The 65257-nt window shown below is 35.6% G+C and overlaps 3 protein-coding genes and 1 long non-coding RNA gene across 6 annotated transcripts; 1 reads left to right on the top strand and 3 right to left on the bottom strand.

Moving 5' to 3' along the window:
- Positions 1 to 10987: 10987 nt before the first annotated feature.
- Positions 10988 to 21965, bottom strand: LOC147386799 (protein kinase family protein / protein phosphatase 2C (PP2C) family protein). 2 transcript variants are annotated; one of them, XM_086422946.1, is made up of 11 exons: positions 21705 to 21965; positions 21436 to 21602; positions 18818 to 18921; positions 18441 to 18664; positions 17369 to 17420; positions 15678 to 16197; positions 15121 to 15190; positions 14826 to 15045; positions 14418 to 14522; positions 12062 to 12157; positions 10988 to 11341 (listed from the first exon to the last, which is right to left on the bottom strand). In XM_086422946.1, exons 1-11 carry the CDS (start codon positions 21929 to 21931, stop codon positions 11147 to 11149), a joined length of 1980 nt encoding a protein of 659 aa, XP_086279072.1. In that variant the 5' UTR covers positions 21932 to 21965; the 3' UTR covers positions 10988 to 11146. The 2 variants fall into 2 exon arrangements, with proteins under 2 accessions (XP_086279072.1, XP_086279073.1); XM_086422947.1 differs by having other exon boundaries at positions 18854 to 18921; positions 21705 to 21964.
- Positions 21966 to 27373: 5408 nt separating this feature from the next.
- LOC147386798 (uncharacterized) lies at positions 27374 to 28976 on the top strand. The gene is made up of 2 exons (XR_015172082.1): positions 27374 to 28542; positions 28623 to 28976. It is a non-coding gene; the product is annotated as an uncharacterized LOC147386798 (long non-coding RNA).
- A 5452-nt stretch (positions 28977 to 34428) lies between these two features.
- Positions 34429 to 39119, bottom strand: LOC147386797 (uncharacterized). 2 transcript variants are annotated; one of them, XM_086423195.1, is made up of 7 exons: positions 38842 to 39119; positions 36671 to 36770; positions 36480 to 36552; positions 36270 to 36363; positions 35886 to 36002; positions 35749 to 35806; positions 34429 to 35054 (listed from the first exon to the last, which is right to left on the bottom strand). In XM_086423195.1, the coding sequence occupies exons 3-7, from the start codon at positions 36532 to 36534 to the stop codon at positions 34584 to 34586; spliced, it is 795 nt and encodes a 264-aa protein (XP_086279321.1). In that variant the 5' UTR covers positions 36535 to 36552; positions 36671 to 36770; positions 38842 to 39119; the 3' UTR covers positions 34429 to 34583. The 2 variants fall into 2 exon arrangements, with proteins under 2 accessions (XP_086279321.1, XP_086279320.1); XM_086423194.1 differs by lacking the exon at positions 36671 to 36770.
- A 4091-nt stretch (positions 39120 to 43210) lies between these two features.
- On the bottom strand, positions 43211 to 64180 carry LOC147386796 (uncharacterized). The gene is made up of 7 exons (XM_086422105.1): positions 63777 to 64180; positions 63481 to 63680; positions 55779 to 56423; positions 49728 to 49878; positions 47916 to 48092; positions 47084 to 47253; positions 43211 to 43810 (listed from the first exon to the last, which is right to left on the bottom strand). Exons 1-7 carry the CDS (start codon positions 64063 to 64065, stop codon positions 43703 to 43705), a joined length of 1740 nt encoding a protein of 579 aa, XP_086278231.1. The 5' UTR covers positions 64066 to 64180; the 3' UTR covers positions 43211 to 43702.
- Between the last annotated feature and the right edge of the window lie 1077 nt (positions 64181 to 65257).

The raw sequence follows: 65257 nt of genomic DNA, 5'->3' as shown, positions 1-65257 counted from the left end.
AATTTCATCCGAGAGGGCTCGGATTGTAATAGATTTAGGGACGGACGATAGTGGGACGAAACTATCTCAGCCCCTCGGGTTCGTACACCAAGTTTGGTGTTGGTGGCCCGAGTCGACTCAACTCGATCATCCCCCGTCTAGAACGGGAGGTAAATTTCGAAACACTCACGCATCACTCGCTAGTGAGTTTCTGTATTGCTTTTGAGTGACTAATCTGTACACATTGGATTGCACATAGTAACAAGGGCACCCTTACGAGGATGGCACCATAAGATAAGAATCGGAGTTCATTACCGATATCTTGCCCTTCTAGGAAAATCAAATTCACAGCAAATTAATTAATTAAAATTTGATTAGACTGGACTCTAGGTTCCATCGAGCTCATTAAGCAAAGCTAATCAAAAGTTGCACCAATTGCACTTCTTGATCGTGAACAGTGCCTAGCGCAATCTTGCCCTGTAGTTCTACGTGAATTCAGGGGATAGACTACGTCTATTCAAGACGAGAGGTGATCTAAGAGTGCCCTTGCTCAGCATTGTGCGCCACCTCTCCTCTGGAGATTAAACTGGCTGTTCCGATTTCAGAGATTTGGGTTGGAGGCTTTGATTAATCCTTTGAACCAGTTAGGAGCTGTCTAGTAATAGGCACCCAGTTCTCACGTGTGAATTTCTCCCTCCTATTGTGTGCAATTTGGTAGTGTATGTTAGGTAGGAGATCGCAGAAAAATCCGATTGTATTTGATCCGGAGATCACAAGGTCTCACCCTCTACCTAAGGTTAGACGAGAAAACAACACCGTTCTCACTCCACCAGTCCCAGAAATGGATCCACATCCACTTCCACCTCATCACATCCATGAGGATCAACGAACGCTCAATGAGTTGTTCGCACCTATTACTGCCAACCCTCCATCATGTATAATTTTACCTGCTGCTAACGTGGCACAATTTGAAATTCGGGCAGCCACCATCAATATGCTGCCCAAATTCCACGGTTTCGAAAGCGAACAACCGTACAATCACCTCAATAAATTCTTGACCTTATGCCAAACATTCAAAAATGGTCACCTCGACGATGAGAATGTCAAGCTTAGGTTATTTCCCTCTCTCTCGAAGACCATGCTGCGGCTTGGTTAAATTCCTTGTCTTCCAACTCTATCACTACATGGGATGAGTTGTCGAGAAAATTCATGGCCAAATTCTTCCCTATGGCGAAGACGGAACAATTCAAAAATGCCATTCGGAACTTCAAGGGAAGACCGGATGAAGAATTCTCCCAGACTTGGGAAAGGTTCAATGACCTTCTTGTCAAATGTCCACATCATGGGATAGACAAAGCCCAATTAGTTAATTTCTTTTACCGAGGTCTCCCCACAGCCCAGCGTATTCTTCTCGAGTCTATGCATCAGGGTAAATTCATGAATCAAACTCCTAATCAAGCTTATGAATTCTTAGTCGAATTGGCTGAGAATGCTCGAAATTGGAGCACAAACATATAGGGGATTTCGATAGAGGAGATTTAGGAGTCAAGAAGCCGGGCATGTATGAGGTTAAGTCTGATCCTGAACTTAAGAGTGTCATGAATAGCCTTGTGAGTAGCTTACAAAGTCTCAATAAGAAGTTCGACGCTTTTAGTGTCAAATCCAATTTTCAAGAAGCCACTCCAATTCTACAAGTTGCCACAGAGACATTTTCATCATGTCAGCTGTGTGAGAATTTCAATCATTCTACAGAGAATTGTCCCACCTTGACTCTCTCGCAGTCAGAGCAAGCCAATGCTGTTGGAAATTACAGCACGTATAGGAAACCCACTCCTAACTCCTATAGTCAGACGTACCATCCCGATAATAGGTTTCACCCCAATTTCTCCTATCGACAAAGTGAACCTATCCAATCAGGAGGTCCTCCAGGGTTTCAGAAAAATTTCAATCGTCAAACTCATGCCAGTGCGAACCTATCTTTGGTTCCGCAGCCATCCTATTCTTCACCTCAAAATTCTGATCAACGGGCGATCGTTGTCGACCCTATGACCAATTACTCTCCTCCTGTTGCTCAACCAAACTCAGCATTGGAATCAATGATGGCTGAGATATTAAAGCAACAACAGCAACTCATACATCAACAAATCCAAACTACCCAGAACCAGTCTCAGACCAACCAGGTCACTGCGCAAGCAATCAAAAATTTAGAGGTTCAGATGGGTCAGTTAGCTTCATCCATAGGAGAGAAAAACAAAGGCCAGTTTCCCAGTCAAACTGTGCCTAATCCAGCAGGAACTGTTCCAAGAGGACAGTATGAAATCAATAGTCAGGCAGGTCCCTCTAATTCTGTCCAAGCCGTCCACACCTTACGATCTGGCAAATTGGTGGACAATAAAGTTGAAATGCCTGAGGAGGTTCTATCCAAAGAAACAACCTCTAGTGCACCTTCCACAGAAAAAGAAGACCAGTCTAAGGAAACACCTCCTCCTCTCGAAAGTCGAGTAATCATTCCCAAAGCTCCGTTCCCTCATAGACTTCTAGACAACAAAAAGGGAAAACAATTGGAAGGAATTCTAGAAGTGTTCAAAAATGTTCAAATAAATATTCCCTTCCTTGACGCAATTCGTCAAATTCCCTCATATGCCAAGTTTCTCAAAGATCTCACCACAGTGAAGCGAAAAACTCCTGTGCCAAGAGAGGCTATGATGACAGCCCAGTCTTCCTGTCTGATTCAGCAGACAATTGTTCCTAAATTCAAGGACCCAGGCTGTCCTACAATTTCTGTGCACATTGGAGAAACGATGATTGAGAAATGTCTATTAGATCTTGGGGCTAGTGTGAATCTTCTTCCTTTCTCAGTCTACCAGCAATTAGGTTTAGGTGAACTTAAACCTACGGATATCACTCTGAGTCTAGCAGATAGATCGGTGAAGATTCCCAAGGGAATAGTGGAGGATGTGATTATCAAGGTGAAGGATTTCTACTTTCCTGCCGACTTCGTAGTTCTTGACACTGAACCTGTCATTAACCCAAATTCTCATGTGCCAGTCATCTTAGGAAGACCTTTCTTAGCCACTTCTGATGCAGTCATCAAGTGTCGCAATGGTATCATGACCCTATCATTTGGGGACATGAAGGTTAAAATGAATGTCTTCCAAAATAAGTTTCAATCTACTGACATGGATGATTTGGAAGAAGTCAACATGATCGACACCCTGGTCAGTAGCACTTTTGAGGAAGTGGAGAACAAGGATCCGTTTGAAGAGTATTTTGACCAATTCGGCCTTGAGTTCGATACTGAGAAATCCATCAGGGAGGTGAACTCTCTTCTTGAATCTGTCCCTATGATGGATTGGCAGCCAAAAATTCAGAGTCTGTCCTCTCTCTCGTCATCTCCAATAGTGGAAGAAATTCCAAAGCTCGAGTTAAAGCAATTGCCTGATACGCTGAAATACGCATTTTGGGTAATGCTGAAACTTTTCCTGTCATTATCTCCCCTACTCTAGAAAAATCACAAGAAAATCGGTTACTTGACGTTCTGCGCGAAAATCGAGAAGCTATTGGGTGGACCATAGCTGATATCAAAGGCATCAGTCCTTCTGTGGTCATGCATCAAATTCATCTTGAGGAAAATTTCAAACCATCGAGAGAACCACAGAGGCGACTCAATCCGGTGTTACAAGAGGTCGTTCGAAAAGAAGTCATCAAACTTTTAGATGCGGGTATTATATACCCCATCTCGGATAGTAAATGGGTTAGTCCAGTTCAGGTTGTCCCTAAAAAGTCAGGTGTCACAGTTGTGACAAATCAGGATAATGAACTCATACCTACTCGAGTCCAAACCGGATGGAGAGTTGTATAGACTACCGAAAACTAAACACGATGACACGTAAGGATCACTTCCCTCTTCCATTCATCGATCAGATGCTTGAACGTTTAGCCGGTCATGCTTATTACTGTTTTCTTGACGGATATTCGGGATACAACCAGATCCCAATGCCCCAGAAGACCAAGAAAAGACAACGTTTACCTGTCCATTTGGGACCTTCGCCTATCGACGTATGCCCTTTGGGCTATGTAATGCTCCTGCACCTTTCAAAGGTGCATGTTGAGTATATTTTCTGATATGGTCGAAGACTTTCTTGAAGTCTTCATGGACGATTTTTCTGTATTTGGGTCGAGTTTTGATGACTGTTTGGATCATTTGAAGTTAGTTTTGAAAAGATGTCGAGAGAAGCACCTCGTGCTAAATTGGGAGAAGTGTCACTTCATGGTTACTTCTGGGATAGTTCTAGGCACATTATTTCCCACAAAGGAATTGAGGTAGATAAAGCCAAAGTCGATCTCATCGCAAATCTCCCTCCACCTAGAACTGTGAAAGAAGTTCGTTCGTTCCTAGGGCACGCAGGGTTTTATAGAAGGTTCATCAAAGACTTCGGAAAAATTTCAAAACCCCTGTGTGATCTGTTAGCCAAAGACATTTCTTTCGAGTTTTCTAACGCTTGTTTATCCGCCTTTGAGAAGCTGAAAACTGAGTTGACCTCAGCACCTATTATCCAACCACCCAATTGGGATCTCCCATTTGAGGTGATGTGTGATGCATCCGATTACGCTATAGGTGCTGTATTGGGGCAACGAGTTGACAAACTCCCCCATGTCATCCAGTATGCCAGCAAGACGCTTAATGATGCCCAGCTCAATTATTCCACCACGGAAAAGGAACTACTAGCAGTAGTTTTTGCCTTAGATAAATTCCGTTCCTATCTTATAGGGTCCAAAGTAGTCATTTTCACTGACCACGCAGCGCTGAAATACCTTCTTGCCAAGAAGGATGCAAAAGCGAGGTTGATACGATGGATCCTTCTTCTTCAAGAGTTTGATCTCGAAATTCGAGATAAAAAGGGATGCGAAAATGTGGTTGCAGACCACCTATCTAGGCTAGTAGTTGAAACTCTCTCTGACTCTCTTCCGATTTCTGAAAATTTTCCTGACGAGCAAATCATGGCAGTTTCTATTTCTGACACACCTTGGTACGCTGACATTGTCAACTACCTGGTGACAGGTCAAACTCCAACCTCTTGGAGTAAACAAAATCGTCTGCGCTTCCTCGCCCAAGCCAAATGGTTCTTCTGGGATGATCCGTATTTATTCAAATACTGTCCAGACTAGATAATTCGTCGGTGTGTTGATGAGAGAGAACAGAGTGGGATTCTCGAGTTCTGCCACAATCATGCTTGTGGTGGACATTTTGGAGGAAAGAAAACAGCAGCTAAAATCTTACAGTGTGGTTTTTATTGGCCCACAATCCTTCGTGACGCTCATCTCTTTGCTAAATCTTGTGATAGATGTCAACGTCTAGGAAAAATCAGTCGAAGAAATGAGATGCCCCAACAACCAATTTTGATCATCGAAATCTTTGATGTTTGGGGCATTGACTTCATGGGTCCCTTCCCCATTTCACACGGATTCCAATACATTTTAGTCGCAGTAGACTACGTGTCAAAATGGGTTGAAGCCACAGCTTGTCGAACGAATGATCATAAGGTTGTTGTTCAATTTCTAAAAAATACTGTGTTTGCCCGATTTGGTACCCCTCGTGCTATCATTAGTGATGGAGGGAAACATTTCTGTAACCGAGTTTTGAAAGCTTGATGCGCAAATATTCAATCACTCATAAGGTAGCTACTCCGTATCACCCACAAACCAGTGGGCAGGTCGAAATTTCTAATCGTGAGATCAAAACCATTCTTGAAAAAACCGTCAATCCGACTCGTAAAGATTGGTCCTTACGATTATCTGATGCCTTGTGGGCCTACAGAACAGCGTTCAAAACTCCAATTGGAATGTCCCCTTATCGTTTAATCTTTGGTAGAGCTTGTCATTTGCCAGTCGAACTTGAGCATCGAGCTTATTGGGCGATCAAACATTTAAATTTTGATCTAGCGAAAGCCGGCGAGCTTAGAAAACTCCAACTCACTGAGTTGGAAGAATTAAGGAATGATGCTTACGATAGCGCAAAACTTTACAAAGATCGAACGAAAATCTGGCATGATAGGCACATTCAGAGAAAATCTTTTCACGTAGGACAGAGAGTGCTCCTTTATAACTCTTGCCTTCATTTATTTCTAGGGAAGTTAAAGTCCCGTTGGACTGGACCATTTTTGATCCACAATATTCACCCTCATGGAAACATCGAGGTACTCAATCCAGCCAATGGAAATATTTTCCAAGTCAATGGCCAAAGGCTGAAGCCATTTCAGAATCTTCCTCATTCATCATAAAAAGATTCATTTCTGAGTAATCCTGTGTACCAGGATTAGCTCCAATTCCATGTCTGGCTGAAGACATTAAACTTAGCGCTACTTCGGGAGGCAACCCTTGATTTTTGTACATATTTGCGTGACCATGTAGGATTTATTTTTCAATTCTTTTTGCATTCACTAACTTTCTTTCAGGTGTACACCTGTTGTGTAGTGTGCTTTTCACTTTTACACCCTGTGTGGAACACTCTTTTGGTTGTACCTACAACTTTTGCAACGTAATGACATCCGCTTTCAGGTGTACTCTAAACCTCTACTCTTTAATCATTGAGGACAATGTTAAATTTAGGTTTGGGGGTGTGGATAGCACATTTCATTTTAAAAAAAAAAAAATTTTACATTGTTTTCGGTACATTTTTCAAAAATACCTTCATCAAAATTTTTATATGTACTGTCATCATACGAATTTTTAAAACCAGGCTCATGTCCAGTTTGTTTATAAATTCTTATTCCTCGGAAACAAGATATTTTGAAAAACAAAATTCACGTCACTTCTGATTGTAGTGAAAAAGTTATTTTGGATTAAGAGTTGTCTTCTTCACTGTCTAGAATGAGAGGGAAAGCTTGAAAAATAATGAACTTTGACCTCCTTGTCCTTTGGTTGGCTGAATAGAAGAAAAACAGAACTGTAGTTGATATTTTGGAGACAGCAACCATAGGATTAGACTGGGTACCTTGAAAAGGGCTACCTGCTTTTTGAAAAAAAAAAAAAAAAAGAATATCAGAAAAATGATAAAGCGTGTGAAAAGGTGTGAAAAGAAAAAGCAGAAAGATGTGAAGGTTAGAACTGAAAAAGTGCAAATTGTAAAAAGAGTCCAATGGGACCAAAATAGTTCAGTAGGGTGAAAGCCGTCAATGGTAAAAACGTGAGTACACTGGAATATCACAGATAAAGCCCCTTAGAGGTATTAAAGTGAACATCCATACTTCTCACAATCCCAGACAGGAGGCTCAGTTTCGAGTTAGAATTTAGGCAGACCCATACATTTTAGTAGTTAAGAAGGGAAACCTTGTTCCGAAAAATTTATGTTACAATCAGAAAAATTTGTGCACACACTCAAGATATTTCTGAAAATGAGGAATAAAAAGAATTTTTACTCAAATAGACCTTTGACTGGATTCTGAAAATTGGTGTGATGGCATTATATACAATAATTTTGAAGTTGTTATCTTTTAAAATGTTAGAATTTTGTGGGTATATTCACTGCAAACCCTCACGAGTCAAACTCGTCCACTAGGGGTAACCTAGGGGTTTAAGGGCTTACTGCATAAGCTAAATGCAGTCGGGAACCTCACGAAAGAGGAGTTGTTTACATTTAAGTTTTGCTCGGGACTAGCAAAATTGAGGTTTGGGGGTGTGATAAGGTCCCAATTATTCGATTTTGGGACCGTAATTGCATTAAGATTACCATTGCATAAATGTTAGTTCCTTTAAATAATTGCAAAATTATTTTATTTATCCAAATTAATAAAGCTAATGATATATTAGTGTTAATTGTAGCGCACGTGGAAGCCAACAAATCGCGAAACAATTACGGTTACAATACACGAGTCGAAGGGAAGTTTCCAGAAAAATCTCGGTCGATTTGGGCGCCACGTCACCGCGCCGCGGCTAGGCATGACCGCGCCGCGGTCATTCGAGGAATTGGTTTCGAGATTTTTACAGAAGCTTCGAAGCTTCGGTGGTTGTAACTGATTGGGTAGTTCGAAGCAAATCATCCGAAAAGTTGACCCGATTACCCGAATACAAATGTTATAAATTGGGGGCTCTTCTCTTCTTCTCTTGTTCCATAAGTTTTGATTTTTTCTTCTTTTATTTTCTGTAATTTTTCCTTTTGGTGAGATCTTGAGTGTAGTGAGAACATCAAGAGTAAGCCATTGGCTCTATTGTAACTCTTTTGAGAGATTATCAAGAAGGAATCAAGTTGCATCTTCATCTTCTTCTCCCATCTTCTCTTTGCTTTTTAGTATTGTTGCAAATAACCCTTGCAATGAGTGGCTAGAATCTCCTTAGAGAGTTCAATAATGCCAGAGCAAGTCCATCCATTTAATGTAGTTTTAAATTCATTATTTTTGCTTGTCTTTTAATCATTCTATAAATTCTCCTTTGATTAGATTCCTTAGCTTATGTTTATGATTCAAGCTTTGATAGCCATTACTTAGATAAGTTCAAGAATGGCTATGCTCTGTGAAGAATTGAAATATAGGTTAAGCAATCTTAATTAAATCAGTATTTCATGAATGATCTTAGTTACATTCAATGATTAAACGGCTCCACTTCCGATCCATGAGCAATGACTTGCTACATGGATTGAGTTAGATTCAAATTTAATTTACATTATGGATGGTTTGTGAAGGCTACATTGAACTCTCTAATCTCCCTTTCTTTTATCTTCAACCTCTAGTTTCTGTTTTAAATAGAATTGCAAGTTTATTTCCATCTTATTTGTGCAACAAATCTGTTTTGTTTTTAAATCAATCTGTTTCAAAGCTTTGTTTTGGTTTCTAATCGAATGAATATTTGAATCTTCGTTGTCCCTGTGGAACGAATTCGACTTACCCAAAGTCCATTTCTTAATCTTAATCTCTGCATCTCTTTTGCAAGCATTACAACCGATTACAGGAGCCAAGGCATATGGGTCCCTCCCCTGAGCACTCGCAACACCTGCACATTACACATATCAGGTAAGTGAGGGAGCACCCTCCCGGGTGGCTTCAAGGAAATATTGCTCATACTGGGTATCAAACACACAATCTCACCACTTATTGGATCCAAAATTAAATTTATTATTATTAATAAATTCTTAGTTGCCCACACATAGACAAAATATTGGCTCTACCCTAAGGTTTATGAGCCTATTAAAGTAATGATAGTATATTTTCAATGTCAAATATATTTCAAAAAAATTAACTTGTAATAAAGTTAGATACATCAAAATGGATTTATTTTTAGTGAAAATAATATCTTTGGTCCATGTTGAGGAGATCATCATCGTACAAAATTAGTCCTTGACTGATCTCCATGTATTGGTCCTATGAGTATGCAGTATTCACTTTGATGAAAAAAGTGCAATTCACGAAAGACGCTTTATCCTTATTATTTTTAGTTAGCTATATGAATTTCATTCTACCCTACACCATAAAAGAAACATGTTAGCATGGTTATGATTGTGGAAAATTAAGATTTACATGGAAGGAATTAGTAAATTTTACTTATCAAATACTAACTTGACAAATTAATCATTTTTTTCCAATTTTGGAACAGTTATTGTGAAGGTAAATCTTAACAGAAGTACTAATGTTGACAATGTTGTAGTCAATATTGCAATATAACTGATTGTGATATGTTATATATAGGGGTTCAATTCGGTTCAATTTGTGACTAAATCGAACCAAACTAACATAGGTTGATTCTACTAAATAAGAGCCAAAACCGAATCGAAATGTAAATAAAACCGAATCAAGGTTCAGTTCCATAGGTTACCAATATCTTATAAACTTAGGTTTTTTTTTTCGCTAGGCTCCTATAAACTTAGTTGGAAAAGACATATTTTTTTATAAATAATAAATATAAATTTTCATATAATAAATTATTGATTTATCCATAAAGAAATTATTAATCTATGTCCTAACTCCTAAAATAATTCATAATAAATGAATATATTTATTATTTATTATATATGATTTGATTCAGAATCGTGAATCAAATCATCAAATTGATCAATTCTCTATTTTCTAAAACCCAGAATCAAACCATAACTTATTCCAAAGTGAACCAAACCAGTCCCAAGCTATCGGTTTGGTTCAATTCTCAATTTGCACCCCTAGTTCTAGACAATTCGATGTGTGAACCATTGTTTGAACGAATTGGGCCATGATGAACAACACAATGAGATGATCATGCTTATTTTGATAAATGTATTCAGATCTCCCGTATTCAAGTTTCAAATACATACTCTTGTCCTTATATCTCTCTATGAGTTGTGATCCATTAACTCACGAAAAATAATTCATTTAAACATGAAATCCTGACAGTTAAAACAAGAAATCTAATCCCCGGGATATACAATGTATATCCTAGCATTTCTCTTTTACCTCTCTCTCTCTCTCTCTCTCTAAGTTTATTCACTTCTTCTTCTATTTTTTTCAATGTTACCCCTCCAATTTTATTATCTTTCTTATTCTCCCCCTTTTTCTTTATAATACCTCTCTAAATTTATTACTTCTTCTCTTTTACCCCCCTTAACCCCCAAAGAAGATACCTATGCCAACTCTAATTTTTAACTATATGATTGCTGTGTGATAACAAAAAGTCAAGTGTGGCAATAAAATTTTCTAAACAAATTGCTTCATCCAAGATATGAAGTTACAAAATCAGAAATTTTTGCAGTTTTTATTGCTGCCCCCTTTATTTATTTTTATTTTGCTCCTGCCCAATTTTTGAATGAAAACCCAAATTATATTCTAGTTTTTTTTTTTACCATGTTTCTGAATATTCACTAACTTATTCTGTGTCACCAAAATGTGCTTCCAATACTTCTGCTGGAAGCCAAAAAAAAAATGCATCTCTAACCAGCACAAGTTTTCAGTTAGAAGCGTTTCCAGCTTTCATGGGTAACGAGAAGCGATCCAAACATACATAGCACTCCCATCTAGTGGTCAACAGTATATACCAGCAAATCAAATCAGAAAGAATCATGGATGATCTAAGCCATCCAATTAATTATTTTTCATCTAGATTGCCAAGAAAAATCTAATGAAAAGTCCAATGTAGTAGTGTGCCTTTCTCACAAATAAGATCAATGAATTTCCTTTTAGTTTTATTTTACAGTAGTAACAACTTGGATTCAATAAATTCTCTCAGCAGTAGAGACGGGGCGCAGGAAGACAACGATGACTGTAATGTTATCTTTGCTGCCACGTTCCGCAGCTTCAGTAGCCAATCTCTTCGAGCACATACCAGGCTCTTTAACAGTGTCTCTGATTATGGATATAACTTCTTCATTGCTCACCACATCCCAAAGTCCATCACTAGCCATTACCTGACAAACAACCATGCAAGTGTAACCGATAATTAGTTCTTTGTATCGATGCAGAAAGTATGCCTTTTTTAAAAGTTATCCAATTGATTACAGACTCTAATGACAGTATTTCAGATCTATTAACATGCCAAAAGGTATTAGAAAAGACAACATAAAAAAAAGGAGAGCTTCTATTGCCACACCAACTTTTACTAATGCCACCCAAGATGTGTGCTAATTCTTTGGTGATTTACATATATAAATTGGGGTAGCGTTAGCAAAATTTGGTATGGCAATAGAATCTCTCTATACATGACGGATATTATTTAGAAAAACATACAACGGATATGTATTCAGGGAAAATTCAAATAGTGATCAATTGAGATACTTATTTAAACATACTCAAAAAGATCTTTCCAAGTTCTATAAAAAAATTTCCTCAACCAGATTCTTTCTTTCTTTTTTTTTTTTTTTTTTTTTTTGAAAAGCAAGTGGGTTAGTGGTAGGTAATCAGTATGTGAAGGTGGGTCCTGAACCCAGGTTGTAGTGCCAACGCTCATCAACCTTTAACCAAGCGAAACTTCAATTTCATGGATTGGAGTTTTATGCATGCATGAAAGGCAAATATTACCATAAAAAACCATTTATTGCAATTTCATTATAGCCATCTTATCACAATAGTTTCTGGTTGGATGTGCAATTATAAAAATCTAATACCCGTTCGTAAATAGAAATTCTTACCAAGTATTCATCTTCAGAGGTTAATAGAGTCTCAGTTATCTCAGGCTCAGCTGTGACAGCAGGCTTCAGATCATCATCACCAATAGACCTTGTAACCTGTTAAAAATAAAACACTTTTGAGCAGATACCACCAATGGTTTGTGGAAATTCTCAAGCTACAAGAGAAATTGAGCTTACATCAATGAAAGAAAGAAAGATTTGTCCAACCCTAAGAATGTGCCTCAAACTATGTAACAAAGGACTTCATACCTACATGTCAGACACACTGATGGACATCGGCAAACAAATCTGAACTTATCCAAAAGCATTCACTATAGTGCGAACATGAATTATATGCATTTCAAAACATATATATCTCAACATATGGACATGTTGGGCTTAGACCTATAGCTCAGTTGGTTTGACACATCCAGCTTACCCATCAAAAAACAAAACAAAAAAAATATGGACATGTCGATTTAGTGTGTTTGTGGTGGGATGGGGGGATGTCCAAGGTTTTAAACTTCATCTTGGAGGACCGTTTGAGGCAAAGAAACAACAGAAACATTCCGAAATATTCTGAATTTTTTGGAACATTCATAAAATTCGGCATTTGGTGATAAATTCTGAGGTTGACGCCGAGGACATTAGCCATTAAAATAACATATTTTAGGTTATAAATGACTTACAGCTATTTTGGTCAAATATACAACAATTTTTCACATCGATACTACAAATCTGTCATTTTTCTTCCAAGAATCCATCATTTTTCCCAAAAATCCTATATTTTTCTCGAGATTTGAAGGCTGAAGGAGATAGAATCTCAAAATTAAATATGAGGGTACAAATTTTTACCCTGGTGGTTGCATATGACTGATTTTGGGGAGAAAACCCAATGGTTTTTGGCTAGAAGTATAAGACAAGGATATTTAGGTCATTTTAATTGGTCTCTTGGACAAGACAGAGGTCAAGGGGTATGTCATCAGTTTGAAATCACAGGGTATTCTAAATATTCATCTAAAGTGGAAGTATATGGTTCCCCTAGAAATATTCATTGGTTTCATTACATTCTAGTTCATCTCTGAATGTTTTGATCGAAACATTCGGAGTAACTTCAAGACAAACCGATGTATACCAAAACATTCACTGAAATTTTGATTCTAGGCATGTTTTGCATCAAAATGTTCACGTAAAAATGATACAATATTTTAAAACATGGGGGGTTCAATGTGTCTAGTTACCTACATAAGCATCAAATGTGCCTTCTCTACCATGTGTTATTAGGCCATGATGCGGGATTTTGGGTGAGTCAAAAGATGTATATGCTATGATTTTAAGCAAAAAAACAGCTTCGAAATAAAGAATAAAAAAGAATTCAGTCAATACCTATTACTTCACCTTTTTTCTATTTATAAATTTACCAATGCTAAAAGATATGTTTACCATTTTTGGTTATTTGTACATATTAAAGATAAGGAAAATGCTGAGGTAACATTGAAATTAACATCGTGGGGGACATTTCCGATGTGGATGTGTATCAGAACCATAGATGCTTCTCAATCGTATCTCAATGAAAAGCATCTATGGTTCTGATACACATCCACGTCAGAAATGTCCCCCATGATGTCAATTTCAATGTTACTCCAGCACGACTCTAAAGATAACTTTGAGCAGCTTTCGAGAAAATTTTGCAAAATATGAACAAGGGACCTATATGGTTGTCGTTATAATAGTAAAGCGTGGCTTTTGAGAGGCAGGTCTAACAATATGACTACACTGAGAAAAGTTTTATTCTTTCCCATTAGATTTTTTAACCATTTCAACTTGCTCCAAAATGCAATAATTTAATATCTTGCTCTTTTGGAACCTTCAACTTGAGCAATCCTGCTAACTAGGGTTGTTATCGGTCTTTGTTACACTACAAAACAAAGAAAAGCTTACGTCTTAACATTTTGATGTATGATAAGGAAGCACAAAATATGCTAAACTAGCAAGAGAATATAATGGGGGTTGTGGTTGGAGAGGAACAAGAGACTCTTCCAAGACAGAATTCCTCACATCATGAGCTCTTATAAAGTATTCTTGGGTTTCTATTTTAGTGGTGTAAACTTTTCATAGAATTCAAAGGTGTTTTCTTCGAAGTCGTTGTGTTCAAGTTACTTTTGTTTTTGTTGTAAGGTTGGTCACCTCGACCGCCATTGCACATTCTTTCTTTGAATAAAATTTATACTAATCAAAAATAAATGTCTATAAAAGAAAAGCATTATATTCTCCTTGTTCAATATCAATTCCAATGTTAGTAGATAGCATTAGAAATTTGGTTCTCTACTTTTTGAGGAAATATTCCGCAAGAGTCATAAAGGATGCTTTTAAGAACCTGAAGAGCAGCTGGACCAACCCTCCATGTGTCCACTTGCCATTTGACTTGTCCACCTGCTCTGATAACACGTTCTCTCTCCACAGGACAGCTTGCAACATGATCCTACTTTGAATAATCATTAAATAGGTACAACATTATAAAAACTAAAGTAAACTAAAACATACTAAAAGTGTGAGTAAAAATTTAATCAGTTGTTGAGGTGATGAAATCTCGTTTCAGGGCAATGTTTTGGTTAGGAGAAAACCCGAAATCGTCTCTAGACAATACGAATCATTCCAAGACAATTGAATGTTTCGGGGATAATGTTTCGTTCTGGTCTCGGCCGAAACCGAATGTTCCATCAAAACATTCTGAAATAGAACAGAACGGAACTTTGAACAGTGATATGGACACCTTCTAACTCACCTCGCTAAGAGCAACAGAATGTCCATTACGACATAAAATTGTCCTGCAATCACCAGCATTAGCAACAAAAAGCTTGTTTCCGACAATTAATGAAGTAACTGCAGTGCAACCAGGATGCCAATCTTTCTGAATAATTCCTTTTGAATTACGTTTAGATACCAACTCATTCCTGAATGCGACATCTGTCTTTACAAATGCTTCTGATAAAGCATCTGAGGGGCTGCAGCAATACAAAATAAGTGTGGATCAAAGAAAGAAACAGAAAGAAAAATGAGAACATGAGAATAGAACAAACCTGCTAGTAGAACCCAAAGTTTGCAAGAATCCGGGCAGAGCCCGAGCAGAGAACTCGGCAGCCGCTGCACCTGCACATGAATGCTATTCAGATAGTGCCTAAAATGGGTCGGGTTCAGGCCAGATCTGAATATATCCAGATCTGAAATTTTTATTCGGATCCTATTAGTTAAAACCATATCCGACCCAACCAAATTACTTGATTCAGGTCGACCGTGCCGGATAATTTCGGACTGTTCAACATTTTATGCTATATTTCTTTTCTAATTGCTATACTATTCTATTTTGCTATTATAATTTTCAAAGCAATATAGCATTTGGATCTAGGCAGATATAGGGATGGCTCCGTATCTGACCCAAATCCGATTCGAGTCAAGGGACATCAACCCATATCCAACTCATATTTTTATTCGAATGTACTCTGAGGGTCCAAACCCGCAATTTGGATTCCGATCACTAGGATTTTGGATAAAATCCGACCCAGTGTATGACTTATCAGAAAATATTGCAATCTCATGTTTATGTACAAAGATATTGGAAAAAGTTTCTAAGATAAACCTCGATGACCATCAAATATGCCAAAGAAATGGATATTGTGCTCATTGAAAATCTGGGGTAACAAAAAATGTGTATCCTCCATTGTCTCTCTTCTCCCACAAGTAGCGAACGAACCCCAAGACAGTACCGGATAGTACACCAGAGGACGATTCGAAGAATCGGGCCAGATTCTTGAGCTTGAATTAGCTACAGGAGCTCTCTTCGACAAGAGCTCTCCTTGAATGGACCAGTTTATACTCTCCTGAAACGTTCGAAGGCTATTGGTGTCATTTGTATCTTCAGGAACCTTAAACTCTTCTTGTTTTTTGTTCAAGTGTTTCATGATTAGATCCAACTCTGAGACTATATCATTGAAAGAAGGCCTGTTTTGAGGATTTGCATCCCAGCAACGCTGTATAAGTGCCAGAAGATTTGGTGGTGCGCCCAACTCTGGAACTGCAAGAATTGGTCGCAATCCTTCAGACACTACAGCTGCTGTGAGTTGTTGCTCAGTATAGTTCATTTCCAATACAGTGTGGGCCTGTGGGCAGCATTATAGAGCACAAAATTAAGTCAAAGAATCAAAACCATAATAAGAAATAAGTTAAAAACAGGTCGCGTTGGGCCCCAAGTCCCAAGACATAAGCAGCTTGGATGGGTCTACCGGGGCCCAACTATGGCCTTAGAGCAACTCCAAGGGGAACATCCAAAATGACTAGCTATTATGTCTAGCCATTCCATTATGGATAGACATTTTAGATATTCAAGGGGTATGCACTCTAACAGTGATATCCATAAATATTTTTATCTTTTTTTTTTAATTGAGCTAGAGATGGCTAGAGCGTTGAAGACCCGTAAAATCCAAAATAGCAGTTGGGGGAAAGAAAGTCCAAACTTGCTAAGCCCAAATGGATAGTGAAAATCTCACTCTCCATTTTAGAGAGTGGGATGGATAGTGCGTTGGAGACACAATTTGGATTTGGTTCTTCAAAACGGCAGTTAAGAGGGGATGGCGAGTGCGATGGAGAGTTTGTTGGAGTTGCTCTTATAATCTCTAACCCAGCCTTGACTCACTAATAAACATGAGCACTCATACCTAACCCAGCCACGCCCGCCAAACAGCTTGGCCAGAAATTAAGGAGCTCAATAAGCCAACCAGTTTAAATCACTCCCTTTGTTTACAAAATTACCATTGCAAACACATTCAGTGGAGCACCTACAATGACTCCCATGCCAACCTTTGGACTTTGGTGTAACTGGAGTGAAGAAGTAATCATTTTTATAAGTTATAAGTGGTCCCAAATATATAATGAAAATGGCATATGTGTATTTGATTGGGTGTTGCCAAGCTAGACAAGTGTGATATTATAAAAGTGGTCTACGGAATTGAAAGAATTGAATAATCTGCAATAATGGTATGTGATTCACCTAGATGGTTCTTCTTGATGTCAAAGTTGGCTCTTATATATATGGCCAACAAAGACCCTTCTTGAGTCAAAAAAAGTCTTATCGATGATGTAGGAATTTTTTTTGTTTGCAAATTGAAATTTTCATGAAGCAAGAAGAGGAATGTACCAAAAGGAGTATAGGAAACCTAATCAAAGGAGAACACAAACTGCAAAAACACAATAATAGTAAAATATAAAAAAAAGACAACATTCTACATTCCATGTTCGACCCCAACTTGTCCACCAGAGTAAAAGATGCCATACCTGGGCTTCTGCACGAAGATCAGTGTACGGGACGACACCAGTAAGAAGCTCACTGCAATTGAGTATGGGTGTTAGAACCTCTTGATATGAGAAGGAAGTTACATTAACATGTCCTATATATGAATATGCCAATATTTGTATACAAAATTGTTACCGGAAAAAAAAAAAGCAGCACAGATAAATATTTATTCCTTTTTCTATAAGCAATATATATTATTAAAACAAATCAGAATTGCAAACAATCAACATCTAACATTTCTTGTATACAAATATGCCATTGTTGGAAGTGGATTGTTTCTCTATCTTGTTTGCTTCCGTAGGACAGCAGGATTTCAATTTGGAATAAGGTTCAACATTGACTATGGGCTTTCACTGGGTTTGATCAAGGGATGCCGGATTTTAGGGCTGTATGGGCTGGGCATAAGTAATAGGTCCAGGGTTTATAGTGGCTATCAACTAAGAAGACATAATTTTTAAAAGCCAAAAAACACAAAAAGTGGCTGTTAATAAGGTAAACAGGCCAGAAAAGGTCTGAATTTAGGGGAGCAGAAATCATGCATGACACACTAAAACAATTTGAAAGTGACTCTCATAGAAAGAGCCCGTAGTTTGTATAACACAATAATAATCGAATTTGTGCATATTCTTCTTAAAATAATTTGGGGATATAAATAAGACACAAAACCTTAGCAATCCAAATATCTTCAAAGATACATAGTTACTCGAGTAGTCAGTCAAGTATTAGCAAATCAAGTTACAGCTGTAATTTGATCAGATCAAGTTGAATCATCTCAACAAGCTTTTCACGTGCTCAAATCAAGTTGAATCATAATGTTAGAATCACATCTGGATATTTTTGTACCACAAAAGATGGTGTCAATCAAGTTGAATTTCTCGAAGAAAATTCCTACAAGACTGAAATTCAGCAACATAATATGTGCAAATAGAATTATTTGCACAATCAAAACAATGTAACAAATAACTCCTGCTTCAAGAATGTCAGACTTCAGAGTTATTATTGTGCAAGACTTTTTTTTTTTTATCGGTAATGCAAGACTAATTCCATGCTTACTTGATAGATATTCCAAAACTGTAGACATCTGATTTTTCAGTGTGTATGTCCTTTCTCAATATTTCAGGAGCCATATAAATTAGTGTTCCAACCATATTCTTTTTGTGAAAGCCTCCAGTTGGTTTTCCAGATGATCTCCAATTTTCAGCAGAAATGTGTTTAAGATCATTTTTGTATTCTGCCAAACCAAAATCTGCTAGATGTGGACAAAGATTTCTGTCAAGCTGCAAAAAAAACATGTTACCTTCCTTTATTAATATATCAGATTTGAGGAGAAAAAAGTGAGAGACAGAGAGAAAACTTAAAACCATATGCATGCAAAGGGATTAAAAGTGTAAAAAATAACAAATAATAGTGTGTAGGAATTAAATACCGACTGAACAATGAGCTGGGAAGTTATAGAAGGTATTTACAAGAATATTTGCTGGTTTCACATCCCTATGTGTGATCCCGAGGTTATGTAGATATTGCAGAGCTTTTGCTGAAAAACAAAATAAAAGAATACATTGTAAGCATGATTATTTAATGAGAAATATTTTCAAATATTTTAGCAGCCCTAAGATTTTAAAGAGAAAGATAGATAACCTTTGATTAATGAAAATTCAGCTAAAGAAATTTGGGCGTCAATTAGTAGAGATATAACGATGTTAGAGGAACAAAAAAGGAAACATCTTTGGCAATTTTTCTACCAATAAAATTGCTTTGGTGTTAATGGTAGAATTCAGGACAGCTAGCATACAACACATGACAATGGGTCTGCCAATTCTTAAGGTAGTCAAACTGCCTCTTTTCTACTAAGAGAATTTTTACCAGTATATGAAGAAAGCCAAGACTTTCGTTTGGTTTATTTCCTTTCCATTATCTATTGTGCATAAAGGATGCTTTAGTCGTTTGAATTACAATTACTGTTAAGAAACTAATTTGCTAGCGTCAATCTTAATGTGGTCCAAGATAGACTAATGGGTTCCACTGTGGTTCCCCTGAATCATGCAAGGAGTATCTACTCCTGTCAAAGGTGAATATGCAAGAGAGAAATCCAACACACGCACCCCCTCACCCCACACACGTGCACGCACCCACACCAGACACGCACATACCCACTAGCATACAATGACCCCTGAATAACTCTAAAACAGAATAACAGAAGTACCACACATGCAGAAAACAAGGTAGTGGAAATTCCACCCAAGTAGGTCCAAGCTTAGTAACATTATGACCTTCCAAGATTTAGAGTTCAACCGCTACTTTCACATAAATGATATAAATATAGATAGAAAAGGAAGACCAAGTACATCAAATTATCAGGACTTATTTCCAATTGGACGATCCATTAATCCAATTAGAACAGGATTATAAATGGATAAATATTTTTGATTTTCACTGGAGACTAGGAATCGATGGACTTTCCATAGGACCCGTTTTACTAACAGGATTCATCACTACTTTAGCTACTTTGGCGGCTTGGCCAGTTACTCGAGATTCGCGATTGTTCCATTTCCTGATGTTAGCAATGTACAGCGGTCAAATAGGATCATTTTCTTCTCGAGATCTTTTACTTTTTTTCATTATGTGGGAGTTAGAATGACAACATTTTGAGTGCTGCATTGCCCAGCATCAGTTTAATACAAATCCGACTAGAGTTTAAATTACAGATGATATTGCATCTCAACCAAGTCTTCTTAATCATTTGGGTGTAAACATACAAATCATAGTAAACTTTGTATGAATGAGGCAGCAACTCTGCTGAGTTGTACCAAGTTATATCACTTCTGGTTTTAGCAGTCATCATGCATAGACATTGAATGTCAAGCACAATGTCAGTCAATCAAATCTATTTATCCAAAATAAAGACATTTACTCACCAACTCTTTTGTGTCACAATTAACTTTTCATGGTAAAACAGAACTAAAAGAATAAGGGATTTTGTTAACGTGTGCCCTAAGGCACATGTTAAAATGCAATTAAAACACCTTGGAAATAAGCATTTGAAGGTGTTGTTGCTACAAAAAAAAATTAGGGCATTTTAGGAAATAAAATAAGTTTTGCAGGTGTATTTAATGCATCTTAAGGTGTACCCTTAGGGCTTATGTTAACAAAACCCTAAAATAAGAGAAGTGGGTGAGAAGAGTCAGCCCCAACAAATAAGCATGAAAATTCAAAATTATAATAATTTGGAAATGTCAACGAAATTTCGAAGAATGTTTCGGTCATTGTCAGTTTGGATATGAATGTGTGAGGTGCATCCAGTTTGAAGAATGCTCAAGCATGTGTAATTCCATATATGCAGAGATTCCATTACTTCTTTGGAATATTTCTATTTAATTTTCTTATTTTGGTTTGTTTCAGTCAAATCGAAATCGAAATATTCCTATATAAAGCAACACTGATTGGAACATTTGATTCCAACAATATTTTGTATCGGAATGTCAACAAACTGATACAAAACACTCTCATTTTAGTATAAACTCCTAAATCACAGACTAAATTAAATCATTTACCAATTGCAAATACAAGAATACTAAAGAATTTAAAATAAAATAAAATAAAATGCCAAAATTGACACTAACAATAAAACAAAATTAAAACTGACACCCACCGAAACATTTAATTCAAAGAATTGTTTAGTATCGAAACATTAACAAATCTATGTGAAACACTCTCATTTTAGTACAACTTCTAAGTCAAAGACTAAATACCAATTGCAAATACAATAATCTAAAGAATTAAAAAAAAAATGCAAAATTGACAATAACAGTAAAACAAAATTAAAATTGACATCCGCTAAAACATTTAATTCCAAGAATTGTTTAGTATGGAAACGTTAACAAACCAATACAAAACAGTCTCATTTTAGTACAAACTTCTAAACTAAAATCTAAATTAAATTCAATACCAATTGCAAATACAAGGGTACTAAAGAATTTTAAAAAAAATGCAAAATTGACACTAACAATAAAACAAAATTAAAAAAAAAAAAAAAAAAAAAAAGGTTTACCGAGCTGAGTCGAGATGGATACAGCTTGAACAATACTCGGAATCCATTCCTCTACATGTATCTTCTCAGCGAGATCCCCAAACTCGTAGAATTTGAAGAAGAACATATAATTTGGTGGCCTCGCGTGCGCCGCAACCAATGTCGCTATCCCTGGATGATCTAGCTTGCTTAATTGGAAAAAAAAAATTCAAAAATTTAATTAACAGAAAAAAAAAAATAGAATAAATAAAAGAGTTCTGAATCAAAGATAACTATAATAACTAACAAACCATAATAACTGCAGTTCTTTATGGAATTTGTTGAGATCTTCAGAGGTAGATAAGATGGGTTTCTTGACAGCAACTTTGGTTCCAAACAGAATTGCTTCATAAACAACACTCTCTGAACCTTTAGCGATTGGAGAGATGAGAGAGAAAGTTGAAGATTTGAGATTTAATGGGATGGTTTTGCTGCTACAGCATCCTCTTATGCAACTGTTTGGCTCCGCTATTTCCATCTCTTCTCTTCTCTCTCTCTCTCTCTCTCTCTCTCTCTCTCTCATTCATTTTGTGTTTGTTGGTTGGATGAGTAAGTTTTTTGTACTCCATGCAGTAGGATTACATCCTACTCCCATACCATTGTAGGGTCAGAAGATTTCATGGCATTAACGAAGAGAAGTACTATTAACACACTAACTTTTACTTGTAACACACCCAATCCTCAATATTTTGTTGAAAAACTCAGATTCAAAACAAAACAAAACAAAATTTGAGGGGGCAGTTGCCATGATTTTGAAAATTGACGACCAATGAACTCACATAGAACTCCAAATTTTAAAATTAAAATTTAATGATACAAATTAATATTTTTTTCGTTTTGTTCTTAAAAAGAAATTCATAGAATCTTGTCCTTTACATAGTTGTGGCATCCGATAATGTTTTTGGGTGCTACAAAGTGAGCTCAACAATTCTTAGTAAGATTTGAAATCTTACTAAGCTAGTAAGCATAGCTAATGATCTCAATAAGCAAAAGATAGAGAGATTCCATGGCAACACCAACTTTTACAAGAGCAACCGAAGATGCGTGTTAATAACTTTGTTGTCATCATATAACAAGGGTGCGCTAAGTAAAGGTTGACGTGGAAATAGAAATTCTCTTAATAAAAAAAAACATAAGGAAAGCTGCTATTGCCACACCAATTCCTATTTAAATAATTGCACAAAATTGGTGAGGAGTTAGCAAAAGTTGGTGTGTTAATAGTAATTCTCACATTAAAACCTAAAACAAAATATGTATGGGTGGGGTTCGACAAATTTCTAAACAAATTATTTTATCCTATATGGGCTAAAAGTTTTAGAATGACCTGATTATTTATGAAGATGGTCTCTATGATGAGGAAATCATCCTCACAAAAAATCAATCCCTTCTAAAATTTCTAACCCTAATTTATAAATTGAAGAATTGTGAATCGTTAAATTTTTATTATTAATTTGTAACCACTTGTCAGGTTAGAAGTTTCGGAATAGACTGATTTTTTGTAAAGATAATCTCCTCACCGTAGAGATCGTCCTCACAAAATATCAATCCATTCCAAAACTTTTTAACCATATAAGACATCTTTGTCTAGAACACCGTTAATAATTTTGCCTACCAAACATTATCTCTTATATATAGAGGGGAATGCTAACATATATAATATATATATATATATAAAGGATTGCGTTCCGTGTACACATATATCTATTCATATGAGCATAAACAATCTTAGTTGTTAGATCGAATTCAATCTAACAACTCAAAATCTAGTTTAAGTGATAAATTTATATATTTTTTACTCTACCCTCTTTTGACTTTTATCTATTTAATTACAGCCCCTCAACAACATAAAAACCAGGGCCTGTTTGGATACCAGGAGCAGAACTACTCTTCCAAAGAACAGGAGCTGAAGTACTCTATGGAGGAGCTGGAAAAGTAATTCTGTATAGAAAGGGCGTTTGGCAATCAACTCTGTGAAGTACTGGCAGAAGTATTTTTGTGCTGGAAGTCTGTTTGGGAACCATACTGACTTCTCATGACTTCTAGAAAAAAGACCAGAATACCCTTATATTATACCAGTTACTGTTTTTTTATCTTTTAGTGTCATAATATGCTTTCAAACTATACTGTTTTTGACATTTTAACTATAAATATTAATATAATATAATATAATAAATATTAATATAATATAATATAATATTTTAAATATTAAATATTAATATAATATGTTTAAATCCATTATACTCAAAATTTAAAAAAAATTGACAGACTGTTTTTGACATAGTATGACATAATATTAAAAAAAAAATTGACAGACTGTCTTTTAGTGTCATAATATGCCTTCAAACTATACTGTTTTTGACATTTTAACTATAAATATTAATATAATATAATATAATATTTTAAATATTAAATATTAATATAATGTGTTTAAATCCATTATACTCAAAATTTAAAAAAAAAAAAAATTGACAGACTGTCTTTTAATGTCATAATATGCCTTCAAACTATATTGTTTTTGACATTTTAACTATAATATTAATATAATATAATATAATAAATATTAATATAATATATATAATATTTTAAATATTAAATATTAATATAATGGTTTTAACTATAAATATTAATATAATATAATATAATAAATACTAATATAATATAATATAATATATATTTTAAATATTAAATATTAATATAATGTGTTTAACTATAAATATTAATATAATATAATATAATAATACTAATATAATATAATATAATATAATATTTTATATTAAATATTAATATAATGTGTTTAAATCCATTATACTCTCAAATTTAAAAAAAAAATTGACAGACTGTCTTTTAGTGTCATAATATGCCTTCAAACTATATTGTTTTTGACATTATAACTATAAATATTAATATAATATAATATAATAAATACTAATATAATATAATATAATATTTTAAATATTAAATATTAATATAATGTGTTTAAATCCATTATACTCAAAATTTATTTTTTTTTTTTAATATTAATAAATGTTTCTTTCATTTGATTTAAGGGCAAATGAATTAGGAATATTTTCATAGAAAATTAATAAAGCTAAGGGTATTTTGGTAAAACGAACCGTTAGATTTTGATTCCCCGCAAGATGAGTTTTGAGAAATAGGTTTTCTCGACTTCTTCACAAAGAGTAATTTCTTACTCTTGCACGGAGTAACTCTTCGAAGGAGTTGTTCATCAAAACGCATCCAAACGACTTCTAACTCCCCGCAAGAGTCAGAAGTAGCCAAGGAGTCCTATCCAAACGCCTACCAAAACACTATTAGATAACATGAGGGTACGCTTCTAAGATTTCCCGGGAGTCGGGCAGCCTAGGAAGAGTATTCGGATGCTTCAGATGCGGATCTGATTGCGGAGCATCAGATATGGGCGGCAGTTGATCCGTATGCGAAGAATGAAGCATTTAATTGCAGTAATGGAGATGTTTTCAAATGGAAACATTTGTGGAAGATTTTGGGAGAACAATTTGGAGTGGAATGTGAAGAGTTTGAAGAGGGGTTGAGTTTGGAGGAGATAATGAAAGATAAGGGACCAGTGTGGGATGAGATTGTGAGAGAGAAGGAGCTTTGCCCAACTAAATTAGAGGAAGTTGGGGTTTGGTGGTTTGTGGATATTGTTTTAAAGATGGAGTCGATGATGTTAGACACTATGAACAAGAGCAACGAGCATGGATTCTTGGGTTTCAGGAATTCTACTTGTGCATTTATTTCTTGGATAGATAAGATGAAGGCCAACAAGATTGTTCATTATCATCCTTAATAGTTATCTCGGGATCTGGTGCTTAGATCTGTCCTTAGTTAATTAATAGTGATATAAATAGAGTCTAGATTTTTTCTTTTCTGATCAAATTATCCAAATACTATACATACACTACAACAAAGTAAAAAAGTGCGTGCGGTTTACCATCGTTCACCATTCACGCCTTGAAGCCTTTTGGCTCTGCATCCTTCAGTGTTATGTTAATTGTGGACTTAGACGTCCATTATTTTGAGTGTATCTAACCCTTAGTTTTTATTATTTATTTATTTTAGGTGATCCCACATCTCAATTGTGAGGTCATAATTCACAATGTTAGTATATATAATTGGATTCTATTACATTGTGCATAAACAATTAGTTAATCTTCAAATATCACAAATGTAGGCATAAAAAATATTCTTTTTTTAGGGATTAGTAAAATTACAAAATCAAGGTAATTGGATCCATCCCAAACCGATCCAACCTAAGCAAAATAAATATAACACGATCAACAAAGGAGTTATATGCTCAACGTGTTCCAACTAAGAGGTTCAATCCCCTTGGCGGATCTTTCATATTGTCCAATAAAGGTGATTTGACCTCTATACATAAAAGGGGAAAATCTTAATGGATGCATCACACCCTCACAAAAGAGAAATTGTATTCATAGGAGCTTGAGATACAGAGATGACTTTATGAGAGTGAGAGATCAGAGAGAGCTCGATAGGCCGAGAGATTCTACGTCTAAGAGAGATCAAGAGCGTGGGAGATCTGCAAAAGCGTGCAAGAAGTCGAGAGTGAGTGCAAGATCAAAGCTTCTTCTTCTTGAAAGAGTGATCAGAGGCGGAGAGCGACTTCATCTAAGAAATGTCGCGAAAAAAAGAGAGAGGGGATTAGGGTTGCACAGAGAGATCGAGCTTGGGAGTTCAAAGAGAGAAATGAGGCAAGAAGAGGGTTAGGTTTTTTATTTTTTATTTTTTTCTGAGAGTAGTAGAGAAAGTTGGATTGAATTTTTCTTCACAAGTCTTAAGTTGTGCAAAGGAGGTCTAAGTAAATAAAAAACATTTGAGGAAGGGCACTATTAGGGCACTATTAAAACGCGGAAATCATTCACTTAAAAGACGAAATTAGATCTCGACCATTAAATTTATGTTTAATCTGACGAATGAACTGATTTGTGGATATATGAGTAAATATATGTGTACACAGAACACGACCCATTATTTAATTCTTGAAGGATTGGTGTGTTGTAAGTTGGTGTTGGAATCTCTCTAAAAGAATGAAAAAGTATAAATGTCTAGACAATTTTCTTAGGATATGATGTTTTATAGAATCCCTAGGAGTATCTTCCAATCTCAACCCATCCAACAAGTGTGATTTGATCTTAATATTTCCAAAAAAACTAGAATCAATTTTTTTTCAATGTTGCCTTTTTTTTCTTCCTTTAAGACACTTAGAGAATTTTTCAGAAAGAAAAAAAATGTCTTTCTTACACAGACACACACACACACGTGTGCTTGTTTTATATGGGTTAGAAGTTTTGGAAATGATTGATTTTTTTGTGACGATGATCTTTATGGTGAGGAGATCATCCTTCCAAAAATTCAACCCATTCTAAAATTTCTAACCCGATCAAAGTGGTTTACAAGTTGAAGGATTGTAGGTCATTAATTTGTAAACCACTTTTGATGGGGGTAAGAAGTTTCAGAATGAGCTGATTTTTTGTGTGAATGATCTCCTCACCAAAGAGATAATCCTAAAAAAAATCATCCAATTCATAAACTTCTAACTCATATAGGATAAAAGGTTGCCTATCAATGTTGCCTTTTTTTCCTTTTTGAGGGGTAGCAAAACAACTTTGAAGTCGTGGGTTCAAGTTTAGCTTACCCATCAATAGAGAGATTCTATTGGTACACCAACTTACAACACACCAATCCTTCAAGAATTAAATAATGGGTCACGTTCCGTGTACACATATATTTATTCATATCTCCACAAATCAGTTCATTCGTCAGATTAAACATAGATCTAATTTCGTCTTTTAAGTGAATGACTTCCGCGTATTCCCTTCCTCAGATGTTTTTTTATTTACTTAAACCTTCCTCGCACAACTTAAGACTTGCGAAGAAAAATTCAATCCAACCTTTTCTACTACTCTCAGAAAAAAATAAAAAATAAAAAACCGAACCCTCTTCTTGCCTCATTTCTCTCCCTGAACTCCCAAGCTCGATCTCTCTCTGCAACCCTAACCCTCCTCTCTCTCTCTCTCTCTCTCTCTCAAATCGCTCTCGACTTCTCTCAGACGAAGACGCTCGCAGCCTCCAATCACTTTTACAAGAAGAAAAAGCTCTGATCTCGCACTCACTCTTGAATTCTTACACAATTTTGTAGATCTCCTATGTTCTTGATCTCTCTTAGATGTAGAATCTCTCGACCTCTCGAGTTGTCTCTAATCTCTCACTCTCACAAAGTCATCTCTGTCTCTCAAGCTCCTATGAATACAATTTCTCTTATGTGAGGGTTGATGCATCCATTAGGATTTTCCCCTCTTGGGTTTTTCTTTTATTTTCTTTTCTTGTTCATCCTTTGGTCATGTAGTCAAGGGCTTCAAATTGTTTTATTTTTTGTAGTTTTTTTTATTGATTTCTCAATGATTCAACCAAGGATTCATACTAATTTTATTTCTTATTTACTTTCAACCATGAATTAAAAACATGTAGATTCAGAATGCATCAATGAAACCCATAATATTCCTAAATTGAATCGAAAACCGTCACATACTAGAAGAGAGGAGAGGTCGAAATCAGAAGGAAAAATCTTTTTCCATGTTGTTCTTTGTTCATCTGAGAATGAGAAAGAGAGAACTCTCTGTTCTCTAATAGTCTTTTGATTTTTATGTTGTTGAGGGGGTTTAACTAAAGGGAGCGGTTCAGCGGCCCCAAAGTCTTCCCACTTCGGTGCCTAGGTTTTATGGCCATCCGATGGAAACGAATCCTACGGTTCAGCAGCTCTAACCGGTTTTAAAATTAAACATAACATAATTACGTTCCGCCCCCTATAAAAATTATCTATTCTGTTTTAAATCCCTCACTCCACGATAAACTCTCTTCTTCGAACAGAATGTAACGAAAACTCTCTCCTTCTTCTTCGAACTCTCTGTAACTCTCTCCCTCCCTCCCATCTCTCCCCCTCTCTCTCTCTCTCTCTCAAGTTACAGTTCGAACGACCCGAATCGGTCGCTCTCTCTCAAGTTAAGTTCGAATGACCGAACTTAAAGTGGGTTTGAATATCTAGCTGCAGAAGTGGGTTTTTTTTTTAGGGCTTCAAATTTTAATTCAAATATTTATAATTTTTTTTATTTTGATTTGGGGTTTTATTATAGGTGCTGGAGTTAGCGATGAGGAATGATGAGGAGTTGAGCAAATTACTTGGACCTGTTACGGTAGCTAATGGTGGAGTGATGCCTAACATTCACAATCTCTTGTTGCCCAAGAAGACTGGTTCTGGATCTTCAAAGGCTGTTCCTGCTGACGATGATAACTAGGTTTAATCTCTCAGAATACAAGAGATGGAGAAAAAAGATATTTTTCATGATACAGTAGATTTCTTTCTAAAGTTTTAGGTTTTTTAATGGTTTGTTCTGTTTTTTGTTCTTCAATGTAGATTGGGATGGTGGATGAAATAGAATGATTTTTGTGAATTAGAAGAAATTTGAATTTAGGTTTTTTTATTTATTTATCATTTGTTGCTGCAAATTGTTCATTCGCATTTACTTTATAATTTGTTTGATTTTAGTTTGAATTTGGGAATCTCTGCAAAGGAGACTTTTGGTTTGGATTTTGTTGAATCTGGTTTTTGCCCATATTCTGATTTTATAGTTTGTAGTTTGGATTACAGATAATTCACGCGATTCTCTAAAATTGGTTTAAAGTAGAAATGAGGTTTGAGCTGATACAGTGATACTTGGAAATTTGTTACTGTTTTAGTAGGATTTTTTTATTCTATCGAATCAGAATATAAGTAAAATGAGTTTGTGAGGTCGATTCTAGAAATTGTTTGGCCAAATGTGAATTTAGATTTTGGAGATTAGCTTTGATAATTTAGTTCATCAATTTAAAATCAAAGTTTTGAATAAGTATCTACCAGGTCGAAGTTCATCCAAATTAATTGAAAAAACAAAACCTGTACTTTAGAGCAATTCCAATGCACTTGGGCTTTGCATACTCTTTCAATTTCTACTTTGGAGCATATTTGTGGGGGAATCTTTTTAGGCATTTTATTGTGGAGTTTCTTTTTGCCTATTTAAGATATCTTCATTTCACAAATTCAATAACATTAAGATGTGTTATAATTGTCATCATTTTTTACCGTTAACAAGTAGAGAGAGAAATCTATTCTCTTTGTTTGCCTCTCATGCTCTCTCTAGAAAATTTTGAAGTAGAGAGTCAAGGCTCGAGTGCGTTGTTGAAGTGTTTTTGGGGGGTTTTGATATGGTATAACAGCTGTTGGGAGAGAATATAAAGCAAGAACTCAAGTGCGTTGCAGTTGCAGTTGCACTTAGTATGACTGTTGCAGTTGCACTTAGTATGACTACTTGTGTTGGAGCTGTTGCGCTTACTATGACTGTTTGTGTTGGAGTTGCTCTTAGTATTAGTTGTTATGTTAGTTAGACTTCGTGGCACTTGAAAGTGATGATTTGTAAGTTTGAAAAAAAAATCTAAATGCACATGCAAGTAACACATGAGAGGTAAAATAATTTGGTCAAATATCTTATAAATTATAATTTTTATTGAGATATTGAATATTTGATTGAAGTTGATAATAACTTCTTTCAAAATTGATTATATTAACCTGTTAGGGGTGGTGAATATGGTCTGAGTAATAAATTCCCAAGTATACTATGGTTCTAATTTCAAATTGATTTCCAGGCCTCATCTGCTCATATTGCTCTAGAAAATATATTTATGGTTAAAAATATAAATACTTGACTAATGACACGATAGCTCCAATGACCTAATTGTTGCATTATTTGAATTTCAAAAACAAAAGAACCCCTTTACCTAGACTTGGATTCATTTTTTTGAAAAATTATATTGACTAATGGCTACATATACCATATAACCCAGGAAAAAATTGTAGGAATTCCACATATGTAATCCAAGATATTTGAGAAACTAGGAGCTTTAGAACATGTTTGATTGTTACACCAAAGATTGGGCAGCATACATGTTTGAGACTTGTGAGCTCGTAATACCTAAAAAACAATAGGGCCATGCATCTAAATGCACATAGAAAGTCTACAACAGATGAGAAAATGAGTGCAAAGTGGCAGACATGATGCCAAAAGAATTTGAACCCAAAAACACAAGAATAAGAAGATAATTAAATACATGTAATCCAGTAACTACATGCATAAAGAAAGTCTACAACGAGTCTTAGGAGGAATTAGCCATCTCTGCTTGCTTTGTCTCTTTGGTCACTCTTTTCCAGTTTTCACTGCTGTCAATTATTTCCCCAGTTTTCACGAGGTAACGGACCCGACTTCCATCCTCAAGGATTTTATGACCCACTCGGCTTGCTACTTCCTTTTCTTTTGAGTAGAGCATCACATTCAAGCTATGAATCAGTGCTTCAACCTATAAAGCCAAATTGAAAAAAAGTTCAGATATATCATTACGAAAATTCGTTAGTACCAGGAGTCACATCTTATTATAAAAATTGATTTCCATTCCTATTAAAGCCAAATGGTCCTAAAACAAGAATTGTAGATATTGGATCCAGATGGGTATCCAATCAAGTAAGTACCCATTAACATCCCTAGTTAAAGATGGTTAAGAGATCAAAATCAACATGATAAAGTGATATTAACCATCCGATCTATCTTATTCTGCAGGAAGCAATACCATTGATTGATCAAACAAAAGGTAAATAATTGCAAGAGAATGAAGCAATGTCCTTCATTGGATAAGCCGTAGCATTCCATTACAAATTTCTTTCACAAATGGGAAAAATGTTACAATATGAAAAATAGAGCTCAGATGCACACAGTAACAATTAACACTTGTAATAGAAACTGATCACGCTATCTGTACATTGTTCCTAGTAATATCCCTCATGCATGAAACAACACATACTAAGGGCCTTGGTAAGCTTAATCTCATCCCTCAGCATCTTGATGACATGTCTTGCCCCCCATATTCTCCTTTCGATGGTAGGCCATAGATCAATGGTCTTCCAATCTGTGATAAAAATGAACATTTAAAAAAAAATATTGATAAAAAAGCAAAGAATAGAGTAGAGAAAGAAAGCATTCAACAAGGGCTAGTTACAACTCTAATTAAAAGTAATATACAGTCGAATTCAACAAGGGCTAGTTACGAGTCAATCGAATTCTTGAGCAGAGAAATAACGAAGAAAATCACACTGATCAAAAGAAATCGCAGATATGTTGCTTAATAGTTATAGATTTAATGAACCAATTATAACAAGTGAAACACTTCTTTCAAATTTAAGGAATAAATTTGGTACGCAGTCCCTTTATCCCAATAAAATACTACCAACATAAACAAGTCACAAACACAAAACAACTACATTATACAAGTGATCTTGCCAAGTACCATTGCTTAGACAGAGGAGTGTTTTGAGAACACTAAATTTATACAAGTCTTCTTTTCCTTTTCTTGGTCCAGAGCAAATTTTTGTGAGCTTCTATGCTCTATGACTTGTTGTTTGTGACCATTATTTGGTGGGGTTTCAATTCAAATTAGTCGAAATCAGACTTCATAAATTTTTTTTTACAAAAATCAAGATCCAAATAACAAAACAAATCAAGAGAGAGTTAAAAAAAAAAAATTGTTCAAACAGAAGGATTCTGTAACAAGTAGAACCCAAAAAATTTCGGTAGAAATTCATTGTCCACCAAAATATTTTGAACTATTTTGTGAAATGAATAGTAAGTTTCTGCTGAAATATCTACAAGAAACTATCAGTAAATTTCACGGCCAACATTTTTGTGAAAGAAATATTACGTGGGATAAGTCAAAATCTAATGCTATGCTAATATCCATCAATTTATGTAACAAGAAATACTTGATGTTACAAAAGTCAGGATTAATAAGCATGTCAATGGGAGGGAACAGGAAAAACTGTGAAATAGCCTTTTAAGTTAGTAAACAACACATTCTAAAGAGATATACATGCAACAATATTTTCAAACATGGACTGGAGCGAAGCACTGCAATTTCCTAAACCATGAGACCAAAGCCTAACTATTATTCCTTGATACCAGAGTAAATATAGATAAATAAAAGAAATTTGATTTTCAAAGAGAAATTCAGGAAAACGAGGTAATGAGGGATTTCAAGAAACAATCATTAAAAAAAAAAATTTCCATAGACTAACTATGAGCAGTAGTAACAGAATGCAAATCGTTTAAGTTAAAAAAAATAAATAAAACCATCCACATTAAACCTAAGTTCAAGAACAACAACTACAATAAAATAAAAAATAAAAAAACCCCAATCGATTTTCCTATAAAAAAAAAAGAATTAAATAAATACTTGTTCGTTGAAAACAGCGAGAGATTGACGGCGTCGACGACGGCGAGAGAGGGTTGAGAGAGCTCCGAAGAAGATGAGATTTGAAGGCAGTTCGAACTGTAACTTGAGAGAGAGATCGACGGCCTCGGGTCGTTCGATCTAAAACTTGAGAGAGAGAGAGAGAGAGAGAGATGTGAGCTGTAACTAGAGAGAGAGAGATGTGAGCTGTAACTAGAGAGAGAGAGAGAGAGAGAGAGAGAGGGAGGGAGAGGGAGGGCACGGAGCTTCGTTCTGTTTGAACGAAGAAGATGATTCGAAGAGAGAGAGAGAGAGGAAGGTTTGATAAGAGAGAGGGAGTTAAAAGCGAATAGAAGATTTTTAGAGGGGTCCGATCTTAATTAACTTTCTTTTTAACTTAAAACCGTAATATTAGATCCGAACCGTCGCATGCATTATAATCCGACGCCTTAAAAAACTTGGCACGAAGCTTGGAAGAGATTGGGGCTGCCGAACCGCTCCCTTAACTAAATAGATAAAAGTTGAATGAGGGTAGAGTAAAAAGTATTTAAATTTATCACTTAAACTTAAAATAAATTTGAGTCGTTAGATCGAACGACTAAGACCGTTTGTGCAGATATGAGTAGATATATGTGTACATTGAACGTGACCCTTAAATAATTATTTACATATGAATTGATGAACTATAAGTAAAAGTTGGTGTGTTAATAGAAATACTTTTTTTTTTAAATTTTCCTAAGCAAACAAGATTAGTAGTCTGTAAATGAAGGACGATTTTAAACCCAAGCCATGGCTACAACATTAAGAACCCGTTCAGATGCACTTTAAAAAAAAATAACTTTTTTATTCAACAAAATTAAAAAGTAAGTTTGGATTCAATTTAAAAAATATTAACACTAAAGTGCCCTCAAGATTGTACCTCATATCATACTTTCCTAACTTGAAAATGTGTAAGAGTTATAGACGCTTTTCATTAAGATACGAGTGAAAAAGCATTTATGATTGTTACACCTATCCACGTAAGTAAAGTGAGATATGAGATGCAATCCTAAGGTCACTCTGACATGACTCTTAAGAAAATTAATTTTAGAATAATGATTTTCTAATAGCCCCCTCTAACAAACACCCGGACATGACACGGGCAAGAGTCATAGATCTTTTTCCTTAGGATACACATCCACATATATTCATGAGAATATACAGTTGTGTAGCCCGAGAAAAAAGATCTACGATTCTAAACCATGCCACATCAAGAAGCATATGTCAGAATGGGAGTCGAAAAATCATGGCTTATTTTTACAATGTAAAAGATCTCAAGTTATAAAAAAAAAAAAAACTACTTTCTACTTTTTAATTTCTCCCAAAATTGACATCAGGCCTAAAGACTTAAACAAAGTGGTGCCTTTTGTACCGTATCACATCTTCGAAGACCATGTATAAAATCCTCTGAGGTCATAAAAACCATACAATATTTGATGGCAATAATCACCCTTCTTAAAAGAGAATTTCTATTAACACGCCAACTTTTACTTGTAACACACCAACTACATATATGTGTTTGATTTCATAAAATTGTGTGCTATAAGTAAAAGTAGGTGAGCCAATAAAATCTCTGAACGAGGACACAAAATGGGGCATTTCTCAATGCTCAAGGTAAATAAATGTCTAGAACTGCTCTTGTTAGTACATTGTAAAGAAACCTATAATACATGAGAGAGGCCAAAGAACAACTGCAGCCTTTCTTTTTAGGTGTGGGCACACTTTCATCCCCAAAAGAACACCTTCAGCTATCCCTCTTCATCATAGTCTTCCTCATCTTCATCTAACCTTCCATTTAGTTGAGCGAGCTGAAGAGGGTCAATGACCATCTTGTCCATGTCAGACCAACCAGGATATTCTTCATGCTTCATCTCGGGAACCACAGTTGTGGTTGTGGTTGTTGCCACCACAGACACCGCACCCACAACAGTGTCACCATTCTCAAGCAAGTCCAGATTTAGATCGAAGTTCCGTGTCATCGAGTTGGTACTACTACCAACTTCAATGCCATCCTTTGGGTCTTTGGCTTCGGTTGCGATGTCCACTTTCTCGGGGTGATTCATGTTCTGTTTGTCAAGTTGAGAAGACATGTCTGGATCATCTTCGCTTTTCTCAAAATGGATGATTTCTCTCTCTATTGCACGGATGCCTCGCCCACGGCCTCTTCCTCGACCCCTTCCCCTTCCTCTGCCAGTGCTACTGCTGTGGCTTGTATCATGCTGCAACAAATACCCCCCTCCTTTTGTTAGAGCTGCTATTAGCACCCCAAATTTTACTTATTACACCCAATTAAAGATTAAAACACTCTCCTAACATTACATGGGATTTGGCTCAAGTTATAATCTCAACATTACAAAAAACTATAACACTGGTTCAAACGATTTCGGCAGTTGTTTACAATTATGATGGGGTTCATATAAAATCCTAAACTCAAAAAATAGAAGTATAGCAAAGAGAGAGAGAGCTTCTATTGGCACCCCAACTTTCACTTAGTCTCAACCATCCACTTATTTTCTTTCTTTTTAATTGGGGTGTAATGAGTAAAAGTTGGGGGGTGCCAAAATGAGCTCCCTTATTTTACCCATGTTGAGATGTTTTCAATACATGTGGATCCCCCAAAGGACCCCAAAGCGATTGTCTACATGAGTTTGTTTTTGGAGATTCGCATTTTGGAGACCCCCAAAAGGACCCCACTTTCTCTTTGGTCCAGGTGTATTAAAGGGCATCCGAATTTACAAAAATACCCTTATTTTACCCATGTTGAGATGGTTCCAATTCGTGGAGTTCGAATCACAGAAATTGCATCTCCAACTCTCTCCAACTCCATCTTCAAAACATGCCCTTGGATTTTTTTGCTTCCAAGAAACTAAATCAGGTTTTATACGGACAAGTATTGAAGAAATAATGTCTTACCATTCTGCTCCTTTTTGCCTCCTCATCAGTGTCATTGTCTTCATCTTCTGCCGGTTTTCTGGTAAAATTCAAAACAGTAAGTAATTTCTATTTATATCTATCAGCCAAGAGAAAATAGAAATTAATATTTTTCTAACCTTCTCTTGGTAACAGATCTATCTTCACCACCAGCATCAGAAACTCCCAAGTCCGGAACTTTGCTAACAATTTCTCTCAGGAAATCAAACACATTATAGGTTTGTACACATTGTTTTCTACAATTTCATGGACAAAGTAGTTGGATCAAACTCAGTTTTTATAATTTAAACGAAAATTAACACCCTATCCAAAACTTTGAGCATAGTAAAGAAGGCAACATGTCCAACAAACAACCCCCCCCCAAAACTCAGTTTTTATAATTTGAAGGAAAATTAACACCCTATTCAAAACTTAAAGCATAGTAAAGAAGGCAATGTGTCCAACAAACAATCCCCCCCCCCCCCCAACACCCACACAAAAATTAACTCAAGTGCCTCACTTACAAATGGAATGAACTCATAGTCTTTGCTCCTCTTTGAAGTGTTATATCATAAGTCCGATCACAAAGATCTTGGAGAAATAGTTCCAATGCTTTAGCTGCAAGAGTACAACCCAAAGAGGTTAAACTTCATAAAAATCACAAAGGCAACACGGTTTTTTCTCCTTTTAGACAAATAGAAGAAAAAAATACTACCAAAGTTAAAGCTACTCACAAACTAAAAGGGGCACAGCCAATGCAATCTTCCCAACGTCCTCATCTGCTTGCATTATCTTTTTAATCCGAGACTGCCAGAAAATATTTTCCATCACATAACATGGTTATATGTACCCTAAGTTCTTGGCATAAGGCTTTGAAGATGATGATGAAGATTTAAGATGGCTAAATATTAGAATATTACTTAACTATTATATTACATAAATGAATGTCTTAACAAGGCATGCAAATACAGCTGGAATGGATCAATAGTTAATCATCTCTCCACGCTTGAAAGCATCATATAACCCTGAAATAGCGTAGGTAAAACCGTACAAGAATGTTATTTCCAGCCCAGATTTTACTACTTTGTCTATTGTAAGGTGTCATATAAAGGACTATTTTCCTCTTCATCTTCTCTATAAAAAAATTTCAGTTCACTAATTAAGGCATTTATGTAACTTCTCATGTCCTGTTTATCTGTCAATAAGATCTCAATCCCTATTACATTGTAAAGTGGACCCCTTTGGGTATATATTAGCACATTTGACACCTCTAATCGGAGGATGCCTTATAGGAAAATAAATGCTCAAGAATGCAGATAAATCTTAGAAACAATCCTTCCACCAGAGGCAATCAAAACTGCTTTCTTATGTCCAAAAGAAGGTAGAAGCCATCTAAAATTATGGAGATCATCATCACTAACACCACCATTTACAATGCATTCCCCAACTATTTGGGGTTGCAACCATAGCCACCAAGTCAGGGTTCGGGAATAAATTGATAAGAGAAAAAGTTGAAAAATTAGATAACATCGGGGAAAAAATCGGTAAAATATCAAGTTCGGGTTAGGGCAGCGTAATTGTTCCTAGTTGGTGGTATTCTCATCCAAGCATCCACAACAAGTAACCACCATGTCATTAAATCCTCTATTACCAAATCCCATATTGATTTCATCCAAGTATCCACAACAAGTAACCACCATGTCCACACCATAGTTAAGGTTTATAAGTTTGAGTTAGGATTTATCAAGTCAAAAGGGTAACAACAACAACAACAAAAAAACAGTCATCCTCATTTACATCACTATTATCTTACGTTTTATCGGTAAAATGGTCACCATCATTTTCATCAAGGTCATATTCTCCAAATAGTGCATCAATGTGACATTTCGTTTCTTCTGGTTTAATCACAAAGTACGTGACGTTATCGTGAATTTCGTGAAGTTCATAAAAATTGCATCTTATTGAAAAGATACAATTAACTTGTGATTAAATAGGTGAAGGAAAAAAGTCACGATTTAATCACAACTTTTCAATAAGTCAGAGACTTTGGCGACTATGGTTGCAACACGAATCCTACGTTACCATAGAAATTTATCTAGAGATATATATCTTATGTTGAGGTGTGTCTTCAACTACCACAATCCACTCCATTTCCTTTTTCTGATAGGTAATCCACTCCTCACTAGTGCGTCAGTCACTCATTGGTCTTTGTTATACATGCCCAAATTATCTTAGTTAACTTTCCTTTATTTTCCCATTGGTGGTTGGTGCTACTACTAAATTCTTTCCAATGTGCTCATCATGAATTTGCCTCGATTTTCATTCATATCACCATACATATTTCTACTCCCCATTCTTCTATATAAAGCATAGTTGGTCTCATTACTGTTAACAGTTTCCAGCTATACTCGATCACATATCACTCCACAATTGCATCTCCACTTTACCCACCAAACTCTAATCTATAATTAACATATTCAACCTCAACGTTTCTATGAATAATTCAAATTAGATAAAATAATTGTTCGCTTTGAGATATTTCCTGCCCATCCATTTTAAGTAATGTAATGTTCCTTTCCATGTACTTGCTAAAATTGCTCTTGCACATAATTTGTTTAGGTCTTGTTTCAAAAGTCACAAAATTCCAGTTTTTTGCATATAGTTCCCCTCCATTCTCATCAATCAACACTACCAAATGTTACCTGTTTCCCCCATTTTTTCTCTCAAATAAGTAATCTGGTGTTCTCACAATAATACAAGAGAGAGAGAGAGAGAGAGAGCAGAAAATAAAATAGAGTTCAATTCATGCCTGCATGCATTAGGGATTCCAACTAAAATAAACCAAAATGGGTCATTAAGCAATCAAATAAGTTAAAAGCCCCAATACATATACATCTAGGAACAAAACCCTAATCACAACCATCTACATAAAACCAATCCAGAAACCTAAACAAAGCAAAACCAAATCACATCAAAACCCTAAATCCCAAATACCCACCACCAAAAAATAAACAAATCAAGTGAACCAATCAATGAAACGCAGCAACCGACTAAGAGAGAGAAAAAGATATATCTAGAGAGAGAAAGAGAGCGTACGGCGGGGAAACGAGTGTCGAGCTTTTTTCTCATAGCGTCGTCAGCTTCTTGAACATAAGAAGATGAATTCGAACCCTAAAGGGTCCCTTTAGGGTTTCAAATCTATTATAAGCTAGAAACCCATTTCAGATCCGAAATTTTTTACAGAGAAGATTGAAAGTTTTTCGATTGTAACGCCTTGGAGTTTAGCAGAAAGAAGAGAGAGAAAGTTTGCTTCCTTCGCTCCCTCTCTCCCGAAACGCTAATTTCGGACTACAAACCAAATCTGGACCCTAGGAATACTTTTCTTCCTCTAATTTAGCGGAGATTTTTTAACTTTCTCTACTAAATTTAACTATGGTTAAGTTAAGACTTTTACAGTTAATTTTTTTTTTTACGCATTTTCATTTAAAATAATCCCTTGAAGTTCTGACAACTCCAAATAAACCATACTTTTCGATGTTTGTTATCCACCGAACCTTCCTTTATGCCAAAGTATTTTCTTACTAAGATAGTGAGGAAAAAAAAAAAAAACTTACCAAACCTCTTCCACCTTCAAAAAGAACTCGAGATTTGTAAATGAATCTTAGTGTCTTGTTGTGAATCTCGAGGTCTTTTTGAAGTTGAATGAAGCTTAATAAGGCCTCTTTGCCTCACTATCTTAAAAAGGCTAGTGGACTCTTACTTTATTCTAACAAGATCAATTTGTGAGGTCAAAGATACCATATGAGTATAAAGAGAAAAATTCTAAGAAATCTAAATAAAAAATAATAATTTTTATCTTTGAATTTTAATTTTAAATTTGAAAATTTGATAATTATGTATTTTCAATACCATCCATCAAACTCGAAAGTACTCTGTTTTTAAATTTTATTCTTTTAGATCTGAGTTGTCAATGAAATCTAGAAGAATGTTATGTTGGATTGTCAATTTGATAATTTATGTAGATCCAACGATGTTTAATAAGATTTAAAATCTTACTAAGTTAGTCATGCTAGTCTAATTCTTAAATTAAGGTTGTTTCGTGTAATCAACCTAATCAAGTGAGTGAGTTTTTGTAATAAAAGTGCACCAGATAGAGTCTGCTCCGTGAATTATTTGACCAATTTGATTTTTTTTTTTAAAACATTGAGAGCTGCTATTGCCACGACAACTTTTGCTAAAACCACCCCTACTCTGCAATATTCTTTGATGATTTATATAGGAATTGATGCGGCATCAGCAAAAGTTTGTGTGACATTAGCAGCCCTCAAATAATAATAATAAGGGTTTCCTAAATAATGATTCCTGACGCAAACCCCCCCTCCCCTCTTTCTTGGGATACACAATGGCACATATTCGTATCTCGAAGAAATCTATGATTTTAACTCATGACACATGAGCGCCTGTGTTAGGAGCGGCGTCAGAAAAATCAGGACCTACGTATTGTATTTTTATTGCAAAACCTCTCTTTGTCAAGTTCGTTATTCAACAAATCTTTTGTTTTTTTTCCCTTGAGCAAAGCTATTGTGGAATCTTAGTAAGGGTCTTTGGGCCCACATGGATTATCATATTGATAATCTAACACCACAAGCCTCCAGATTTCATAGAAAAATCAGATGAAAAAAAATCTATTTTGAGCTTTATTCAAGGTATTGAAAATGAATAATTACCAAACTCTCAAACTTAAAATTGAAATTCAACAGTTTTTTTCTTTCTAAGTTATTAAAATTTTGTCCTTTTTCAATTTTGTTGCTTCTTTTTTGGATGAAAAATCAATCAAGAGTGATTCTTTTGATTTGAAGTTGTCAAGACAAGTCGTTATGTCAAGTTTTAAGTCGACCATTCCACATATTTGAGTCAGAAAAACAAAAAATTGGTGGATTTTACAATAGTTGAGCTCACCAATTTTTATTGTCATATTCAACATCTTTATTGTTGAGTTTGGCATTTTTTTGAAAATTGTCGAACTCGACAATGAAAAATGGTGAGGTCGATAATAAATAAAACTAGTGAGCTCAACACTATATAAAAAATTTGAATCTCAGCTTCGTTCTTTGTTTTTTTTGTTGTCAATCGTCAAAATAAGTGATACATCATTGTCTCATTTCTCTTATATATAAGTATTATAATATTGTTTTTCCTAATATAATTGAATAGCTTACTTTGCCAGACAATATAAACTTCCCATGCATTTTCATACTAATATTTGAATACCACACAATCCAAGGTTCTTTTATATATACATAGGGTCTGTTCAACACCCTACACTTTTACCCTACATGCTTTGTCTACATGAGTTAGAAGTTTTGGAATAGGTTGATTTTTGGTGAGGATGATCTTTATGGTGAGGAGATTATCCTCACAAAAAATCAGCCCATTCCAAACTTCTAACCCCATCAAAAATGGTTTACAAAAAATGGACGGTCCACGATTTTTCAACTTGTAAACATGGGGCTAGAAATTTTGGAATGAGCTGATTTTTGGTGAGAAAGATCTTCTAACCGTAGAAAGCATCCTCACCAAAAATCAGCCCATTCCAAAAATTCTAACCCATATAGGACAAAACACATTGGACAAAAAGTAGGGTAAATAGTAGGGTGTAGAACATTTCCCATATATATATATGGGAAATGTTCAACACCCTAAGCTTTACCCTTATATATATATGGGAAATGTTCAACACCCTAAGCTTTACCCTACACTTTAACAAACGTGTTTTGTCCTACATGGGTTAGAAGTTTTGGAATGGGCTGATTTTTGGTGAGAATGATCTTCTTATCATCTGAAATTTTTAGCCCTATGTTTACAAGTTGAAAAATCATGGATGATCTTCTAACCCATGTAGGACAAAACACGTTTGTTAAAGTGTAGGGTAAAACTTAGGGTGCTGAACATTTCCCATATATATATATATGGGAAATGTTCAACACCCTAAGTTTTTACCACACACTTTAACAAACGTTTTTTGTCCTACATGGGTTAGAAGTTTTGGAATGAGCTGATTTTTGGTGAGGATGATCTCTATGATTAGAAGATCATCCTCCCCAAAAATCAGCCCATTCCGAAATGTTTAGCCCCATGTTTACACGTTGAAAAATCGTGGACCGTCCATTTTTTGTAAATCAATTTTGATGGGGTTAGAAGTTTTGGAATGAGTTGATTTTTGGTGAGGATGATCTCTATGGTGAGGAGATCATCCTCACCAAAAATCAGCTCATTCCAAAACTTCTAACCCATGTAAGACAAAACGCGTTTGTTAAAGTGTGTGGTAAAACTAAGGGTGGCGAACGGGACCCTATATATATATAGGGTCCCTTTCAGCAACAAACATTTGACAAACATTTTGGCAAAACTTTTTCAAAACATGGGTTAGAGGTTTTGGAATGGGCTGATTTTTGGTGAGGATGATCTCTACGTGAGGAGATCATCCTCATCAAAAATCAGCCCATTCCAAAACTTCTAGCCCCATGTTAACAGGTTGAAAAACCGGAACGTCCATTTTTTGTAAACCATTTTTGATGGGGTTAGAAGTTTTGGAATGGCTGATTTTTGGTGATGATGATCTATTCCCTGTAGAGATCATCCTCACCAAAAATCAGCCCATTCCAAAACCTGTAACCCATATTTTCAAAAATGTTTTGCCAAAATGTTTGTCAAAATGTTTGTTGCTGAACATTTCCCATATATATATATATAATATATATATATATATATAATATATATATATATATATATAGGGAAATGTTCAGCACCCTAAGTTTTACCACACACTTTAACAAACGTTTTTTGTCCTACATGGGTTATAAGTTTTGGAATGGGCTGATTTTTTGTGAGAATGATCTCTATGATTAGAAGATCATCATCCCCAAAAATCAGCCCATTCCGAAATGTTTAGCCCTATATTTACACGTTGAAAAATTGTGGACCGTCCATTTTTTGTAAACCATTTTTGATGGGGTTAGAGTTTTGGAATGAGCTGATTTTTGGTGAGGATGATCTCCTCACCATAGAGATCATCCTCACCAAAAATCAGCTCATTCCGAAACTTCTAACCCATGTAAGACAAAACGCGTTTGTTAAAGTGTGTGGTAAAACTTAGGGTGCCGAACGGGACCCACATATATATATATATATATATATATATATATATATATATATATATATCTGGTGTGTACTCTCTCTGACACATTTCGTTCTCTAATCTCTTCATTTGTTAAGAAGGCTCTCATTGTCAGCTATAATGCAGTTTACAAAAGCCCTTAAAGTTCTCTCTAGTTCATGTCAATTTATAGACATTACTTGAAGAAAAGCATTTGTTTTAAAATCACGTTTTCATGTCTTGTTCATAAACCATACCAAGTCATTTTGGTCTCAGATTTGTGAACAAGATCTCAACACAAACCACCCAAGAATAAATTAAATCCTGGTTGAACAATTTTAAAAAACAAGTACAAGTTCTCCAAAATGATCCAATAGATCATAACATATAGCAAGAAATGTTTTCTCTAGTACAACACTTTCTATTAATAGAGATTTTGCCCAGTTTTTCTGGTGATAATCATAAAATTACATAAACTCCCTTTGGAGAAAAAAAACTACAAATGAAATCAAAAGGAGTAAAATACACACATCTCCCCTGCAATAACATCTCCAAAGTGCTTCAATAGACAGCACTAGAGCCATTAAAAACAGGGAGGAAAAAGATTTGTAGGTAAACACACACATGAAAAATCCTGTATTACCACCGTTAAAAAGAGCTAATAAAAACATAAATTATTTATTTCTGGAATATTAGCTCTTCCCTTCTCAGCAGTTCTTTTTCACGAAGGCATCTTTGGGCTCGTAAGAAGCCTGAAAACACAGTTGTTTATTATTTATGGAATATTTACCTCTTCCATTCTCAGCAATTCCTTTTCACAAAGACGATCTTTGGGCTCGGAAGCAGACGATAAACACAGTTGTTTATTGTTGGCTTTGGGTCATTCTCACAATCTCGCCGAAGTCTTATCTGCAAAGTAAGATTATAATGAAAAGCAATTAGTTCCAAAATGCTTAGACCCATGGCTCAGATGGTTGATATACTGCAATGCAACTTTGACGTCGTGAGTTCAAAATTCAAATCCAGCTTTTTTCCACCCAATGGAAAAAAAAAAAAGAATTCAAGTTCAAAAATTGTCACAAGGTAGTAAAGAAAGCTAATTTTGTGTGTTTACTATTTTTGTTATAAGCTATTTCTGTCATGAACTCATAAAACAAGCACACATATTGAGAGAAGCAGAATATGAAGTCGTTAGAATGGTTGAGCAGATCAAGTAACTGGCTCAAGGTTAGGAGGTACTGAATTGTTCACACTGGCTGCTAACCTGACTTAACCATCATTTTCTATCCAGGCTTTGGGATAAGGCTTTTATGATGATGACGTCTCAATTAAGATGATAATAGTGTGGAATCTCGGTGCATCCTACTCGGGCAGATTTATGTTGGGGGCAGTGGGGGCACTTGCCCCCACAAGAATTTTTGAAGTCTATGAAGATACATGAGTTATTGCAACAGGTAATAATGGCGGATAAGAAAATTCGCCATTATTGCCCCCACAAAAAAAAATAATAATAATAATAATTACTTGAGCAACTATTGACTATAGGGGTAAGTGGGCTTTCGGTCTATTTTTTTTTTTCATCCATAATTTGCCATCTTCTTAAAGTATGCCTGGATAGTCGAGCTCATTGCATGGTTAGAATATGTTTCTTAGGTATTAAGTTAGGTCTAGGGTTTTGTTTCCTGCAAATGGATTAAAGGAAGACTTTAATTATTGAATGTAAGTTTCCCTTCGTAGCACACAAGCTAACAAGCATTGTCTTGTAATGTGTTCTTGTACAGTACATTGTCTTTTAAGCTGTTAATAAAAGATGAGGGCAAGCATCCTAGGCCTAGAAGGTGGCCTAGGCCTGACATAATAAGGGGTATTTAGGGTATTTAGTACAAAGGCATACCAATTTTTTTAAAGAAATTAAATACTTACCATAACAGTAAAAAGAATCATGATTTGGTAAATATTTAGGATTGTTTCCTGCCCCAATAAGTTCGAGATCTCTCACCCATGAGTCGGTAAATTCCACAAATATATATATATATATATAGGGTGGCGTTTCGGCAGCCAACTTTAGGGAGCCAACATTGTCCTATATGGCTTAACATTTTCGGATTAAAGAACATATTGGTTCAACGTGTTGATTTAAAAGAGATTTATGATTTGAGAAAGTGCCTAACTATATCTTCATTGACCTTTGATGATTCTTTCTCATCAGATTATTTGAAAATCCTGCAATTATAATGTCCATGATATTTGATGTTTTTAACAACTCCTTGAGATTGAAAAGAATTATGAAGAAGCAAGTCAAAGTGAAATAGTTAAGGAAGTGTCATGGATTTATCTAAATGAGGCATTCAACCAAACTTGAGGAACAGGGTGGAGCCAGGATTTTCTTGTAGTGGGGGCAAACTATGGCTAATTGTATAGTTGAAGAACTTGAAGATGAATGGTTTTAGGGAGAAATTCAGAGGTTTTTGGTTAGAAGTTGAAGAAAAGGATATTTAGGTCATTTCCATCAAGAGGCAATGTCATCAGCAAAAAATTGAAGAGGGAGGAGAGGGGGGGGGGGGGGGGAGGGGAGGAATTGGAAGGAGGTGAGGGTGTGGGGGCAAATGGGGAGAGAGGTGAGGGAGTTGGGACAAATGGGGCATGTAATTAGTTGAAAATATAGGGGTGTCTCAAAGTTCTGTGGGGGCAATTGCCCCCACCAGCTCCTTACTAGCTCTGCCCCTGTTGAGGACAAATTATTCTCCAACTGGAGAGAGAATGATGCAAACTAAAGTAGTAGATTTCCTAAATCATATGACAGAAGATCAAAGATCAATGTCATACAAAAAGGGGTCCAAGTTCTCAAAAGATTTCAGGCCTAGATATCGTTAATTTTTAAGTAACATTACTTTTTACTCAAAAATCCAATTTGGGCTCCATCACGTGCATTAGAAAGCTAGTTCTAAAATCTAGACAACTATTTCACCTACTTTTCAAGAGATTATGATATGCTTTGGGTAACAAAACTGCGATAAAAGTAGTGGTATGTTATAAGTGACAAAAATAGGGGTATCTTAGCTATTATTGGGAAAATATTTAGGTTATGTTAAACATGGTTTAAAATCTGGTCCCGTTTCGTATGAACATTTTGGAATTTTTGTTGACCGATACGAAATAATAGGGTTACAGTAAAAATAAAATTCTGATTTTTCTTACTTTTCAAATCTACAAGGGAGATCTGATCTAGAGAGAGTGGGCATCGGAGGTTTGAGGTAATGTTGCTGTCTTCTTCTTCCTTCTCCCTTCCTTCCTTCTTCTTTGTCTTCGTTTCTTCTTCTTCTTCTTCTTCCTCTTCCTCTTCTCATCTGTGGGTTGGGTTGGGAGGAATTTGAGGTTTTTTTTTTATGCCCGAAACACTCTGTTGACCTTGGTCTTTTACGAAAGAGTAAGTCATTTAAGGAAAAGCCATCATATTTTGGCTAAATATTTCAGACGCCCCTGCCTTTTAAGTGACAACATGCCCCTTGGCCATGGTCTCATGTGAAAGACTAGTGCAAATATTAATATAATGTTTTGAGAATGTTTCAGGAATGTTTCGGTATCGTCGAAACGAGATTTTAAACCAAGATGTTAAATGAATTGTTAGCATTTGCTTCTTAGGTATTAAATTAGGTTAAGGATTCATTTCCTATAAATACATGCTATGAGAACGTGTAGGGGAAGACTTTGATTATTGTACTTATTGCTCTTGGGGTTTCTTTGATTCCTTTGTGAACTTTAGCTTTGCTTAGATTAGTACCTTGCAAAAGGGCTTTCCTACATTTTCTTCTAAGAAACCGTAGCTTCGACGGAGATCAAAAGTTTCTCTCTTATTTTACCCTACTGTTCTTTTGGTTGTCCTAAATCACTAGTTGAAGTCTTGACAACATCAGACACATCAAACCCAAACTCCATGACTAGCTTTCGATTTAAAGTTTGAATGCATAAGAGGATTTATAAGAATGAAAATATCATGATTAAAATAAAAATCTGGAGCAAAAAAGGAAGAACAGCAAAGGACGCCTTAATTTTAATTCAGAAAAAAAAAGTCTCAGTTGTTCTGTTGAGTTCTCCGTAGGCCACCATGATATCTTGATCATTAAAGCCCACCATTTATCAGATAAATTAATGAAAAGAAGGAATGAAGTAAAGCAAACAAACCTCATAGTGTTGGAGAATATGTGCCAATAATGTTGCAATTCCAAGGATTGCAAATTTCTGGCCAACACATGCCCTTGTACCAGAACCGAAAGGGAGAAATGCAGCATGTGCATTTGGGTCACTTAACACAAATGGACCTTCTCTAGGGTCCAAAAGTCCCTCTGCAGCCCCTGAAAATCAAAAACAAAAAGAATATTCATAGACAGAACATGTTCATCTCATACACCATGTTTCCAAATACCTCACTAAAACTTTAAAAAGGATCAGTGCTTAACATAAATTACACAAGAAGAATTCCAAAGGCATGACCAAGGAATTAATTCTGACTGGCGTAACGGAGAGAGAAACAACAACAAATCCGTCGATCTATAATAATAAGCTCTAATAAAATGTTTTTAATGACTATGAAAAAAGAGAGAAATGAACATGTATAAAAAGCATCCAAAGAGCCAAATAACCTTGAAAGTGTAAAAATTAATACATGGATAATTATTTGCAAGCTGAGTTTCAAATCTATCAACCAACCATAGATGATTTCTGTCTCAAAACAAGGTGTAGCATATAGAGTTTATTGCTACAGCTGATATGTGAAGTGAATGCTTGCCAGAACAAAAGGATTTTAGTATCTGTTTGCGGCTCTTAGTTTCCAGTTGGAATTGAATAGCATTTCTCAAAATTTAAATTTGGGGTATAACAATTTGCATTTTCTACAAGAGGGTTCATCTGTTACATCTTCCCTGCACTAATTAAGTGTTTTTAGAACATAAATATAGTTGTTTGATAATAAAAATATAAAAAATCTACTTATACTGACAGCGCACAAGAGTTTAACCTGTAAATGGCATTATTGGCTCCGAATTAGAACCCATCTTAGTATTTAACAGGAAACGATACGGATTGAACTGACTAGCATCATTTCCCCAAATAGAACCATCCATCTGTACCAACTGCATAGGGACAACCAGAATTGCACCGGCTGGTACTGTTATTCCAGGTTTAAGATTCAAGTCTGGAAATCAAAACCCAACAATCAGTAACAATAGGCAAAGTCACAGTATAAGGAGGGAGTCAATATGAGCCTTTAAAATCGGAAAAACATTACAAGCAAATAAAAGAAAAATACCACAAATGCTACAAAAACACATGTTAAAGAAATTGCCACAATAGCCCAATGCAAGTGAAAAAAGGAAGACAGATACAAAAATATTCACTTGAAGTCTCATTTTACCTATGATCCAGTATAGAAACAAATTAAGGAAGTTTTTCTGTTGAATTTCGTAGACTAAAAAAATTCTCATATTATATCATCAAATCCCATATTAAACTACAATAATAAATCACTAAATCTCACATTAAGATTATCTATAGGGATCAACTAGTTGCACACCACCCACTGCCAATTGCACTCCATCACTTATAAAAAAATATTTTTCAAGGTTGGCATGCAACTAGTAGGTCCCTTGTCTATATATCCACAAAAGTAACCACAGGTCCACAACACATTCAAGGATTATATTAATCAAAATATTAAAAACGATTACAATCATGAATCCAAGTTAGTATTCATCAACTGATAAAAAATCATCAACTTCAATGTCATCTTTATTTGCATCCTCATTTTCTCTAATCCTTCACGATGCCATCCGATCTGAAAATTTAGACTAATTTGTGTGAAAACTTCAAAAGAAGTTGAGAAGTCAAGTTGGAAGAGAGACTCTCTCCAGAATCTATTTCCTTCAACTAAAAATTTGTTTACAACTACATTTGATGGCCTATTTATAAGCAAAACAGAAACATAACAGCCCAAGTAAAATGACAACACTACCCTTCTATGAACACTTAAAGCAAGAAAAGAGGAACTAAGGAGAAACTAACTCCAACCAACAACTAACTAAATAACCCCAACAAAAAACTAATTCCAATAACAAACTAAGTCCAACAAACAACTAACTCCAGCAAGTAACTATAACAAAAATAACAAACCAATGAAAACTACCATACAACACTTAGTGTAGAAGACAACAAACTTATGCACTACATCACTTCATCAGTAAAATCTTCATCAATGCCACCTCCTCTTAATAATGCAACGTGTAGGACGGGATATGGGAAGACTGAAATTTTATCCAGGCTGACATACCCCAGATTACAAAAATAATATTTGAACCCCATTTTTTTGTTTTTCCCGAATTGATCATGAAGTTCGCGATATAATTGATGAAGGAAATATCCATGATTTAATCATGACTTCTTAATAAGTTGCAGAATTTTGTACACATAAATGTTCAATAGCATTTTTTTTTTTTAATAAATATGGTGCCTGTTAATAAATGTCTCAATTTCATGGTTATAGTGCTAAGTTAATTCCATATCAAACAGCTAGCATTGAGGTGGTATTTTTATATTATTAGTGGGGCTATCACACCAGGGTCAATAAGTTGCTCTCAAACAACACAAGACTTAAATAATTTCCTCATAAGAAAATGCCAAATCCAGAGGATTATACTGCACGAAACTTTCATATATCCAAGGAGTTCAAATGCATAATATAAGATATAAAGGAAACATAACTCCATGAATGGCAAACACAACACATTACACCATATAGAATTAAGCCTCATCAATGAAATAAGCAATTATGCACCATGTTTTAGAGAACATCTTTGAAGCAAAGGCCCAGCAGGCAGAAGACGGGCGGACTCATATATAGAAGCCAATAAGAACTTCATATCGTGGACATTGAGCAACTCTGATTCAGTTGATTGTTTGCGGACCATAATTATCTCTGAGTAAATCTGCAGCAAGTTAAAGAAATAATTGTGTATGATTCAAGGAATCCGGTCAATATACGAGCACATAAAAAATCAGTGATCCTGTCCATGGTGTAAATTTCATACTGTTTCGTCCGGTTTTGGCAGAGGCCGGAATGAAACATTGAATGTTTGGGTAATGTTTTGGATGGTCTCGGAATGTTTCGGCCAAGACTATCAGTTTTTCTCCTTGACTGAAACATTGCCTAAAGATGATATTTTTAAACGTTGATCCTGTTCAAGCCTTTTGTACCCGTCAATAAAGCATGAATAATAAAATTGATCGAGTTATCAATTAGATCCCATCAAAAGCAACAATCACAGTACATTGATTAAGTTAAGTCAATTAAAACACTGATTGAGTTAGGTATTAACTATGATTTATCAATAATTTAAATGAAAAAGGAAAGAGAAAGGAAAAAAAAACGACAACTAATTAGAAGAGAAACTTGAGATGTGGATTTTTAAACAAGAAATACTAGATCATTTTCTATAATGCCTGAACCACTGATCTATTGATTGACCTTTGAACTATGCCAGCAAGATCCACTATACTAGGGTTCCACTACACTAAGCCATAAGCTGTTTCAATGTTTGAGAAACTTTTGATCAAAACAATAGGAAAAGTTAAAATAAAATAAATGAAAACATACTCACAAGCATGATTTAAAGTTCCAAACCATCTCGGAATGTTTCCACTGAGACATTCCAATTTCGACAGAAACCGGAAGAAAACATTAATGTTTTGGGTTGTCTCAGTCAAGATAGTCATGGTTTTTCTCTTGACCAAAATATTGCTCAACACAAGATTTTAACACTGCTAATAACACATCAAACTACAATAAATAACCACATGAAGCTTGGAAATGAAGTCAACGACATCCTACAACATGCTATTGCATGAAAGCCTAACAGCCAAAAACTAATATAATATACCTAGAAATGAGAATATTATGATACATCAGTTATGTACACCTCAAATCTTAATAAATAAAACACTTGGTTAAAAGAATAGGCTATCTATTCATTATTATACATTTTCGATTTTTAAATATATTTGAATAAAGTACTAATAAGTTCCAATAGTCAAAACATGAACAATTGTATGTGTACTTATACGCATGTGCTAATATGCATAGAATTATATAACTAATATAATATTTGTAGATACCCAATCATAACTCATTTATGCTTATGAGTGAATCTTACACATAATATATAAATTCTTTCTTTAAGTAAGATAATTTTTTTATTGTTTTTTTTATAATTTGTTAATACTTTTAGAATATTTAAAATAAAATAAAATAAAAAAGAATATTTTGGTCGAACTTCCTTATTCTTTTTTTTTAACATAGAAATAAAATTTAAAAAGAAACAGCAGCCGAAACAACTTTTTCACTGGAAATATTTCAACCAAATCATGCATTTTATAGCCAAAATATACTTATTTCACTGAAATTCTTGTTCACTGACAGTTAGTTGAATTCCTTTCAAGTAACTATAAATATAAACATAAATATTTTTGTGGAAATATGTCAATTTTATAGTATGGTCGTAAACCCTTATCTATGCATATGTGGTTGTATCAGATGCGTGAGGGTCTTGGTTGCTTAGGGTGGAATCCACAGGCCCCTTGGCACGAAAGCCACAAAATAATCCCCATGGACACAAAGACCGGCACTAGGAAAGTGATAGGTGAGCTTTGAAACATGACAAAGTGATGGGGAAGTTCTGTCTTTAGAATCAATAGTGACTTTTTTTAACGAAGTAAATTTTATTAAAGAAAAATATTAACTATTGGGATTTATGTGTGGTGTGTATTTAGTTTAGTTTAGTTGGTGTATATGGTTTAATAGTGTAAACCGCAAAGATATTCTTCTCTTAATATAAAGGCCAGTGAGTCTCTCCCCAACTAAACCATTCACAATTCTTACATTTTAAACATATGCAAAGGAGCTTCGTTTGATCATGTCATATTTTTCTTGATTGTGTGTGTGCTTGGGGAGGCATCTCAAGCTGATTCATTTTCGTTTTGAAAGCATATGTTTCAGCATCCAAAGTTCATTGAAAAAGTTAGGGCTTGCTGGAGTTCATCACCTTCAAACAACGGGCAAGGATTTGTGTTTCGAATTAATAAGAAACATTTAAGGAAAAGACCCAAACAATTTAATCGAAAAGAATTTCTTATGGAGGATGGAAAGATGAAGTAGTTGGAAGAGATTGCCTCACTGGATAGGAAAGAGGCAGCTCCAAAACATTAGTTAAAATGGAGCAGAGAAGTTGGAAACAGAAGTAAAGGGTGAAACAACTTAAAGAAGGTTGAAGTACAACAGTTAACCATCTCTCTCTCTATTATGACAGTCAAAGGTAGGATATCATTGGGGAGGGAATGGTAGAAAACTATTCCAAAATGTATTTGGAACCCGTAGTCCTCTGTTATATAAACCCCTTTTGGATGACATTCATTTCCATATGACTGGTTTGTCCTTTCTAATTTAATCGTTCACTTCTCTATTCTATTCTCCATTGCCATGTCCCATGTTTCTTTGCCTACTTCGATAATATGCTGTCATGCTTATTCTGTCTTAAAGTAATGGGATCGGAGGATTTTTTTTTTTTGTAAAAAAGTGGAACAATCGTATAATTGCATCAGTTGGGGAATCCTAAACTACCTTCTAGGAAAGATGGGCTTTGGTTCGAAACAAAAAAGTGGGATTATGAAATGTGTATCTTCGGTCTATCTTTTTTTTTATTTTTATGATTGGTGACGAATTTATTAATAAAGTGGTCGGGAAGACCTACTAAAAGGTACACAAGCAGAACTTAAGAACAAGAAATGCTACAAACCCAACCCCATCTAGCTACAAAATTTTCAAAGAACACTCCCCTGAACTCAACAATGACTTTGGACCCAAATAAGAGACGAGAGAACCAAAAATGCCCACTTTTAAGCCTCCACTCCTTTACCTTCAAAACACCTATTATTCCTCTCTTTCCAAATCACCCAACAAATGGTAAATGGAAATAGCCTCCAAAGCACTATCTTAGCACCACAACAGAGCCCCCCACTCTTGTTAGGAATGGAACAAAGCCAAAACAGAAGAAGGAAGGCACCCAACCACACTAAATCTAACAAGGAATAAACTTCAAACCTGTCTTGAGAAAGAACAGTGAGGAGTAAGTGGTCAATGGACTCCACAGCTCTTAGGCAAAGCAAGCAAACATTTGGCCCTCAAACACCTCTTAGCATAGGTCGATCATAGTCAAATTCTTCCTCAACACTGCACATCAAATAAAAAAGGCCACCTTAGATGGAGCTTTCTGATCCCACACCTCTTTTGTCGAGAAGTTAGATTTTGTAGCCGTCAAAGACCTATAAAAGGAACTAACTGAGAATGTCCTCGAACAACCGCATCCCCTACAACGACTGTCTTCCACCTGCAAGTTAACCTCACTCCATCAAGACATTGTAACAACAAAGTCACCCCTTTTATCTCCCAATTATTGATGTTTCTTCTAAAACCAAGATCCCAACCTCCTACACCCACATCTTGAATTTGAAAAGAACTCACCGTAAACTCATCTTTGCAGATAATAGAACTAATTGGAGAAACCTCATTATGAGTGAAATCTCCCCACACCAAATATCTTCCCAAAAATGCAGTCTTCCCCCAAACCTACCACAAATTTGATTCCCTTGCGGAACTCCAAAATAACTTTAAGAAACCATTTTCACAAGCCAAATCAAACAAAAGCCGCGTGCCCCTACTCTCCCAACCAAACAGCTAAAACATCAAACTTTGCTACAACCACCTTCCTCCACAAACTATCTACCTCCACCCCAAACCTCCATGGCCACTTCCCTAGAAAGGCTTGGTTCATAACCCTTAACCTTCTAATTCCCAACCCCCCTTGCACTTTAACCCGACAAACTTTTTCCCAACTAACCAAGTGGAACTTCCTCTTCCCAAACCTATTATGCCACAAAAAAGTCACTTAATAACTTCTCCAAACTTTCTCCCACACTCTTGGGCATAGTGAAAAGAGAAAGAAAATGGATAGGAATACTTGCCAATACACTCTTCATTAGAGTCAACTCCCCACCAAACAAAAACCTTGTTTTTCAAGACAACAACCTTCTACTTACTTTTTCAACCACCGGATCCCACAAAGCTCTACTCTTATAATCCGCACCCAAAGGCAAACCCAAATAGGCAAATAGGTTGACAGAAGACTCCCTAACTGACAATCCAAGCAAGCCACCAACAATTGAGCTCTCAAAATTTCCCAACTTTACACACCTTGCTCTTGTGAATATTTATGGCCAAACCCAAAGTAGCCTCGAAGCAACACAATAGACCCCCTAGAAAATCAACTTGTTTCTCGGACACCTCCACGGAAACCAACATATCATCTGCAAATTGAAGATGAGAGATCATCGATCCTCCTTGACTCGTAGAAAAGCCAACAATATCACCATTCTCACCCGCCTTACCAAGCATCTTGCCTAGAGCTTCCGTTACAATTAAGAATAAAAATGGTGATAGCGGATCCCCTAGCCTCAACCCCCTCAAACTCCTCAAAAATTCTTCAGGAGTACCATTCATCAAAATGGAGAACGATGTCGAGGAAACACACATCATAACCCAACTAATCCACCTATCCCCAAAGCCCATATGCCCAATCAAGTACCTTAGAAAGCTCCAGCTAACATGATCATACGCCTTCTCCAAATCAATTTTACACACCAACCCCGGTTCTCCTAATCTCCCCCTGGAATCTATGCACTCAATTTGCCACCATAACACCATCCATAATTTGCCTTCCTTTTAAGAAAACACTCTGTGCTGATAACTCATGGTAACACCATCTTTAGTCTCAAAGCCAACAATTTGGAGATGATCGTATACACGCCCCAACCAAACTTATTGGTCTAAGATCCACAATAACCTCCACTCCCGCTTTCTTAGGAATAAGAGCCACAAACAAACAATTTGACCCAAAATCCAAGAAACCATTAGAGTAAAAATCACACACCATCTCCATCAGATCTCGTTTCACAACCTCCCGACACACCTTAAAGAAGGTCATGGAGAACCCATCCGGCCCCAAAGCTTTATCACCGTTGAAACTCGTGATCACACCGAGCATTTCTTCTTCTTCAAAAGGCTTTTCCAACCACACCTTCTGAACCTCAGAAATTTAATCAAAATCGAGCCCGTCGAGCCTAGGACATCTTCAATGCACCTCCGTGTAGAGTTCCTTGTAGAAGCCCACCACCGCACTAGTAACAACTTCATCCCCTTCCACCCAACTCCCTTTGCACCTAAGTTTTGAAATCTGATTAATGCAGCTGTGCTGATTTGCGACATTGTGAAAAAACTTAATATTTTTATCACCCCCTTCTGTCTTTGTTCTTATTAATAGGTCTCCTCTAGGGTACCTTAGGACATCTAGGGTTTTGAGGCAAGGAGAGCCCCGTCTCCCTTTCTACTTAGATACACATGCAAAATAATGATTGACTCCATAGTTAGCAATTAAGTGGAACGAAAAAATTTCAGCCATTAGAAGATTGAGTTTAGTACAATTTTGGTTCTAAAAAAAAAAGTCAACTAGAAATTCAAAATGATCATTCAAGAAGTTCAGGTTTAACTACTTGAAAAAAAATAGTCCAAAAATACAGAATAAATAATGTGCATACATGCATATATAAACTCGGTAACAATACAAGTATAAATAATGGTGTACTAAAACTATCTCATTACTCCCTTAGTCTAGTAATTTAAGCAATTCTAATTGTTTCCAAAACGCGTCTCACTTCTCAAGGCCTAAAAAGAAGTTATAATTTTCTTGAAAAGTATATTTAATGGTAAAGAAACACCCACCTTATCCTGAATTTCTGGATGCATCACGAGCCTTGACAAGATGTTTCCAATCAGACCAGCAGTGGTCAGGCATCCATGAAACATCATAACTGTGATATTCCCACAAGGTTGTCCTTTTGGATCTAGATGGTCATCAAGCTCCTCTGAGAAAAAATCATCTGCAACCCAACCACCCAAAGAAAATGCAGCATTAACGACAGTTTTCCTTCCTATAGTTGCAGTTTCATCATGAGGGTTGCGATCCATTTGACCAGACAACTTGTAGTTTTGTCTACAATTCTGAATAATTTCTTGAGTTAAGCCTTTCAACCTTGTGCATAGACGCCTGTACCTCCAAAATCCTCTCTTCCAAAAGGGAGGAAAATTATATGAAGCCCAAAAGCAAGCATCTGTGGCAATCTTCATAAGAAGCTCTTCATAAACAGTTGCATTAGACCAAGTCAAGAAAGCATCTCCAAATAATGTGGCTCCAAGGATGGAAAAAGCTATATGTTGGGAAAATAATCTACAATCAAGGACTCCGGTGGCCATAATAGAATCAATTCTTTGCATGACACAATCCACAACCTTTGAAGGAACTGCATTTGCTCTCTCAAGCAATTTCCCATCCAATTGCACTGCCAAGGACTCCCTTCTCTTTTGTACCTGTAGATATTGAATAAAACATTAAAAAAAAAAAAATTACACAACATAAATGATTATAAAGCTGTTAACCAACCTACTACTGCAAAAGATCGATCTGTTAGAGAGGGAGAGAACTATGAATATAAGAGGGTCATGGGACTTAATAGGGTCATGACACACCAGAGAATGGAGGAAAATATATGCCCAACACTCTCCCCCTCACCCATAAGGGTGGAAAGAATTGAACCCTTGACCTCTACGAACCTAGCGCTCTGATATCATGTTAACCAACCAGCTACTCCAAAAGACCAAACTGATGGAGAGAGGGAGAGAAGTCTAAATATAAGAGGGTCACAGGGCCAAACTGGGGTATGACACACCCAAGAGTGGAGGAAAATTTACGCTCAACAAAAGCAAAGCACTAATTTATTATTGGTCATCCATTCTTCTGATCTACGTCTAACTACTGCTACCTCACATATTCTCTGTGCAAATGCACTCGCCCGGATAGGGAAAATTTAGGGGTGTAAGTAGTCTTACCCCTTTCTAACTTTGATTTCTAGTAAACTGGCTCTTTCCCAATTCAAATGCAAACACACTACTTATCAAAATAGAAGGTATTGAAAAAGTGATCCTAACAACCATTAATGCATTTTCTTTTAATAGTAAGGTTTAAATAGAGGAATGCTTTGGATGTGTTCATGGAAATAGTTATGCTGCTACATAGATAAGGATTAAGACACAACATATGTACAGAACTTTCTTAGCTTTGTGGTCAGAATATATATGCCATGATAGACTACATAATCAAAAATGATGCCAATGAGAAATTACAGACTTTGGATGCTTTCCTGCACCCTTATAGGCCCCATGAATTCTAAAAACCTGAGTATGAACGAATTCTTCTATAGAATTAATGGAGAAATTATTTGGTGCCTGACTTTCAGAAGGAATCTTCTTAAAAGGGAGATTGAGGAGAGCATTGTGCTCCTAAAACCTTTTCAAGTGTTCACATGTTTCCGAATTCCTCTGATTGTTGAGTATAGAAAGAGGATCCAAATAAAAAAAATAGTTAAAGCATTTTGCAACCAGCTGGCAAGGTTATCTAGTAAGAATTTTCCAATTTACGAAATTCGGGGCAATCGTTTTCCTGCTAGAGTGAACACCATCATTTGGAGAGCAGCAACGGAGAAGATTTAATGGGTTATAGGAATATGGTGATCCCAAATAGTTGTGTTATTCTTAAGGAAGCCAGGGAGAATGCTTCACCTTCTTATCCACTGCAAGATAACTTGAATTGTGCTTGCACACTCTTGGAGGAAAGTTTGATCCACAGCCACTCCAAAAATGTTGTGAACCCATGAATGTTTGGCCTCCTTAGTAGACCCACACACCAAAGATGAGTCCAATTGATAGCACTCAGATTTAAGCACTTCTCTCAATATGCGCTTCGCACCAATTGGAATGTTCATTGAGTCCATCATGAAAAAATTCCCAAACCAAATGGCCAGCAGAGCCAGGAGTTTTGAGCAGGGTGGGCAAACTATATATATATTAGTGTTATTGTCAAAAAACATCAACTAGGTGAGTGGTAAGCTGTGCGTAAAAACATATCTACATCTTGTTCAAAACTTCACAACTCCATCAATTTTATTTTGACTTATTGACATCAAAAATGGGCTTACAATAGGTCAAAGGGGCCTTTCACTTATTAACATTAATAATCGGCGGGCCTTTCAAAGGGTGCGAGCCTGTTGTATTACAACATGGTGAAAGTGGCCAGTCATAGTTTGATGAAAGGAAAGGGTCATTAACATTAAAAATGGGAGGGCCTAGTTGTATTACAGCAAGGTCAAAGGGGCCTGTCGTACTTTGATGAAAGGAAGAGTTTGAATAACATAAAAAATGGGCGAGCTAGTTGTATTACAGGCTACAACAAGGTCCAAGGAGCCTGTCATAGTTTGATGAAAGGAAAGGATTATTAACATTAAAAATGGGCGGGCCTTGTTGTATTAAGCAAGGCTAAAGGGACTTATCATAGTTTGATGAAAGGAAGGGTATTTCAAATTAATATTAACCCATCCAACGGCACTATCTTAATAAATCAATTAGAGAGGGAGGCAAAACATTGAACTGTGAGGCGGGTAACAAAGTCAGGGGGGGCAACTCATCAATTTTAAGTATGGGGAATAACAAATTATAGTCCAATTCTAAGGGTGTCCTCACATATTAAAAAAATTGAGGGTGGGCAGCTCCTTACTGGCTCCACCCCTGCAAATGGCTATAGATTACCAGTCAGGCTTATTATTCATGTAAAATCATCTGAGGGATGTGCTAAACATACATGTAATCTGTGGCCGAAAGAATGTGCCATGTAGCATTCTAGGAGGGGTGGTGGATTGAACTTTGCTCCTCCATTGGTGGAGAAAACTTCTTTTAAATCCTGTCTTTACTAGACACTTTTGCATTAGGAAAAAAGCGATATTTGGGTTTAGGGGTGAATTATTTAGAAGAACCTCCGATTTGCTGGGGCAGATGGAAGGAACACAAGAAGTGCATTTTCAGAAACACAAATGAACAAGTTCCAAGGATTTGCTCCGAGATTGAAAGATTACTTAAGGCTCAGGTTTCTATATTGACGTTCCCTGAATGTGAAGATTTTATTGCTTGTAGGTATGAAGATTCTTTGATATCACTCTAGATGTTAGTATTCTCTCATTTATGGGCATTTTTCCATTTTTGTCTTTTCAAATTCTCAAGACTGTGTGACTATATAAGGTCTTTGGTCTTTAATGGGTGACTGAGTGTAAATGAAGATTATAAATTTTAATACTAAAAAATTGCTTCATGCGTCCTTGTGGTTATTATCTTCTTCTTGTGCAAAATTTCCAAGTTTTGAAATGTATTCTATGTTCAATGACACGGATGTGTGTTAGTGTCCGACAAATATACAAAGTGTCTGACATTGCACATTTGAGAAGCCCAAAATGCAACACATGTAATACAATATACTATTTTCATTATATTTAAACAAAAAGATTTCTCATAAGAAAAATATGGATAAATCTAAGTACAGAATATATGAATGGTAGAAAAAGATAGTTCCATACACCATAAATATAACAAATAATGTAACGAATATAAATATATTTATAGGAGGGAATTTACAGTTGTGTTTAACATCTTAATATTTATAGTGGTTCTTAGAATGGGATACACCAGCCCTATTCTAGTAATAACTTTTATAATAAAAAAAATTAAAATAAAGGGTGCACGCAAAGCTACTGTCAAAATGTGCACCATGGCATGCCAACAATCGCATGAGTCGAAAAGTTTAAAAGTTTCATTCTATTACAAAGGACTTGTCAATATCACCAACTGTTCCTTGGCAAATTGTCTTCTAGAGGTTATTTTCTACTAAAACTTTTCAAAAAAAAAAAATTTTGATTGTAGTCATTGAAAAATGCATGGAAATCAATGGCCCAAAGGTGGAAAGTGAAGATATGATAAAAGAGGAGTGGTGAGTGTTTATAAGAATATATACTCTGAGTGGACCTGTGTGAGACCCTTTGAGTATAAGGTGCAGGAATCAATAAGCTGATCCGGGGGGGGGGGGGGGTGGTTTTATGGCTTTAGGTCCTAATAGGTTCACTTTGGAGTTTCTAAAATATTGTTGGGAGATTATTAATTGTCAAATGCGATCACATATGTGCATATTCGATCGCATATGCTATTTTTTACCAGCAAATCGCATATGCCATCATGGCATGTGCGATCTAGTGATTTTGGATCATTATGCCATGGCATAAAAAACTATGCGGTCACATATTGTAATATGCGATGGCACATACAGTATGCAATGGCATATTACTCCAATGGTTAAAATTTTGATTATTGGAGCATTAAATTTAACTTTTTTTAATCTATCTTCTCCTACAAATATCCTATTCTTGCATCATGCTAGGCTATTTCTTCTACTCTTTCACTCACATGTATTCTCTTTAAATCTTATTTTTACAATTATTTTTCCAAATATTGAGCTTACACATTTTAACATAAGATCAAATTATCCTATGATTAAACTATTAAAGTGGAGTCCATTTTAAGTTTCCAAAACTAGAAGTTGACAATTGAAGTAGAGCCATTTTGTATCATGGAAAAGTTTATACATTATTGACTAGTTGGCTTATTGACTTCTTTTATTCTTGTTACTAAATGACCAAACATGGTCAATTTTATTCAACTTTGAAAATGAAAGCTATCCAAATGTATTGTTTTCGGTATTTTTTTAATTTTCTAATATTTTTATGACTTTTTTCAACAATTTTTTTTCTTTCTTTTTTTTTTTTTTTTGAAATTAAAAAATATATATATATAGTTTGTGCAATATGCTATTGCATATGCCATATGCGCATAGCATATGCTATTTGATAGCATTGGGAGGACCTCATACTTGTTATAAAGGATTTTCAGGGGAGTTTTCTCAATGATGGCTCCGATCATACTTTTTGTGGTTCTCATATTTAAGGCCATTAGTCTCATGGGTGTTGCCTAAAAGATCACTAATAAAATGTTTGCCGCAAAGATTAGAGTGGTGATGACCTCTATTTTTATCCAAGCACAGAGTGCTTTTGTGAAGAGTGGGCAGATTCTAGAAAGAAGTCTTGATCGCTAATGAAAGCATTGATTCAAGATCGAGATCACATTTTCCCGGAGTGGTGTGTGAAATTGACTTAGAGAAAGCCTACAACCCTGTAAAATGGAATGTTTTGGAGAACATGTCGGGATGTTTTGGTTTTGGGGCTTGTGAAAATACGGACAATGAAGTCTCAACCTTTGCCTAATTTATCTACTTGGTGTTTTGCAGCCCAATAAGTTTTTTAAAGTATTATAAAGGATTAAGTAAGGGATACCACCTATCCTCCCCCCCCCCCCCCCTCTTTTTCGATAAGTATAAAATTTATTAAAATGAAGAAGCAAGAGGCCAAGATGGTCACCAAATGATATGGAGTTCAACAAAAGGAAAACTACAAAAGCAAAAGAGCTACAAAGCTAACAAAACATTCTCAAAATTACAAAGAACATAAAGTCTTCCAAGAACACTCCTTCAAAATCCTAGTACATTTTGCACCAGTAGAATTAAAGACCCACTTATACCCCCCCCCCCCCCGGTTGAAGCATTGAGTAGACTAGTTTCAAGGACTATTGAAGAGGTGGAGTTGTCTGACTTTTCGGTTAATGAAGGAAGCCCATTGGTATTTCATCTTCAGTTCACTGATAATACCTCCCATTTTTTTTTTTTTGATAAGTACTAATACTGCCATTTTTGTTAACACTTCTCTTAAGTCTTACCCAATTGCGATTTTGTTTGCATCCATACACTACACTACAAATGGATGTTATTATCTGGCATCGAAATGACCAAAATGAAAGTATGAAACATGCCACTTAATTATAATTTGTAATAATCTATAGAATAAAACACAATGGTTGTCCCTCCACTTTGTCTCAATCTTTATCCCCCTATAAAGAGGAGTTGGGATTTGTTAGACAATAAGATGCATTGTATTAAGATGCATGAGATATATTGTATCATTGTTAGCGTATCTCATCACAAATGGAAGGTTGTGATGGAGGATATTCTAGAATATATATTGATATTTAGCATATCCTCCATCACAACCTTCCATTTGTGATGAGATACACTAACAATGATACAGTGTCCTCATGCATCTTAATACAATGTATCTTATTCTCTCTTTATCATTGTTAGTGTATCTCATCACAAATGAAAGACTGTGATGGAGGATATTCTAAAATATATATTGATATTTAAAATATATCAATTTGGATATTCTAGAATATTTATATTAGATAGTTTTCATATATCTTGGTTGATGTAATGTCTATAAATACCCTATTGGGGCTTTTGTAATATTCATCCAAGAATTCTCAATAAAATCAGATTTCTTCATGGTATCAGAGCATAAGCTCCATTGAGAACTCGATCTTGGTGTGTTTTTCTTCAACGATGGCACCACCGACATTGTTGCGCCATCACCGGACCTAGATATCTTTTATTTTTTTCTTTGCTATTATTTTAACTTTTTTTTTTCCAATAAAAAAATCACAACTCCTTCTATATCTCTACAAATCTCCCCATTTCACACATTCATATTACACGATCTCATTTTTTTTTTCTATCTAAAATCTCTCCAACGAGAGTTTTTCATTTAAATGGCACAATCCTACTTTTTATGCTTCTGGGAGAGATCATGACAGATCTAGTCTAATACGCCATCGGCTCCAATAGATTCAAAAAGAGCAGGATGCAACAGTGATGGACTTCATAGACAAACGGTGACTCCCAACAAGCACGATTGGGATTTTGATAATCAATGAACATATCCGTTAATGAGATCAAGCAATTATTTAACAAAACTAATTATATATTCCTTTTTCAAAGGACCATGTAATTGCAGGAGGATGTTAGAGAATAAGATACATGAGATACACTGTATCATTGTTAGTGTATCTCATCACAAATGGAAGGTTGTGATGGAGGATATTTTAAAATATATGTTGATATTTAGAATATATCAAGTAGGATATTCTAAAATATTTATATTAGGTAGTTTTCATATATCTTGGTTGATGTACTGTCTATAAATACCCTATTGGAGCTTTTGTAATATTCATCCAAGAATTCTCAATAAAATCAGATCTCTTCAAGATTTAATCTCGATTGAATCTTAAGAACAACTTTCAACTTTATTATCTTTTGTCTTTTCCCTTGTTTTTTCTTCTACCCCATTCCAAGAATACCCCTTCAACTTCATACATCGCCTTTCCTCTTCTCTTCATTTTTTAATTATACCCTCCAACTTTATTGTCTTTCCTCTTCTAGCCCCTTAACCACAAGTGGAGCCCTTAGTCTACAACAAATTATAACATATTTGAATATTTGTTGATCAATAATATGTTATAGAACAAATAAACATAAAGGCCGATGAAATATAACAAGTGAAGAACAAAACCGATGAACCATCATTAACTGATCAACTACAATTACCAATACCTTATCGAATGACGAAGCAAATAGACTCGAATGTCCAAAAGCCAAACGGAACGCCCTCTCCATAGACGGCAATTTATCCTCAGCTTTAACAAGCATTTCCTTAACAAGCTTCGGATCATTTACAGACACCAAAAGCTGAGAAGGACCAATCCACAACCTTACTATCGATCCATACGTCTCATGTGACCTCGACAAAAAATCTTTTTAAAAAAATTACAAATTTACATTATTAAAGAAAAAAAAAATAACACAAAGAACCAATTCAGAATCTAAATTCACAGAATTTTAACACTAACCAGTAAGATTTTCAGTAGAAAATTGTTTCGAATGGCCGTAGAAAGACGAACAAGGAGGACCAGGGATGGTCTTCGCTTTGATCCAAAATCTAACCAATTTGGTAACTTTTCTAAGCAAAAGAGCTGTAATTAAGATGAGAGAAATCCAAAGCAAAACATTGATTTCTCTAATGGCGTAATCTCTGAAGAAATTGGGATCATTCGCAGTAGAACAAGTGTTGGATTTGATAGATTTGTGAGTTTGTAAGAGAAACCCTAAAAGTGTCGAGGGAGATTTGCAGGATTCCATAGAAAAAAGAGGGTTAGAAGCATCAGTTTGAGGAAACAGAGAAAGAAACCCTAAAAATGGTGACTTTTTCTGAGGTTGACGCTCTAGTCAGTCTTAGCTGGTTTGATTTCATTAGTGAGATGTGTTGGTGTCCTCCTGAGGACTATGTTGTCCTTAGTTTGAAACCAATGATCGTGGCGGCTATGGAAAACTACACGACAAAACGTGTCCCTCACTCCTCAGGATGACAGTAAAAGTGCTGTTCTCTGTAAATAAATGTGAGGGTTAAGACAAGTGTAACTGTCGCCCCATTGTCGTGGATAGGATTGAGTCATCGATTTGTGGCAAAGATTTTTTACGAGAGATTTATCCAGCTAGCATTCGTATTAAAAAAAAACTCCATTGGAGTTATGACAACTCCAAGTGAACCTTACTTTATAAAATTCGTTACTCACCAACCCTCACTTTATCGAGTTCGTTACGGAACAAATCCTAGAGCGGGATCCACTTCCACATTAATTTGTGTACTTTGCTCGATGAATACTCGACAGATATGGCACAAACACAAAATCATAGATCTTTTTCCTCATGATACATAATTACACATCTTTTATGGGGATTGCATTTGTGTATCTTGAGGAAAAAAAATATGATTTTATATCCATACCACATCATCTGGGTATTGATTGAATGAAGATTTTTTAGTTAACTGTTCCATTTTTATTAAAAAATTTCCTTTCAAGTTCCCACAACTCCAAGTGAACTGTACTTTATAATATTTGTTACCCCCCAAACCTTACTTTATCAAGTTTGTTACCCAGTAAGTCTTATAATGTGGATCCACATCACAAAAATCAAATTAATGGGGTTAATTTATTACTAAACATACCTTGGAGTAGATCCTAACATCATCAATTTGTGACATCTCAAAATATGATCTGATTCAACAGGGTTATAAAGGACAAAATTCTAAAAAGTTAAATAAAAAAATTGAAAAAGAAATTAATTTTCACCGTTGAATTTTAGTTTTAAAATTGGGAGTTCAGTAGCCATCATTTTCCAACACCTTCAATCAAGTTTAAAAATGATTCTTTATTTTTATTATTTTAATTTTATTCTTTCGAATATGAGTTTTTCCCTGAAATTTAGAAGATTGTGGTGTTCGATTGTCAATTTCATAATCCAATTAGACCCAACAACCTTGGTAAGATTT

Source organism: Akebia trifoliata, chromosome 14 (genome assembly GCF_017979445.1).
Source record: "Akebia trifoliata isolate Shusen 1 chromosome 14, ASM1797944v1, whole genome shotgun sequence".
Classification (NCBI taxonomy): Eukaryota; Viridiplantae; Streptophyta; class Magnoliopsida; order Ranunculales; family Lardizabalaceae; genus Akebia; species Akebia trifoliata.
This window is presented reverse-complemented; position numbering and strand designations above follow the sequence as displayed.

What these genes read in the sequence shown, in the direction of transcription:
- LOC147386796 (XM_086422105.1), bottom strand. Translation starts at nt 64,065, where the DNA reads ATGGAATCCTGCAAATCTCCCTCGACACTTTTAGGGTTTCTCTTACAA. An exon ending in TTCTACTGAAAATCTTACTG is followed by an intron (nt 63,681 to 63,776) that starts GTTAGTGTTAAA and finishes TTTTTTAAAAAG; the next exon opens with ATTTTTTGTCGAGGTCACAT. An exon ending in ATCCAGAAATTCAGGATAAG is followed by an intron (nt 49,879 to 55,778) that starts GTGGGTGTTTCT and finishes AACTTGCTGCAG; the next exon opens with ATTTACTCAGAGATAATTAT.
- LOC147386799 (XM_086422946.1), bottom strand. Translation starts at nt 21,931, where the DNA reads ATGGAAATAGCGGAGCCAAACAGTTGCATAAGAGGATGCTGTAGCAGC. An exon ending in TTGGTCCAGCTGCTCTTCAG is followed by an intron (nt 12,158 to 14,417) that starts GTTCTTAAAAGC and finishes TATTTTTAACAG; the next exon opens with GTTACAAGGTCTATTGGTGA. An exon ending in CCTCTGAAGATGAATACTTG is followed by an intron (nt 11,342 to 12,061) that starts GTAAGAATTTCT and finishes GTTGTTTGTCAG; the next exon opens with GTAATGGCTAGTGATGGACT.
- LOC147386797 (XM_086423194.1), bottom strand. Translation starts at nt 38,874, where the DNA reads ATGAGAAAAAAGCTCGACACTCGTTTCCCCGCC. An exon ending in GGCTGTGCCCCTTTTAGTTT is followed by an intron (nt 36,364 to 36,479) that starts GTGAGTAGCTTT and finishes GTACTCTTGCAG; the next exon opens with CTAAAGCATTGGAACTATTT. An exon ending in AGATCTGTTACCAAGAGAAG is followed by an intron (nt 35,807 to 35,885) that starts GTTAGAAAAATA and finishes GAATTTTACCAG; the next exon opens with AAAACCGGCAGAAGATGAAG.